At 40.2% G+C, this 60948-nt stretch overlaps 1 protein-coding gene across 5 annotated transcripts; it reads right to left on the bottom strand.

The window, feature by feature from the left end:
* Window positions 1-5308: 5308 nt before the first annotated feature.
* On the bottom strand, window positions 5309-42714 carry BOD1L1 (biorientation of chromosomes in cell division 1 like 1). Of its 5 annotated transcripts, XM_075710006.1 has the most exons (25): window positions 42508-42714; window positions 41890-42014; window positions 40366-40556; window positions 38484-39116; window positions 37842-37991; window positions 36859-37028; window positions 35638-35761; window positions 35160-35304; window positions 34404-34479; window positions 27354-33504; window positions 25825-25892; window positions 23666-23735; window positions 21016-21059; window positions 20013-20100; window positions 18841-18920; window positions 18210-18294; window positions 16752-16825; window positions 15369-15444; window positions 15254-15288; window positions 13254-13299; window positions 10375-10409; window positions 10176-10260; window positions 9576-9729; window positions 7690-7833; window positions 5309-6555 (listed from the first exon to the last, which is right to left on the bottom strand). In XM_075710006.1, exons 1-25 carry the CDS (start codon window positions 42712-42714, stop codon window positions 6447-6449), a joined length of 9165 nt encoding a protein of 3054 aa, XP_075566121.1. In that variant the 3' UTR covers window positions 5309-6446. The 5 variants fall into 5 exon arrangements, with proteins under 5 accessions (XP_075566121.1, XP_075566122.1, XP_075566123.1 ...); XM_075710007.1 differs by lacking the exons at window positions 10176-10260; window positions 10375-10409; XM_075710008.1 differs by lacking the exons at window positions 5309-6555; window positions 7690-7833 and having other exon boundaries at window positions 9644-9775.
* Window positions 42715-60948: the final 18234 nt, after the last annotated feature.

The following is a 60948-nucleotide window of genomic DNA, read 5'->3' as shown; positions in this document are numbered from 1 at the left end:
CAACATGGGAAAACTGAGCTGCCCTGACCTAGACTGTATCCCTAGAAAGCAGCAAAAGAAGAATTTCCACAATGCTGAGCCCACAGAGAAACAAGGGGCCTGTGATTCTAAAAATATTTACATTAATAATAGTTAATATTGTGATATCTTCCTTGCAGGTACATACCCATTGGGTGTCACGCCACCTCAGCAGAAATCCTGCACAGTGCCCAGGGAAGCAGGCAGGCTAACCAGGCACCTGGTGAGATGTCCAAGCTGGATAAACAACCCTTCAAAGTCTGTTTTAACACCTAAGTTGGGGTGAAAGGAGATGCCTCATCCTGTTCAGGAGCCACAGACATGAAGCCTACCTTGGAATTAAAAGCCTAAGCATTTCTTTTTGACAAACATTGAATGACACGGTGGTACACGTATACCCCTAACATCCATTTCCTCAATATGATATGGAGTGGAACAGTCATCTGGTCCCTAGCTCCTGCTTCAGCAAGTAGGAAATGTCATGGGATGAAAAATATCTTGACAAGAGAGAAAGTAGCACCCACCTTTGGATACCTTGCAGCCTTGCCTTCCTGAGACACGTGGCTTTCAGTCCCCCCATGCTCTAACCACAACATAAAAAAAGCCTTCTTTCTTTGTGTCTTTGGAAGAAGGGCCAACAAAGATCCATCCTTGGTGAAACCTAAGAGGGTAGATATCATCTTCCAGCACTACATGCTTGTCCTTGAGGAGCTAATCCTACGTTTCCTACAGGCCGGTGCTGTCAGCTTCCAGGACAGCTTGCTCAGCTTTGTGGATCGCATCTGAGGATCTAAGTCTCCTAATACAGGAGGCTTTGGTGCTTTATTTGGATTCCCAACTTCTTCAGGGAGCCAGCTGGCTTAAATTCAGATGCCTCAACATTAGATCCAGTTTAATCTTTGAGCACAACCCCAACCTTTATATCGGTTTTAAAAATGGGCCTTCAGTTCCTAAAGAACCCTGAAAAATCTTGTCCCGTGTCAGAATTTAAAGCATCCCGCTAGGGGAGAACCCATTGCGCCCCTGCAAGTCACTTCACTGTTAAACTACCTGCACTGCTGAGAAGTGACACAGCACAGTATAGCTAGTCTAAATTTGTTTGGCTTCAGCTTTCAAAAACTGCATGGTCTCTTCTTGGTACATGGCAGGTGGCAAGGATCAGGACTAGTTGGATAATCCATGCTTCTTGCAAGAAGCCTCCTTGTTTTGTCACTAGGAAAAGATAAAATGCACAAATCAACTCACTGTCCATTTACACACCAATTACTTGATACAGAGCTACCACAAGTCCACGCGAGAGCTAATGGTGCACCGGGATGATCAACTTAAGTGTACCCAAATCCATGGTACAATGGAAGGGTGATTCCACATCCCCTCTCTGCCACATGGCCATCTTCTTTGTGCAGGCAGCAGTATTTGCACAGCCCCATCAACAGGTGGCTTAGTAAACCGAGCACATTAAAAACTAATCTGCAGTTTTGTTGTGTAGAGGAAATTTCAGGCTTCCTGGTCCAGCTGTCTGTAACTGTACTCAACACTGGCATGGAGGAAGGCACTGGCCAAGGGGCAGAAGAAGAGGGAAGGTGAAAGGTGCCTCCCAGTTGCAGCCTGACCATGAAACCCCACCCTAGGCTAATTAATTGCACAGTCAGTGCCAAAAATCTATTCCTGCCCTACTAAGTTACGGCCATTTCAAACCATATTTTTCTTCCCCAGTTGTTTGGCAAGAGCGTTATGTTCCTAGCTTTAAATACAGCTATCTAGGGACTCCCAGAGAGACATTTATTTTTATTATGTTTTTCGTTTGGACTTTATTCACAAAGGCAGCAAGGATAAGAGCTAAAAAGCTGAGATTTGAAAGAGGAAGGGGGTTTAAATCAGAAATAGCCTTTCAAGGAATTTTGGTGAAATATCAGAATCTGGAAACAAAGACTAGAATGTAGATGGAATTTCCTTGGTGTTTCAACTTTCATGTTTTAGTAGAAAAAAACACCCTGCTTGAAACAGGCCCAGGATTTTTGAGAAGCTGATGGAAGTAATGGAGTGTGACGTACATAACTGGGACAAGGAATCTACTGGAAGAAGCGAGCACAGTATCTTTAAGAAGTTGCCAAAACCTGCAGAAGGCTGATACGGGCAATTTCCTCTGAACTGAAGCTACAAGCAAATGAAATAGATGGAAGGCTGTTGAAGTCATGAAGGTGAGAGTCTTCTGAGCTGCTATATGAAATGACCAAGCAGGCAATGTTGAGAATACCAAAGTTATCAAGAGCTTGGAGTAAGCGTATGCTATACGAATGTGCAGTCACCTTTGTTAAGATGTTCATATTAAATCTTAAAACTGAAACAATTTCTCATGGAATGACTTTAATGGGAAGAGAACAAAAATCTGCCAGTTAAATTCACTCTTTACAATATAAGCAGGTACAGCTTCAAGGAAATCAAACACTGCTTTGGAAGGACACGTAGAATGCACTCAGTGTATCCCAGCCTCAGGGCAGCAATTCTCTTCAGACCAGTGACTCTCAGCATCACAGAAGTCCCACTACCTCTTCCCAAAGCAAGGAGTGACAAAAGTCTGTGGTGGCAAATGATCTTTTCCCAATGCAGAACTTGATACAGGTATCAGACTTTGACCACTTTTAGTGTTGACACCTAAGCCTGTATTGGACTTGCATCATGGTGGCTGTCTGTTGACAGTCACTATGACCAGGAGCACCTGCTGCTCTTGGTTGCCAAGTTTTATGGGACAAATTTTTACTGAGTTTCTGGACAGATGAAGGCAGCTCAGGACACTGTGCAGCCTCTGAAGGATCAGGGCCAGAGGGTGTTCTGTACACGATGTGCTCAGAACATAGGCTGAGAGAGAAGAAACAGTGGACGTGTATTTGCGATGGATGTCACAGACTCAAAAAAAAATAAACCCAAACAACTAAAAAGTAGATGTGTTACTAGAGAAGCTGTTGGAATAGAAAATTGAGGCATTCAGAGATCTGCCAGCATCAGCAAAAACTTTGCCCCAGCTGCTGAGCGTACCTACTGACGTTGGATCAGGTTCTAGAGGGGAATTTCACCAGTTGCAAGAGTTACAAGCTTGCCAGACCCCATCAATAAATGAAAACTGCAAATGAACTTTTACTGATGACCCTTTAGTTGGTTTAAAAAAACACCACCACAAAAAACCCAAACAAACAAAATCCATTTGTGCGATTTAAAAATCTATATAGTAGATAACCCCACAGTATTTTAGGTTGAAGACAGTAAAGACATGTAAATAACCTTTAAGTAGAATGCACTAGCAACTCTGAAGAGATACTGACAACTAGCCACCAGTCAGCTGGTTAACACAGGCCGCTGAGGTGTGGAAAGCGGGACTCAAGTTCTTGTTCTGTAAAACTCAGCAGGGGCACTTGAACTCCATCTTCCACCAGGACATCTCTGGTTCACTCAGTATTTTAATATTCAGAGAAATAAAGCAGTTCCAAGAGAAGGAACTGGAAGAAAAACCAGGCACTACAACAGAAAACAATAGCCAAGTGCTTTAGAAATTTATTTGGGTTGCAGGGCAGCCATGGTTTTGCGCTAAAGGTGGCAACAAACTGCCTCGAGCAAATCCATCCATGAAACACTTTCAGGACATTCTGTGGTGCAGAACAGTATTTTTTCCCTGAACTCTCTAAATTTGCATTGTGTAGGAAAGTATGCTTGTTTTATACATCTATCAAGGTTCAAGTTGGACTACAAGCCTAACTTGTGAACAAGATGGATGTGCCTCTGCTGCACCCAAGGGAAAACGAATTCCTCTCCTCTGCCCCCACTCCTTCCTTGTGCTCAGGAAGGGCTCTGGGAGACAGAATATATGAAAGACTTGAAAACTGCAAACATTCAATGCCCACGTTATGTTTAAATACAGCAGATCGCTACTGTACCTGTAAAGTATAACAGCAGTTTAGATGACAGGCACTTGAAGCTACTAAGCAAAGGGGGGAAAAAAAAAAATTCCAAACATGGATTGACAGTGATGTGGCCTGGCAGAAATATCTATTTTGTTGACAAGGAACAAGAAGCTGGTGTTCTCATACATCATGCAGCAAGTGAAGTGTGCCTAAGCTAAAAGCTTATGGAATTGGCACTTTTTTCCCCTCCCTTTAAGCATCTCTCTTGCTGAAAGATAATTCCGTTAATGCCTTCATATTATGGAGTAATTTAATGAACGACCAAAGATACATTCCATAGACAAGGGGATTTTCCTAAATGTTATTCCTAAATGTTACCTATCGCTAAGGGGAAGAACAGTAGAAGACCTTCTACGAGGTCAGCTCTGAGAGACTGATCTGCAGGGCTGTATTTCTCTACCAAGATCATTAGACAACAGGCAGTCAAGAGGACCTGACACAAGTAGGAGCTTTGTCAACCATTGTAATACATCAGAAGAGGCAAATATGAACCGTACTGTGGCAGGGGAGGTACTACCAGCAGAGAGAGAGAGAGAAGAATAAACGGTAATAATGTACAGTGCAGCGGAGGGCTTCCTTAGGAAGCTCCTGAGCAATTTCACTACTGAATTCAGGCATAAGGAAACAAAACTGGAACAGATGCTGGGAAGGACTCCAAACATGATCAAAAGTCTACAAAGCTCTGATTCAAAACCAAACAGTTCAGCTTGTTTAGCCTTACAAAGGCTGAGAAGAAATCTACAGTTTTGGTCTATGCATACGGCAGAAGGCAAAGAGGAAAGAAAGGAAAAAAAAAAGATTCAACTTATCCTACAACCGCCTACGAAGAAGTGCATAAACATTAGTGTTAGTAATATATAGGTATATATCAGCAGTATGTTAGCAAGGTATGTATTAACATGGCAGCAGAGTTAAGATAGAAATCAAAAGGAGTTAATTTTCAGAGCAAAGAGATTTTCTTTTTTTAGACTCAAGTGTGCTTAGGAAAAAAAATTATGTGTGCACCTGCTCTTATAGTGTACTAAGCAGGTAAATGGTTCAGTCCTTTCCCTACTGTTTATATAGCTAAAATACAAGCACCTGTAAACATTTAAAGACACTAATCAAGTAACTCTCAGCTCCAACCAAATACATTTGTAAAAACAAGTTCCACAGCAATACAATTAAAGGATAATAAAATATGGCAACTCAGGTTTTTGGCAAACATTTTATAATTTTTATATAAAAATCTCAGTAAGAAACCAAGCAGAGTATCTGACTGAAACATCTGCCTTACAACAAGTTCAAAAAAAAACCTCACAAAAGAAAAAGAGAAAAAAAGAAAAAAAGAAAAGTAAAATTCCAAACCCCCAAATCCTTTTTAATTATAAACCAGCATATCAACAAAACATTTAAAATAATCTCAGATTGTTTGGCAACTCATCACATCATAACAAGAGACACATTTGATCATAAGAAAAGTTTAACTTTATATACAACTTCACTTGAACATTTGCTCTTACCAGAGTTAATATACATTAAAAAAAGATTCTGGCAACAATACCAGGTTCTATTTTTAATACCTGTGTACAAAATGTAACATAAAATGCTGAAGCTCTACAGTTAGGAGAAGCAACATTTGATTTCAATGGGTCCCTCTGTTGAAAAAGACAAATACTGAAAGAACAGGTGTTTAGTTGCAAAATAAAACTGTTTCATTTCAGGGTAGTGTTGGCTGACTGAATAAATCTAACCTAATACTATTTATTTCTTGAGGTTGGTAATAAATTCACAAGTGAAAATATAATCTAGTAAGATTACATTTTAAATTTTACACTTTGTCACAAATGTGAACAGAAAGGAGCCAAGTTCCTTTCACTATGCTAAACTACTTTAATGCATGCGAGAAAGATACTTTACCAACTGTCTGAGCATATTTTAGAGAACTTCAGGTTTTAGACAGCCCTGGGGGAGCGGAGGGGAAGTTTCCTACTGACATCTGCATAGAATGTAAAATATATAATTAAAAAAACCTAAGGTATATACTAAAGTTTACAGACCAATGCTTTCCATATAATAAATAAAATGTCCATCATTGATTAGATTCATACACAGAGTAAAATACAACCTATTTTTACAAGTTTATATACAAAGTGTATTAGTAGGCCCAGGTGTGCCTCATGGGTTGGAAGCATCTGCATTAGCATGTCACATTGGGAAACCCCAACTTTCCAAGTCAGTGATAAAATATATAACTACTTTGTTCTTCATTCAGATACAAAGTAAACTTATTTTTCATCTGAAATAAATGTACATAATATTCTGTATAAACAATAGTTTATAAAGCTGTTTAAAATGTAACTTAAAAGTACTGCATTGATTAACTTAGAGCTCTGAAACAAGCACGTGCAAATCCCTTTGCTTTAAAAAAAATAGAAGCACAGATGGTTTTTTTATTTTGACTTTTCCATGAACAGTACTAGCTGGCAGAGATTATCGTTTTGCTTTCTTTACTGGTGTCTCCTCTGTTTTCTGCTGTCCTTTTCTCCGTACCGCTGTTGGGCTGTCTTCCCTTTTACGCTTGGTAGACTGCACCTTTAACCTGAAAAGCAATATTAATAATTATTTTGGCAATGGTAGGATGTGTAAAACAAAAAGGGTAGTCAGGCATAATCCTGTTTAGAGGATGGGCGTTTAGAGGGAGACCTTGCACACTCCCATCACATCTTAGCAGGATACTGCATACTAATTCTCTATGCTGGAGAGTGCTCCAGATGTAGAATTTGGGACTAGAGCTCTCCTCCTTCCTCCTCTTTCTTTTGGAAAGACTTGTGGATTATAACAGAATATAATGAACTACATTACCTTGTACCCTGTCTCACAAAGACAGAAGAATAGCACTAGTGGCTTAAGTCTTGCATACACAAGAGGGAGTAAAGGGCAGACATCACATACCCTTATTTAAGCATCCATATGTAAACCCGCCACATTTCAGCTGCAACCAGTTCTAAGTGCGGCTTAAACTCTTGGCCATCCATAACCACGCAAAGTAATTTACATGAGGTGAACTGTAACAGCTGATCAGTGCATGATACACATGTTCCTGAGGTTCAGTTTGAAGACACTGCCACATTTCAGAGTGGATGATAACTAAAAGTATTTGGCATATAACCCATTTTACAGGTAAACTACACGATGAATAGCAACTGTGCATCACATTTATTACTGCCTCAGGATTTTTACACTGTGATCTCAACTTCAAAAATTAAAAAGTGTACCAGGGAAGGCGGAAAAGGGAAATATTTTCAAAACTTGATATAAGGACTCTCAGAGTTTCTCCTCTTTTATCAGCTGATCTTAGAAAGATCTCTGAAGCATTAGAATCATGTCATCATATGTTGCTTTAACCTGAACTACAGCTGCTCTTGCCCCCATCCAGGAAAGAATCACAGCACAAGTTAAAATACTGCGTAACAGCGTTTTCAGATTCTCCCAAGAGGTTTCTGAGGACGGAAAGAAAAAAATTCTAGTCTTCCAAATGTTAAAGAAAGGAAGAAAAAGAAAGAACGTAAACAGAAGAAAATCCTTTAAAAGCTTTTACACATCACAAGAGAACAGAACAGAGTAAAGCTAGACTGCTGTTCAGATTTTCAAGCAGTATATTACATATAAGGAAAGGATCAATGTAGTGGTTTCCAAAACAAATAACAGAAGTGGATTCAACTTTAATACTTACTGTGTCAATGGAGGAGATTTATTAATTTTTGTGTCACTTGGAGATCTTTTTTTTGCTGCTAGGTTCTGTCGTTTTCTAGGAGAAACTGAACTTGGACTGCTGCCTTTAGAAGTTGCACGTGTGGTTGGCTTGCTGGGCTGCTTTCTGTAATACAGAAGAATGATGAATGTAAATGTAACAAAATACTTTTACCAAGTCACTTTCTTCTTGCATTCCAAGTGCAGCAAATTAAGACTGCACAGTATTTGTAACAAGCAAATCAAAGTTGCCAAAAGAAACAGTGGAAAAAAAACCCCCAAACTTTCGCATGCTTCGAGACACAAACTGCAATGCCGAGCTGTGTATTTTCGTACCAAATGTAGAATCAAAAGGCTACTCTACTGACAATATTTAGTATTTAACTAAATAAAGATCCTAGTTCCAAATCTGCAATAATTCTGGTACATAAGTGTCCATGTTTAAAAAAAACCAGCTTGTAGTACCAGCAGAAAAACAAAAGAAGCAAAGGGGAACAGGCTGCAGAAGAGAAGAGAATTTGCTTATCCAGTGTAAAGAAAGAACTCATACTGGCTTTGGTATCCACCAGTTCAGAAACACGAAAAAAATGGTTACTGGTGATCAACTTCATAATGTGGAAAACAGGTTAAGTCAGAAAAACTGATAATCCAGCAATGCTGAAGATGAACCAGCAGCCCTTTCCACAGGTTTATTCCAAATGCTACTTATAAAATGCAGACTGTTTGCAGCACCTTAAGATAGGGATGCTTTGTTACAGTCAGAGCTAGAGAGCAAGCATTGGCAATCTGAGACACAAAAAACAACCAACCAAGTCTATAAATAAAAAAGTAGATGTTTCCACAAGCAATCAGAATGAAAACACTAATATCTAAACTGTTATTACAATTTTAGTCAACAATTACATGACACTAAAGGAAGTCCCTTTGCCTTTACCAAAATAAAACTGTTGTTTACTAAGTGGTAGTGGTAAACCTTCACAGTTTTTATTGAAATGAAGACTACATAACTACTTTCTGATTCAGCTCTGAAATTATGAATTCAAGAGCGTACTGTGAACAGTGCTTCAAATAAGCCCCAAACGCTAACATATAATACGATATCCTTAGGAATAAAGTAAATCCGGTGAATTTACAAAAATCTCACCATGAATGTAAAAACAAAGCCTGGACTCCAGTTCTGTTTTGGAAGGCAGCAACATGCATTAAAACCTCCCAAAGCTGCTATCTTTCTTTGTTCCCACAACAAAGTCAAGAGGATGAGCTCTGCTGTAATTTAGTTTGCCTACAAAAAGGCAGACCTATGCTAAGGGAGATGAAGAATGGCTTCTTGAAAACAGAATTCTTGCTACTACACTCGTCTTTTGCAGTAAGATTGCTTTCTGAGCTTGTTGATCACCATACTAGAAATTAAATCCTCCAGTACTGCAGATTCATGTAGTTAACTTGGATAATATTTGGAAAAAGAAACGGACATGGGTAATTACATTTACACCTTGTTCCAACTCCAAATATCAAATGGTGAATTGCACAGTCAAATCAGAGGTCCCTTTTTACCTATCAGGACTAAGTGCCCTTAGACTCAACTTCTGAGACATCACTAGGATGAAGACTGCCAGCAGGATCAATTCTTACCTTCTGACATATTCAAGTATGTCTTTTGAGACCCTAACAATTTCCCAACCTCCCCTTTTGTCTCTTCATCCCTAGAAGAGCAGTACTAGAATTAGAACCAAAACTATCTGGGAAGCTCTCATCCATTTTAAAAAAAAAGGCAAAAAAGCAAGCAACAAAAAAACCCCAAACAAACCCCACAACAACTGAGAACGATGTAGAAAAAAGTCTGCTATTTGTGTCTCTACACACAGTTACCTTTGAGCCTCTAATCTTGTGGCTGATCTAGTTGTGGCCCCTGAATGAGCTTCATCATCTTCCTCACCCTCTTCTTCCTCACCTTCCTCCTGCTCTTTTAGTTCGTCTTCAGAAGACGTTAATTTCCGACGTTTTCTTTCTGGCTCCAGTGTTTCTGTCCATGTAAAATTTTACATATGTGCTATAATTTTCCAAAAGCCCTCCAAAAGGATATGGACACTTAGTTTAGAAAAGGTATTCTATTCACAAATCCCATTTTAAGTAAGTAATTTTCCATTTCCTTTATGCTTCAACATTTTTAATTCACACTTGTTTAACTTAATCTTGCTAACACATTCACCATAGTTTACTTATGCAGCTCATAGCCAGAATTCATAGAAAATTCATGAGGTTTTATAGAAGCATCTGGGATGTAGCAATTCTGACATGAGATTACAGCAATTTGCACATATTTACATAATATTTACACTAGCTGTAACTCAATGATTTTTCCTTAAGAAAGGAAAATTGAATAAAGCTTATCTTGTTGCTATTAGTAAACAGAAAGGCACAGTGAGATCTTCTCATTGTGTTAGGAGTAGCACAGTTTCATGTTTTTACCAGTTTCCTCTGATTGAACCAGAGAACGCCTGGGCTTTCTTCCCCTTTTACGCACAATCATTTCTGCTTTCTCAGCTTCATCTTCCTGAAGAAATAAAATGGAAGCAAGTAAGGCAAGAACAATTTAATTTAAATAGAAGACAGACATTTTTCATTACATAATGCTTATAAACTTAAGGATTAAAATGGTTGCACTTACATTTGTGGTTTCTTTCTTACTAGATATGTCTGTACCTAAAAAAAAAAGAAAAGAACAAAACTTAATTCTGAACTTCAAATCTTTCGCCAATCAGTTTAAAAAGTTCTTTCATACTCTGTCAACTTTGCATAAACATCACAGAAACTCAGAAAACATTTAAAGTCATTATCTAATTTAGAATATGGCTTTGTTGTATTTTGCTATATACAGAGACTGGGACTGTTTTTTTTTTTCTAAGTAGCAAGGCTTTATATGACTGACATTATTTATTGCTTTGTTGCATATGTTATTTTGTTTTAATGGAAAAGCAAAAGTTACTTACCCCTTTTAACTACTGTCAACCAATTACAGAATCACAGAAAAATTTAGCTTGGAAGGGGCCTCTGGAGCCCATCTACTCCAACCTCCTGTTCAGAGCATGGCTAAATTAATTGATCTAAATTATTTGATCAATATTTAAAACCTGTCTAATACTTGGTATGCAAATTGTGTGACTTTCTCTGTTGAAGTACTACTTACTTCCAATTCAGTACTTCTTACAGGCTGGCCTGTGCATGTTAAAAATATATTTATATATATTTATATTATAACCAAAGTCTCAGCGTGACCTCTCTCTGTGATAGATGCTTACCACTTCTACCCTGACTAACTCTATGATAAGACAGACATTATTTTACAAAGCTTTTGAGCTTTGTCAAATGGAATTATCTGCCACACTGCAAGGATAAAAATCCTTAGCAATAGAAGGAGAGAAGCAACCTAAACAGAAGTTTTCACACCTTTTTTCCCTGCCATAGAATTGCTGCCTATTTTTGTTTTCTGAAAGCTACACAAAAGACAACACAAACTCTAAACCCATCACCAATTAGACTGATACAACAAACAGAAGAATGTCAATGCAATGGATCAAAAATGTATCTCAAAGAGCAGAAGTGTATTCTAAAATTCACACACAAGTCTTTTGTAATTCCTTTGTTAAGGTTACAAGGAAAAACTTTTACACAAAAGCAAATGAAATAAATTGCAAAGATGTTCAACTATTTAATAAAGAAATGCAGTAAAACACAGGACTGTCCACTGTATTAAGTATTTTACACAAAATAATTCTAACATATAACCAACATTTACTAGTTCTGTTGTGTTCAAAAGACAAATACGTCAAAATCCTGGTACATTTAGGCAAATTTATAGCAAAATGGTTTTTGATTGAAGAATACTCCATGTAAGTACAAGACATGCCTTTCTTAACAGACATAACCTTCTCTTCATGATGTGAAAATGCAGTGTTTTTGCCTCAAGATAAGTATAAAAACAACAAGCTACAGTATTTGAAAATCTTACTAACTTTACAGCAGCAACCGCTGACTAGTACAAAATAATTCTATTTTCAAGTTCAGTGTCAGTGTTATGGGAGGATGCTGCCTTTAGAAACCAGATGTCTCTTAACTGCACGAGTTGTACTGACTGAAAAGAAACTCTCTGCTTCCCACTCTGTATGCAAGTCTCTCCCTATTGCAAACCCTTGTGCGGAACACCCAGAAATTACCAGAATAAGTGAGCTGCACAGAGGGATTCCACTTTGTTTTCTTTTCACTGCCAGGGGTTTTCAACCCTTTTCTCACATGAATGCTAACATATGATGAAAAGCTTAACAGGATATTTCATCCACTTTATACACGCTTCTTAATATCACTGTGACATCAACAGCCTTTTACCTTGAAAATGAAATGTTACTTAACACACTAAATTAAGCTTTAAGTACACAGTCAGGTGTCTGTCCTTTTGAATAAAAAGCAAACCAGAATGCACTTTACACCTTCCTCGCATTCTTGTCTGTTCTATTTGCAGTTGATAGAAACCAAGTACCACACAACCAGCTAACCCTCCAGAGACAATTCTGAAGCATATGGATTAAAGCTGACATTTTAACAAATGTGGAGAAAATAGGAAATAGTCCATATGTGCAGTGCAGCCAGATTAATACCTCTGTAGAAACCTAAACTTTTGGAAAGTCCAGAAGATTTGTTTTGAAGATTTGTTTTCTCAGATTTGTTGCATGAATATTTGTATTTGTTTACAAACCATTTTTTAACCTGTCTTTCAGGCTCGTCTGCTTCTTGAATGGATTTTAGTCTACTTTATGAATGGCCATAATTAAAAAGACAACATTTAAACAACCACTGCAGTTCAGACTCCATACAGGCAATAAAAAAAAAACTACACCATCTAAAATTCACCAAAGTTTGACCTTTTACAGATCACAGATGTTTTGAATAGAAAAAAGAAAGAGAAAAGTATCTCACTTTATTTGACTTCAGTCTGAAGCACTAAAAGTACATTTCTGCGTAAAGTTCAGCAATTGTTTTCTAAAGATCTTACAGCAGTTGTGAAAGGGGAAATACCCCCTTCAAGCTACCAGTAAGCTCTTTAAACACATATCCAAAGATAATCCAATTAACTGAACAAAATTTGAAATTTTAAAACAATTAATGTAGTAAGTGTGATTGATAGTCACGGTATGAAAGAAAATAAGCAGAAATAGAGAACAGTTACTAAGAACCAGTTGATGGGGTACCCACCTGCCCCTGAAGCCCTGCCATGTGCATATCCACACAAACAAATTATTTGGTATATTCAGCACTTAACAGTGCTGCTGCATCTTTGAGGTAAGTTCTTATCAAGCTGCTCTTTTTTTAAATTAACTCAGTAGGAATTAGGGACAAGTCTTCACTATTCTGTTTACTCAGATGTTTTCACACGTTGATAATACTGACTGCCAGAGATTATGTTCAGGAAGGACCCACGTGACTTTCTTGAAAACCCTCCTCTGCTTCTTCTATCTTTTGTTTTATTTGTTAAAGCAGATATCATTTGCTTACCTGTTTGAGGTGTTTTTCCTCTACTTGCAAAGATAGGAAACTGCAGCTGAAATTAAAAAAAGTAGGTTTTTTTAAATTAAAGAAAATCAGAAAAATCCAGGATTGTATTACATAAACACAGAAACTTGCTCCAATTCACAGTAGAACATATCTAGAAAACACAAACATTCTAATAAGCATTTTTGCTCATTAGAGCAAAAGAAGTTTAGAAAATTAGAAGTTTGTTTCTTAACAGCAGCACACGCTTTTCCATTTATGATAGAAATTTGAAATGAGTCACATCAGTCCATAGACAAAAGAAATCATAGCAGTTTCAGTAATCTAATTGACACTAGAGTCATTGCAATAAGACACAAAGTTAAAAGCAGTTTCAGTCAAATACATTTCTGAAAACTTAATTATCAGCAATAAAAAAAAAAAAGTTTAGTGCAGTCACTTTATGTAGTCACACATACAGATTTGCAGGATTATAAATCACCAGAATTTTGTATTTACTCAGAATGCAGAAAGAGCTATATATAATTACATGATCTCCTATGATGACTGTCCAAAAAAATCCAGTTGCTTTCATCACTGAACAACTACACTAGGATGTCTACACTGCCTTTGAAGTAGCAACATGTTCTCAAAGCAGCCTAGGGGAAACTGTCATGCAAAGATAATATCTCACCTTACAGAACCATTCTCTCAGATGGAGGGCAGATAATCGCTCCTCCTGGAGCCAGCCTGTAACTGGCTGACACACCAATCAGTCATCACTGAGAGGCACAAGACCTTTAAAATAGTCAAACTAGAACAAGATGATTCTGTTCCCATACTGAGGGTGCCAAGGTATGTTTATTTCTGAGGGGGATTTTAAAATTAGTTTTAACTCTTATTTAGGGGAAAAAAACCCCCAAAACCCAAAACCAAAAAAAACAAATCAACCCCCCCACCCCAGTTCAAATTACATTTCATTAAATAATATTGGGAAAAAAAAAAATCAATTAGGAAAGATTAGGAATTCCGAAACAAAACTCCACCAGACTGGTAGAAGGGACAGGACTCAAAGGGCTGCCTGAAATGCTGCAGGGACAGACCAAGCAGGGATGAGAACTCCAGCTATCTATAGCCTAGGTAAATTCCCAAGACTTCTGACACCCATGCCAGCTGGCGCCTCACCAGGCAAGCAGGCAGAAAACATGAGTTTCAATACAACTTTGTTTTTAAAATCACCTCTTTTCTATGCAATAACGCTGATTCTGACATACAGAAATTCTCAAGAGAAGAGCCTTCCACCAGAATAAATCCAACTAGTCGTACTCCACAAATATGCCTGATCCATTACTAGCCTGTGCTGTAATCCAACTGGATTGCAGAAACACTCCCAACAGAATACCTTCTCAGCAGTGAATGTACTTCACAGGGGTTAAGAAATTAAGATATTGCTGAGCTTTAAAAGACAGAAGTATGTTTCATGAGCTCTTAAGTTACTAACCAGCATGTCTCTATCTTTGAATAAACTGTACACATTGTAATATAGCTAATACAACTGCATTACACAATACTTTATTTTACAGATATTAAGAGTCACTATGAGCTATTGTTATGATAGGTTCACTAGAGAAAAAAAAAAATCTCAAGTTTTTGAAATAAAGTCACCCTTGATCTTCAGGCCAAAATTACTCTCGGCACAAATTAAGACACATGCGCACACAATGAGAATTTCACCTTGCGTACAAGTCTATTGCTAGCCAGTGTAACACTTAGATTTGTATTAAGTATGTTGTACTAAGTTTGATCCTGTTCGGTTATTTGCTGTGTTCTGACTTAATAGTATATTCTGCTTACAAAGTTCAGTTATATTAGGAGATACTATTAATAGTTTTTGTTTGCTTAGACTGAATTCAAATTACCAAGTTTTCCATAAGATGTTTCTGAAATACCATTAACTGTTAAACAGATAAATGGCTCCTGAATTACTGTGGTTAAATGCACCCAAACAAAATAAAGGCACTTACATTCCCAGTGCTCATATCAGCTTTTGACTCCCCACCTGAGGGAAGAAATATGAATTCAGAACTTGAATGTCACTATTTTCCTTGTTTTTCCACACAGGTATTATGAACTACTTACCACCAGGCTGTACAGCTTCAAGAGGATATTTACGAGGCCTTCCCCTTTTCCGTTTCACTATGACAGGCTGATTTTCCTATTAAAAGGACAAAAATATTTTAGTTACTGTAATTGACATTTAGCATTTGAGCAATGTAATGCAAAGACTGCTGCTAACTTCATAACATGATAGCAGCAGCAGTAGTGCTCATCAGTTTAAAAATATAGAGGAGGCAGGTTTCATAAGAAGAGACACTGTTATGAAATCCATTGCTATAGCTGAAAAGAAACAAGACAACTCCCAATTATACAAAATTCTCTGTGACAGGCCTCAGGCACAAAGCATGCCCGAGAACACTGTGCCTTCTGCCCCCTTACCTCCAACAACTCTATCACTTGGTCTCACAAATGCTGCTGTCTTACCCCTATATATCCCACCACATCTTTTCACTCTTATGAGAACTCCAAACTTTGTATCTTGTGAGCCCCTTTTCCCAATGCCACACAGCACAGGCTGCATCTTGACAGCAACAACAGTTTCAGCAAGTGCTAGTAGACAGTCAATATTCTAGTTATCCCAATATACAGATTGGTGATGTTCTCTATATAAACAGGGCCTTTAGTAAAAAAGGCCCCTTTCTTTGAAGTTTAAGCTTTGAAAGACAGCTTTTAGTAAGGAATATGATCAGATGTTCAGATCACAAAGATCCCCAATCTCTGATCACAAAGTCCCCAATAATAGACTTCCTCCTGTTTACAAGGAAAGAAGGTTAAGTGCCTCATTCAGCATTTACTGAAGTCTAGCGATGTCTCCCCCTGCAATGGATCTTAGTGGCTTAAGCCTTGAGTGAACAAACGTAACAATTTATTCTTTAAATTTTCTTCCACTTCCAAATTAGAGGCAAAAAAAGCAAATGACAAAACCCAATGTCTTTATGAGAACTGTGCCCATTTCTAGGGGCCAGCAACAATTTTAATCTCTAGGGTTCAGACCACTGTAGAGTATCACAAGTATATGCCTAAGAGATAACATAAAGAGTTTAAAATTGTTGAGTGATAATATTTTTGTAAAGCCAAGTCATATTTGCTAGTGACTAAACTGCCTACATCTCAATTACAAGATTTTCAGAAAACATGAGTTCTATACAATACAATTTGTAACTACTATTAAATGTAGGAAGAGAGTTACTTTTACTTCAATGTAAGCCACTGATGTCTTATGCTCTGTGAAGTTTATACTTTGTGACACAGAACTACATGAGTCTTTGGTACTTTACGAAACACAAATTTTCACTTTGACAATGAAGTCAAAGTTTTAATATTCCTGTCAACAAAATACAAAGTACTTATTTTCAGTGTGAACGTGCGTTATCTCAGTTAGTTAACATGAATAAGACCACTCACCTCTGGAGAATTTTCATTTGATTCTAGACCATGCTTTTCCTTTTCAGACATTTCCTGTTCGATGGCAAATTCATCTTCACACATAAAAAAAACCCAAGAAGAGAGAAACTGTACACCTTTGTTTTATTAGACAAAGAAAAAGGTACAAGCTACAAGCTCTGCACTAAAAGCATTATTTCATTCTGTAGCCAAAAATTCCCTAAACCCACCCATCAGAAATTAACACTATTTGCCTTGCAGCAACAATATATTGGTCTGCCAAAATGCTTCCCTAACACTAGATGAGTTAGACAGGTCTTCTAATTTAAGGTAAAAACAAAAGCTCAAGACTGTGACCCAGCGTAAAATGGTAAGATAAATACAAGCCACTATGAAATTTCCTCCCACATTCCATGAAACAGGAAGCTGAGGATACAAGCTCATTGCATAACAGTTTCAGATTTGTCAACATGCTTGCTGCAGAGACAAAACTATTAATAGAACAAACTAACATTAGGGAAGATACTCTGTTCACACAAAGACAGACTGAAGTCACACCAAAGCCAATATTAACACTGTGGACACATCATCTTTTATTATTTATTTTAGTGCAATTAATAAGTCAACTACGACAGTGCAACTTGCGCACTCTTTCATAGGATCATAGAATGCTTTGGGTTGGAAGGGACCTTTAGAGGTCTTCTAGCCCAACCCCCCTGCAGTGAGCAGGGACAGCTTTAACCAGATCAGGTTGCTCAGAGCCCCGTCCAACCTGACCTGGAATGTTGCCAGGGATGGGGCCTCCACTACCTCTCTGGGCAACCTGTTCCAGTGCTTGACCACCCTCACTGTAAAAAATTTCTTCCTTCATATCCAGTCTAAATCTATTCTTCTTTAGTTTAAAACCATTACTCCTTGGTCTTGTCACAACAGGCCTTGCTAAAAAGATTGCCCCCATCTTTCCTATAAGCCCCCTTTAAGCACTGAAAGGCCGCAATAAGGTCTCCTCGCAGCCTTCTCCAGGCTGAACAACCCCAACTCTCTCTTTCCTGGTTGGTTTCTCTACAGAAACAAACAGGACTGATTTTGATGAATATGTTACTTTTTTTTTTCATGGAAGGATACCTCTTATTTCTGGTCAGAGTTAGGAGAAGTTCTTGTCACATATCCTGATCGTGCTATTTCCCTACGTGTTTATTTGCAATTAGCTTTCCTACCCAAGGTACACACTGAAACAGTAACAGAGTGGATGGGTGATAGCGAAGCAGAAACATCAAATCTGCTCTCACTGTTAAAGGAACTAAGATTAATGCATTATTTGATAGCAGTAATAGAACAGGCAGCAGCTACAGAATATATGCAAGTAGGATAGGATCTACTAGGATCAAGTTCGTAATTTCTCTCAGAATCATTCAAATGAAAAGAAATTAGCATTCAGTATGGGTTCAGTAAATTGCCCAGAATTGACTGTTTCATTACCTTTTTCTTCCATACTGCTTCTAGGAGGTGTATGCTTCACATCAATTTCTTCGGAGACTTCTGCTGTATCACCTGAAATAGCTTCCTACATTATTTTGAAACAACAAAGAAAAGAGTGTCTTACTGCAAATTAAAGATAATTTTCAGTTACTTGTACTAAAAAAAACCCACCCCAAAAAAACCCCCAAACCACCAAACCCAAAAACCAAACCACCAAACCCCAATACATGAGTAGTTACCCTCTCGCAGATCTCAGATCAGTATGACCATGAAGATGCTGAACTGACTGGACAGCTGGGATCCAGCAATGCTCCATGCGATGCCAAGCTCCCAACTATTGTGCAAATAGGTCCACCACACCTCAGAGGGTTTCAGGTGCTATGCACAGCAACACAGACCCTTGCCTTTTTTTTTTTTTTTTAATTTTTTTTCCAAATTGTCTCCCCCTTGAAAACTGAGTATCATTCTATAGTCAGTTATTTTGTATTCAAGACAATGCAGAAGTAGTTTACAGTTAATAATGAAAATACCTCCAAAAATAAACTGCTATAGAAATAAAAAAAACCCCTTAAACGTCCATCTTATTTACATTACAATTGAAGAACATGAAAAAAAATGCTCTTGAAAATACCGTGATGTTATCAGGTTTCATTTTGGAGCACGGACTTTGTTCATCATCTTTTCTCACATCCTGAACAATCAGCTGGTTGCCTGAAAAAACAAACAACAGTTCAAGTGTTAAAGTGCCTTCTGCATTTGTCAGATTTTGATGCCACTTATATATCAGCTCATCATTAGTGCGATTCAACAGATTCTGAAAAGCAGCATCTTATTTACAAAAAATATGAACAGAAAGTTATGGTAACCCCTCTTTGAAAAGGGAAGACAAAACAATTACAAAAAAGAATTCCATGTTTCTTATATGTTATGGGTGGGGTTTGTTGAGCTTTTTTAAGCTCAAAATTGAAATTTGACAGGTACCATATCAAGAAATAAAACATCAACTTTAACTTCAACTCACCCAGAGACAGAGAAAGCAGTTAAGGCTATGTGGGACACTATAATGAATACATCATGGCTTCTAATGACTCACTTCATCAAACCAAAATTCTTAGAAGCAGAATAAAAACTGTTATAAAAAATGACCATATTAATTATTAATGCTTTTTTTTTTAATTGTTCTGATGCTGAAAAGACAAAAGCAGTTGAGGGCAGGGCTTGAATAGATATTACACAGTCAGTCTCATTAATTATTATGTCAACAAAACATCTAACTTGTTTCCAAGTTAACTTTATCTAACTTAAACTTAGAAATGTTGATGCCGTTCAGTGGACTGACTTCCTTCTCACTTTTCGTTTCTAGACAGATGAAGCGTTATGCTAAAACTCAGTTCTTTCCAATCTAACAGAAGGAAGCATCCAGCCTCACAAAGTCTATTGAACGGCTAGATTCTCCTCTAATGATCAGCTTTCCTCAGCTTTATATTCCTTCCATGTGTTTTATTTTAAAAGGATAAAATTACTAATGATTTTAAAGACTAAACAAAAAAGTTTGTTCACTTACGATAGAAAAAGCTACTATAATACTCTTCCGTGTAATATTAAATTTGTTACCATATTTTTAATCAAATATATTAAGTGCAATATTAAAAGTTGTTTTGGGAAGAACAATTGCTTTGGAGTTCGGAATTTTCCATGCTCCATTCTTTCCTCCAAAATACCATTTTATGGCCTAATTACAGCAGAATTCTGTTTTGCAGCAGAAAAGCTTTACACAAATTCATGCAGTTCTGTATCACTTACATTTTTCTTTATCCATTGTTCCTGAAGATTTACATTGTATTCCTCTAGATCTATGTTCTTCAGTTATCTGGGTATCCAAGTTTTCCACCTACACATAAAACACAAAGATAGATAACACCTTACCTTTTTTCCATAAAGGTTATAAACACAGAAAGGTGAAAGTTTTTTCTACTTGCTACTTTCAAGCACAACATGCATTAAAATGGAAAGTAGCTGTATTACAAAAGCAATTTATTCCTAGAGCTCAAATAATGTTACTACTACAGGATAGCATGATGAAAGAACTTCTGACTCGTATTTTCAGCATTTCTAATTGATATTTTTAATGAAAAAGTCTCAGTTTTAATTAAGCACCCTACCATGTGCTTTAAAAGCCGTTTTTCATGGCAATTCACACAGAGTTTAAAAGGACACTCTCCTATATGGAGAAACAGAAGTATCTCACTAGCATCAGAAATGTGGCCAATCAGCATTACAATAGAGGAATAAATAAACTTACTACTCAACTTTAAGAAATCACAAACACATTTTTTAGCTTGGCATCTCTGTTAAATGTCTTGTTTCTGCTCCATAAGAAACACTTTACATTTGCAACTTTCCCAGTCATCCCTTTTATACTTATAAGCTCTAAATTCTTGTGAAACCACAGTAGATTGCATTAAAATAACAGGTTTATAGTCCTGATTAAAAGCCCCAAGAATAATCCCTATTTTTGTCCTCTATTCTTGAAGAGGACAACCAAGCTTCCCTTCTGCCAGTTAACAACAGTCTTGAAATAGTCATAGACTGTGGAACAACAATACAAAAAGATTTATTTACTGGCAAATTTGAAAGAATAATTAGACATCAACCTACACAGCTGCACAGTCTCAATATACATAGGTTCTGAATATACAAAACCAGTATTTTCCTTTAGAGAATGTTTAATGTAAATAGAAGTAAATGCAAGTAAGAAAAAAAGCAGCACAGACCTAGAGAGTGAATTTAAAAACCAAGAACTTACATGAAAAGTTTCTCTTTCTAAGGCAACATTCCTCTGCAGCAAATCTATTAAAAAATAATTACAAAAATAATCAGAAAAGCTAAGCAAGAGTGAAGTCTCATAGTATCCTCTACTTCACCTCTCTGAAAAGATTCCAGAGTACCTGAAACTACATAAAACTTACTTTTAAGTTGGAAATAAGAGGCATCCAATCTTCTCTTTAACAATATTTGAACAACAACAACAAAAAAAGTGGATTTCTAAAGCATAGAATAACTGAGAATCATTTTATGGCTAAAATACAGGCAATCACGGGGCTGTCATCTTTGAAATATATGGTAACTTTAACATTTTGAGTATAGTTCTAGCATTTCAATGAATCAGAATTTTAGCCATCACAACCCTAGACAATGGATCATGGGATGAAGTAAAACACAATGAAAACTATGCTGTAACATTATGCTTCCAGAGAACTAAAGTTTGCATAATTGTACTAGTGAGACCTGTAGCTGACACAGTGCACATAAGGAAATTGTCCAACTGCTAGACTCTACTGTACTCTCATTCTCATGAAGAAGAGCCTTAGCCTTCCATATCACAAAAATGTGGAAAATAATTATGAACTATGGGAGCTGATGAGTGCTCTGTGCTTTTGAAAAAATTCCAAAACTTTCAAAGCCATTTCATATAGATACATAAAGAGAATCATAAAGAAGCTGCTCCCTCAAGCGTTCTACAAAACCCTTAAAGTCTGATTCATAAGGCACTGAATTAATATTTTAATTAAAGAAAAAACTGCTAAAACATTCCAAGCAGTTTTCCTTTCAGCTACAGTAAGAACATAAACCCAGGATGCAACAAAACCACTCTATTCTACATAAAATTTTAGATAATTTGTAGCTTATTTCTTAAATCTACATATTCTAGCAACAGTTCTTCCACAGCTGTATTGTTTAGTTGCACAACATCTTCCAATTTTTAAAGCAGTGTCAAATGAAGAGCTAGATCCTACCCACTCAGAGCAATGATTTGTTTACATTCCAAGGAATCTTGGACTACTAAACTACCGTGTCTGCTGTTCATACTCATGACAGGACACACATTTGTCTTTTAAACAACTTCCTTTTACGTACGTTGAGCTATATGTATATATACATGTATATATATATAAAAAAGAGAGATTATTTTGTGGTGGGGGAGAAAAAGAAAAAAAAAAAACTTTCTACCAAGAGCTACAAAGCATTATTCTTCTGTGTGTGTCATATTCAACATGATTTACACAACAAATGGATTTTTGTTAAACATTTTACATGGAACAAGATTATCACAGCTAGTTCAATCTGCACATGTTAAAATTTAAGTACTGTCTGTCTCGGTGACTGAGCGATGTGAAATGGCAGTTTTTCAGGCACTTCAAAGAAACCTCACAGTACAGAAAAACTGGTTCAAGTTTCGGATCTGCTGTCCTGAAGATTGCATTCTTCTAACCCTTTCTCAGGGTTTACATTTTCTTTCTTGTGAGCAGAGCATGTCTCTTATCACTTACATGAATATACACCACCATTAAACCAGGTATGTGAATTTGACCTACCCCAAGAATAAAAAGGAATCAAAAGTTTTACACCAATGCTCTTACCTCACCTTACTCCTCTTTTTGTTTTCTATTTAGTAAATTGTTATTTTGGTATGTGTGTCTAAAAATTTAGAAGTGAGCTTATTAACAGTGTGTCCTTTCATAGCATTTACACTTTCAGCTGAAACTTTCCATAAGAGGAAATGCATCCTTAACCTCTCTGGACACCATATGCATCAGTATTGCTGGTACCTCCTGGAATTCACTTTAGTTTTGCTTGTTACTTTATTAACTGAGGATTAACTCTCATCTGGTAGTGTTGCAAACATCTTTGTAATGCATCTGGAGCACAAAATCCATCAAGATGGGAACAAAGTAGGGTTTTGTTTGTGTTTTAATAGGAAAGCCAAACAATTGCAACACATTTTAAAATACTGTGGTTTCAGGAAACGGAATTTTTTTTTTTTTTGGTCCTATTGAAGATTAATTTAATACATGGAAAAGGAATTACTGAGCACAGATCCAAGTTGACTGAGATTTCTAGCTAGGTGATTACCTACTTATAAGTGCTTTTCAGATTTCAGTGGATGGCCAGAAATATTTTAATCTTTTGAAGATCAACAAAGGAGGGGGAAAAAAAACAACCCCCGAACTTTCTGTAGAGTCTCTGTGACTTTTAAGTCATATAGTACTTACTCTTGTCATACCCTCACAAGGCCTGTCACAACACCCGAAACAAGGATATTCTAAGTTTATAAGGAAGAAAGCCATTCCTTAGGGAAGTTTCTGTATCTTTCCTGGGCAAACATTTTTCTGTATTTATTGATTTTAAACAGAATGTTAGCAGTCTACTTTTTTAAAATCCTAAATGCTTTTCACCTTTCTTTCTGCATATCATACTAGAAGAAAAGGATGACCCTTCTTTCCCACAAACCAAATGCAAAGCCACGTGAGCTCCTAGAAACATTTCAAGGAGATTTCTGCAGGTTTTGCTTTAATCCCTCTACACATAGTATATGTATCAAATCTATAAGCATCCCATCATAAGTAGTAGGCAAATCAGTATGAAAAGTAAGTTGCTATCAGTATAAAAATCACCTTTTTGAAACTCTTTAGTATGAAGATCCACATATCCCTCTTCACTTCTTGGACTTTCAGGCTGTTGTGGCTAAACACAAAATCAGAACAACAAAAATACTGCAGACATCCAGAACAAGTATGTCTCACTCCCCCCCCGCCCCATGTCATGATGAACATTGTCTTATCACAATCTATAAAAGTCTTCAAAAACTTTAAGACAGCAGTACAAATATTAATAAGGAACACCAGCAGAGCTAAGTCACATTACTGTTGAACAGTACAGTGCCTAACTGTTGTGGTTTAGCCCCAGCCAGCAACTAAGCACCACGCAGCCACTCACTCACTCCCCTTGCGCCTGTGGGATGGGGGAAAGAATCGGAAGAGTAAGAGTGAGAGTGAGAAAACTCCTGGGTTGAGGCAAGAACAGTTTAATAATTGAAATAAAATAAAGTAAAATAGTAACAATAATAATAACAATATAATAATATACAAAGCAAGTGATGCACAATGCAATTGCTCACCACCCGCCGACCGATACCCAGACAGTTCCTGAGCAGCGATCGTTGCCCCCCGGCCAACCCTCCTAGTTTCTATACTGAGCATGATGCCATATGGTATGGAATAGCCCTTTGGTCAGTTTGGATCAGCTATTCTGGCTGTGCCCCCTCCCAGCTTCTTGTGCACCTGGCAGAGCATGGGAAGCTGAAAAGTCCTTGACTAGCATAAGCAGTACTTAGCAACAACTAAACCATCAGTGTGTTATCAGCATTCTTCTCATTCTAAATCCAAAACACAGCACTGTGCCTGCCACTAGGAAGAAAGTTAACTCTGTCCCAGCCCAAACCAGGACACTAACGTTGACCTTAGAGTTAACACTGATACCAGAGGTTAGTTTAAAAAAAGGAGATCTCAAGAGAAATCTCAGGAAGTCAAGGTGCCACCCTACTCTAAGATGATTTCCAAACATGAGCAATATTCTCGAAATGTTCCCATACACAGAAAAGTATGTATCTGTAATGCATAACAAGGTACAGTGAACTCTCTTCAACTCATGTGGTTTGGTTTGGGGTTTTTTTTGGGTTTGTTTTTTTTTTTTTTAATTCAAGTTGCAGATCAATTATATGTTACTGACGCATAGATAATGCTATATGGAGCTAAGGGTACTTGAGTCAGATCTGGACATTGTGAACTCAGATACAGTGTCATGTGAACACGGTTATACTGGCTCTAGGACCATCTTATGCTGGCAAACAGTACAGCTGTTTGCAGGTAGAACTCAACTCAAATTAATAAATCCCACCAGACTGAAGTTGACCTGGATTTTCCTGAAGTGCATCCCAGGCATCAAAACCATGGTTTAGAAATACTCAACTGGTCTGCCCTGGAGCTGCAGCCACTAGCCCTGTGCAGATCCATCCTTTCATAGATGCTTGGGAGTCTCTGAACCACGTTCTCCCTCAAAATGCTTATTATCAGAGTTTGGCTAGAAATGAATACATGGATCCAGTCCTGCATCTGAATGAAGAATTAACCCATCTGGATTCCTGGCTAGTATGGATGAACAGCACAGACACACAAACACAGAGGCTCAACTTTGGTCTTACACAAGCTATAGATGACCATGAGCACCAATACCCTGGATTATCCAGGATGCCCTACTCTTCTCTTACAGCAGGTAACGGGCTGTAGTTATCACAGTACAGAACAGCAGCAAGTGTTCCTTAAACACACAGAGAACGCACAAGTCTGAAGACTGTCAAGGAAGTGATACAACGAAATGAACAGCACTGTCTGTTTACCATATCAAAGCATTAAATTAACAATTGCCAACAGTAAGAGCTAAGGCACGTATGACTATTTTACAAGTACAATCACAAGCAACATGCATACAGTATGACCAATTCTAAAAGAAAACAAACTTGGATGTCATGGTCACAGAAGGGGCATAGCTGAGGGAGGGAGTTGGTTCTATCACAGAATAACATGGACAGCCCATAATTTAAATGCCAGCTGCTTAGAAAAGTACAGCTAAATAATGTGAAAAATGACCCTTCGAAAGTTTTGAAGTTCAAATGCCATTTTTGTTGCACAAAAATCAAAACGTATATTAAGAAACCCTAGAAAGATGTATAATAATACAAGAAACAGTATAGTAAAAATTTTCAAAACATAAATACCTCGTCAGTTCTCAAGTTACTTTCAAATTCTAGTTCTTCTGCCAACTTTGGTAAAGCTGCATTATTGCCTAATGAAATACAAATACGTTAAAATTAGTAATTACATTATGTTGTATTTATCTCATGCTACAGTAGGATGCTATTTCTTACTACCACCTCATGAACACAGCACATGAATTTAATCCCTTCCTGTAGGCAACAGAAACAACAGCAAGTCTGTCTGCAACAAACCAGCTCAAAAAAACCAGTTTGGCATCTGCAAGAACACAAGTACATCTATGTTTTCCTTAAATACAAAAGGATTGGAAAATACGGGCTATCAGGATTTACCACAGCTTATTTACCAATTCTGACTTTGGCTTTTTTTTTTTCCTTTTCCTTTAAAAAAAAAAAACAACAAACCAACCAAACAAAACACCAGCAGATTTTCAGACCAAATTCCAAACAGCAAATTACCTCTGTATTAACAAATGCAGAGCTAAGAGTTAATACTAAGGATAACATTTTTTTTTAAGTGACAATTAGATCTAAATCCATCAGCTCTAGAACCATAACCACTGAAATGATCCAATTTCCATCAGATAACAGATACTGAAAGCTCAGTAGCTCCTGTTAGTGTCAATGTAATTCCAGAAAATCTTAAAACCCCATCCATTTAATTCCCCATGGGAACAGCTGCATGCTTATAAGATCTGAAAAACAGGCCATGAAGACAGCATCTTCATATGACTTCTACAGCCTTTTTGGACACCTATTTCAGAGGCCTGTTTATACAGCTTTTCCTAAACAAAAAGAAGTAGTTATAACATGATAATTCATCAATGATGCATGTGAAGTGATTAAATTGTGGTTGAGGTCCACAGAATAAGACTACCATTACCACTGGTACTTGCAGAAGCTACATCAATGGACAACAAAGATTGAGCAAACACCAAGACAGAAATACCTTAGTGTAGCAGTTTACATTTTCATGGGTCATGCTTGTCTCTTGTATAAATACTGAGTAACATTTTTCAAGTTTACTAGATTGGCAACTTTCCTTGACAAATTCCTAAGATCCCAAAATCTGCAGAGTGAGCTTTCTCACCCCAAATATCAATAAAACTACAGAATAAAGCCAACCTTTGAGAAACTGGACCTAAACTCACATTGTAAAATGTTTTTTCACATTAATAACAAAACCCATCTATAGCTCCACAATAATTACCCCTTGCAAACCACTTCATTTATTAGCTCGTTTTTAAGTCAATGTATTTTAATAACTTTTTTGCACTCAAATAACATTTACTTCTTTTCCAACTTACCTCAGATAACTGTGTTCAGTCACTCTTATACTCCCAGAATCACATGTTTATTTAAATATTTGTCACCAATTCTTAAATACATTATTAATAGTTATGTTGCAACCAACAAAGAAATGACGTATATTTGGACAGTGCAAATTATTTCTAACTGTAATCATGACAAAATGCATCGATTTATAACAAAATTTATAAACTTATTAAAAAAAAGAAAAAAGAAATCCTCACCTGAATTAAAGGTTGCATTACTTTTTTGAAAAGTAACCTCAATTCCAATATCATCTATTTTGACCAAGTTCGTTTTGTCATCACTGCTGTATAACTCTTCTACATGCAACACAGGGAGGTCACTTTTTTCCCCTAATTCTGCTTCTATTGTCACTTCACCATGGTTGGCATTTACAGTCACTTCATTTGCAGAAACTAAGGAAAGAGCCTGTGCCCTAGGCAGGGGAGTCCTTAATTCAGAAAAGTCACTTTCTAAAAGCAAGTCTGAGTTAAATTTATAGTTTACATTCCTTAGAGTTTCACTTTCTACTGCTGCTTCTGAAATCATACAAGAGAGTTCTGATGTATCATCCTCATGCAAAACATCTTCAGCTTGCTCATCATCCTCACTTGCCTCTGAGGAAGGACTTGGACTCCCAGCAGTCTCCGTACTAATCTCCACACAAAGGGCTTCATCTACACTCATGAGATTCACTGAATTTTCATCCGTTGCTGTGATTTCACTGTCTACTGTGGTCTGAGATGCTGCCGATTCTCCCCTCACACCACTCTCATGGGTCTCGTTCTCTCTACCAATGACGAGCAAAGAATTACTGCCTTTTTCTGGGCCCGTAGTTGATAGGATGCATTCAATCTGGTTAGCGGTATTAAAAATTTCCTCACTTTTGTCTTTCACTTCTGTACTCTCAGCAGCAAGTTGACTTTCTTCTATGACTGTAAAGGTGAAGAGACTATCACATTCCTCCATTGTGCTCAGAGTGATCACTGCCCCCCCCTCCTTATCTCCTAGACTTGAAGCAGTGTGTTGATCTTCACTGTTGGTGGCAACCCTCAGCACAGGAGCTCCACATTCTCCCACAAAAATCACAGAACCTTTGCTTTTTGCATCTGCATTGAAAGCAGCTAGTCCAAACTGTTCATCTACAGTTGCAGTGGTCTCCACAATCTTACATTCCTCTGATGCATTTGGAGAGATAATGGCATCTTCATCTCCTTCTGCTACAATGAGTTGACCTTCAGCTTGTGGTGCTGCACTGATCAGGACTATCTCACATTCTTCTGTCATGCTTGTAGTGATCATAGCAGCTTCGTATCTTCCTTCTGTTTCTGAAGCAGTGAGTTTGTTTTCATCTTGCACAGCTACACTAGACATAGGAGTTTCAAAACATTCTGCTGTACTTGTAGAAATCATTACCGTTTCATTTTTTGACTCTGTGTCCGACACATGTTGAATGGCCTCTTCTGTGACTTCACCTGACATTAGGATTACTTGTTCTTCCACAACACTTGTGGAAATCATAGCACATTCATCTTTTTCTTCCTTACCACTAGCAGTTGGGTGACTTTCGTCATCATCGTTATCATCTCCTCCAGCACTGGATTCACTGGGCATGGGAACCTCATATATTTCCATATCTATAGAAACCATAGCATCCTCATTTATTTCTTCTGTTTTCACAGAGGGGAGCTGACCATCATATTCAACAGCCGCACTTGACATAGGAGCCTCAAATTCTTCCACAATACTGGTGGAAATCATAGTGCACTCATCTTTCTCCTGCTTACTGCTAAAAGTATGCACGCACTCTTTAAACTCTGCAGCTGTACTGGGCATAGGCACCTCTGTGTCTTCAGTGTCTATTAAGATCATAGAGCTCTCCCCACTTTCATTTGCTCTCGCAACAGCAAGTGGACCTTCCTCAGCATCCATGGCTGAATGTAAGGGAGTATCACTTTCTTCCACTGTACTGGTAGAGATGATATCGCCTTTTACTTTTTCTTCTCTGTCAGCAGGAATAAGAGAATTCTCATCTTCTGTTGGAACTGCACTACTTATAGAGGCATCAATTTCTCTGCTGCCAAAAGAAGTCATGGCATTCTCATGTTTGTCTTCAGCACCAGACTGGCTCTCATCTTGCACTGCCATAGCACTAGTCATGGGACCCTCACATTCCTCGGCATCTAAGGGAATCAAGGTACCTTCATGCTTTCCTATATGCACAGTCAATGCACCCTCATCTGCAGCACTTGCACTGGTTACACTGCTTTCAACAATCCCTTTAGCGTTTTTGCAGTTTATGCCACAATTAGCTTCTTTCTCGACACTTGTCATGCTGTCAACAGTAAGCTTATTTATATTTGTGCCAGCCACTCCTGACTCGGCTTCCATTTGTTCAGCAACTATGCAGATAATAGAACTTTCGCCTTCTTCTGCGCCTATACAAATTAATGCACTCTCACTTTCCATTCCTGTACAAGTAGAAGCATGCTCATTTTCTTCATTTCCTCTTCCTGTACTGGTCACAATGCCCTCACCTTCTTCATCCTCTTCTTTCGAGCCTGTACTAGTCACAAACCCTTCATCATCACACAGACCTACACTGACTGTAGTGATATTGGCTTCTTCCTTTGCCCTTGTACTGTCCATTACACTTCCACATTTTTCAGCTTCTAAACAAACTGCAAACCCCTCATTGCTGTCTTCTAGCCCTGTGCAGACTACTGAAATTTCAGCATCATCTTCTGGAGTTATGCCTGTGCTGGTGACTGCACTTTCACCATTTATAGTATCCTCAGATTTGTCACCACTAGTTCCAGTTGTGGCACTGTTGTTTGTGACCATTGCAACACATGCACCAGTTACAGCACCTTCTCCTTGGGCATCTGTACCAGTCACTGAGCAGATGATAAAGTTATGACCTCTTTCTTCTGCACCTGTGCAAGTCACAGTACCTTCATGTTCTTTTACTTGGCCAGCTCTCACACTGCCCCTAAACTCACCTGAACTGTCACCACTTGTTGACCCTTCACCTGTTTCTGTCCCTGCACTAGTTACAGCACCATCGCTCTCCGCTTCGCCTAAGCAGGATACAGAACTTTCAAATTTGCCTGTATCTACACAGGTTGAGGTCTTTCGCTTTTCTTCAGAGCCTGCACTAGTCACAGCATCATCTTTTTCTTCTGCCCCAGCACTATTCACACGGTCTTCAATTTCTACTCCACTTGCATTGACTGAATCCTTACCACTTTCTTCTGCATCAACCATGGTACAGTCACCATTTTCTTCTCCTTCTGTACTTGTTAGGAAACTTTCACTTTCTGCTAATCCTTCAGTGACAACACTGCCAGCACCTTCTTCAGCTGCTGCAACAGTACACTCACCAATATCTGCTCCTGTGATCAAACTGCTGCCCTCACTACTTTTTACCCATATGCCCGCTGTGAAACCTTCATCAGCTTCTATGCTTGTGCAGATTACTGTCACCTCGCCTTCTTCTTCTGAGCAAGTGGTTGTAGCATCGCTGTCCTTTTCAGAATGTGATGCACCCTCAGCTCTTTCTTCTCCTGTACTAGTGGCCATTACAGTGCTCTCAGTGATCTTCTCTGTGCTAGTTCCTATCACAGTGGCCGGACTTGTTTGTAGGCTGCTGTACAACAAACTAAGTTTACTACTTCCTGCACTGGTACCTACTGCATTGCTTTCATTTTTATCTTCCATGCCAATCACACCATCCCCTTCTTGCACACTGGCTCTAACAGCACCTTTGACTGTTTCCTCAGGAACTCTTTCAGGCACTAACACAGAGGAAGATTGTATCATATCATCAATATCATGCACCTCATTCTCTTCCACATTATCCATCACTGTACTTCTTTCTCCCTTTGTGGAAGGATCTGTATTCAAGCACTCTCTTTCTTTTCTTTTCAGAAGTTCTTTTGTTGTTACATCGCCACAATCTTCAGTTACGTCAGTCACCAAGTTTTCCTCTTTTATTTTCAACTCACTTCCCTGAGTGCTTTCTAACTTTGCTGCTTCATCATAATCTTCTTGACTAGGTAACCCAGCTGTACTGTCTTCCATTGCCTGTTCATCAGGCTGGGGCACCTTGTTATCTTTTTCTATACTGTTTGTCATAGCAGTGTTGTCACCATCATCTTTCATGACAGAACTCAGCACTGGAGTATCTTGTTGTTTCATGCACACAGCCTGTGCTGCGTCATTCTTCAAAATGAAAGTATCTTCAAATACAGAAGTCCCATCTGAATTATGGCATTCTTTAGACATATCTAAGGAATCTGTAAAATCCGAGATATCCATATCCATGGACTTTGCATCAGCAGCATCTTCTCTGGAAGAATTAATTGCTAAAGGAACATCATCTGAATTAGAATTTATCACAGTTTTTAAATTCTTTGGTCTTCTGCTATCTTCTGAAGCTTCATCCTTACTGGGAACATTCAGTAAGATTCTACCACTTGTTTCATACACAATGCTCATTTTATAAGCCCCTTGCTTATTGGGTCCTTGATCCATGGAAGCTTGTTTGGACAAAGTGTCTAAGGCACCAACTTGTTTATTAGGGATATCTTCTTGTTTAACAGTTTTTTCAACTGCAGGCAGAAACTGTGATTCACAAGCTTCAGGATCTGCCAAGCTGTGTTTTAATTCCTTATTTGAAAGGGAGAGAGATATTTTTCCTTTTGCTGCATACTCAGCATCTGTGGGTTGGAGTGAGTTTTGAATGTTTTTTCCTTCGATGTTAGATGTGTCCTGTACTTTCGTTTGTTTCACATCAAGTTCCATCAGCTCTTCCTCCTGACCAGAATGCAAGTCGTCATTATTCGTACTTGACTTCTGAGGGGCTGAAGCATGGCTGCTTTCAGTTGTGCTAGCTGATTGCTTTTCCTCTGCAGGTAAATCTTGATTTGATATACTGTCTTTTCTATTTTCACAGGATGTCTTCTTGCTTTGTTTTTTATCCATTGCCACTGCGATGCTCAATACTTTTTCATGCCCACTATCAATTTCTTTAATATCTTTATCCTCCAATTTGATACTCTCTTCCTTCTTCTTTACTTCCTTGTTGCTGTGCTTTAAGTTTCTGCTTTTGTGACCTTCAGTAGAGAACCTCCTTTCTAGTTTGGAATTGCTTAAGTCTTTATCACCTCTGTATTTCTCTTTTACAGATCCTCTTTCTCCAGAATGTAACTTAACTCTGTGACTAAAGTCTTTTTGTGATCCCTGAGTTGATTGCGTGCCACTTGCAAGCTCCAACTCAGCACCACTCTCCTCAAAAACTTTGTCTTCATTCTTGGATTTGTGTTGCTTATCTGAATCATTCTCTTCCACGCTCTTATCTTTGTCTAGTTTCTGGGCAGTCTCTTGTTTTGTTAAATTTTCCTGTAATTCTGTTTCAGATGCTTTGAATTGTTTACTATGACTCTTTGACTTAGACTTTAACAAAATCTTGTCTTCTACAAGACTCTTAGATCTTCGTCTATCTTTATGAACACCATCTTCTTGTTTCAAATTACAGTCAGAGTTAGTTGATTCTACTTCATGTTTATCTTCCGAGTAGCTTTCGCTCCTTCTGTGTGATGCAGAAGCAAGTTGCTTTGAGGCACTTACGGAATCCTTCTGTGGCCTAGAATCACTCAGGGACCTTTTGGACTTGTATTCTGCTCTTGATTTTTCAGTTGAGAGATGTCTGTCCTTTCTATTTTCCTTACGCAACAACTCTTCAGCTTTTAAGGTTGATTCAGAACTATTTTTTCCATCTTTTCCTGTTACCGATATTTTCCGTTCACTTCGGTGTTTACTTTTTCTTTCAGATTTGTCATCTGAAGAAACCTTTATTTGTTGATTATGTTTCTGACCACCATCCTCTCCTTTCAAACTTCTCTCAAATGAATGGAGTTCAACATCTTCACCTGATTTGTGAATACCGTCTCCTTTATATTTGTGCTTTAAAGAAAGTTTATCTTCTAAAGCAGTTCTTTCCTTTTCATTTTTATCTCTGTAAGACTTGGCTTCTTTTTTGGCAGCATTTCTCATATGTTGAATTTCTGTATCACTATCTTTTTTGGGGTGTTTTTCATTTTTAAACATGGATTTCTGCTTCTGTAGTTCTTCAGTATTGACTTCTGCTCTATCCAGTTGTCTTTTTGGATCCCTTGTTTCACTGTCCTGCTGGGCTCCTTCAGCCTGAAGAGAGGTGGAGGTTTTTCTTTTATGTTCTTTTTCTGCTTTAGAATCACTTTTGCTTTCCTCAGTTGAATGCACCGATTCTGAAAGTCTTCTAAGCTGTTTAGAGATTTCACTTTTCCCATGATTATGTTTCAATTCTTTGGAAGAATTTTTTTCACAAGTCTACAAAAGAAAGTTTTTATATATATAAGCAAATGTTACCCAGTTCCTTCACTATGTGACCGAACAGAATTGTTAAGGGCAAACTCTCCATAAAAACAATACACCAGAGAATACAGTTAACATTGTAATAAAAATTCACCTAAAATATAGTCAGTAAGAAAATGAAACTTGCCATTTTCATTTCAACTATCTGCCATTGTGGGAAAATCCAAAGAAATGGAAGTTAACCTTAAGCAGTCTGTTTGAACTTGAGTATCTTTTCTTTATAAAGTGATTTTTCTTTCTAAAACAATTTTAATGGTTTTTTAAATGGACAATCAGAATTTTAAGTACTCCATAAGTTACTTTAAACAGCCATTATGCTGTCTGTTAAAACAAACCCAAACCAAACAACACTCCAGAACCCACAAAAGACAAATCTAGACTTCCATTTGAACTTCCAACTATTTCTTTTTTATTAAAAAAAAAAAAAAAAGTTGTTGGTAAAAACTCTCACCGTAAAAATTCTCCTTCCTTTAGTGTTTGGAATACATTCAGTTTTTCTTTAACTTTCCAGTGAGAAGTTTAAATAAATCAAGCTCCTCAAGTCTTCGCACATAAGACATACTTCGCTCTTTTTAAAAACCCAACATGCTTGACAAAAATAGGGTTCAAACTGTATCTTGTGTTCTACAACACACATTAGCACTGAATACATAGACTGTATATTCTAGCAGCTACTGGAATTCAGAAAATATTGCTACAGCAATGCCAGATCACTAACGCAACTGAAAGAACCAGCAGGAAAAAACTAATTCATAAGAATGAATGCAGTATTATGCAGTTTGGTATGGACATTTAAACAAGTACTATTACAATTAAAAGGAAGATCATAAGGTTTATATTTAAGAGACATATACCTCATTTGTCTTTTGCGTTTCTTTAGAATCTTCTTCAGATGGCTCATATTTCTTCTTGCAGCCATCTTCAGCATGCCTGAAACAGATATTTGGACAATTAAAAAAAGAAAAACTGGTACCAGCCAAACATTAGTTTGCAAACTTTCTGCTTTTAAAGCTGAAGGAGAGAGAGAAATGTGCACTAAAAATACTGAAATAGAACATCATCACACAACTTTTGACTAGCCAATTTGTCCAAGCTTTTTTCTCTTGGAAAATTATGTGTACCAACTTTAAAGATATCCTCTGGACATCAGTGCTTTAAAGCAGAGAATATCAGTATGACAATATTAGTACTACAGTTGTCCCTGTAAAATGGATAAGAGATCACCTTGCCCCATATACACCCATACGCAGATGGATATGTACAAATGTACATATCTATGTAAAACATCAATTTAAAGACCAAGCCAAGTTGTCTGACATATTAGATGCACAAACATCTAAAAGCTCTCCATTCTCATGCCTTTATCACCTTTCTGTGCATGAAGAGCCACATAAAGGCTGCTACTGCTGTCTGAGCTGCAATATATTTAAGCAGCTACAATCTTCATGTTCTGCCTGAACTTCATCCTTATTAGTAACAAAATTATGTGAATACTTTAAAAGGAAATTGTTAAAATGGGTAAGGCTAACTGCGAAGTTAAAGACAACTTTTTCAACCTGCAAAAATGAATATCCAAAAACTTAATTCTTTTTGAGCAAATACACGAATACCTTGAATCTCTTTTTCTTTTTCTGCTCAAGGCTACTTTTTTTTCTAAAAATTTCTGTTCTTTAAGCACATCCTTAATGCTGGTACCAGTAGCTTTTGACTCAAGACTTCTTGATGAAGGTTCTTCTAAGTTCAAGCCACTTTTCCCTAAAATAATACACAAATGGTGAAATACATAAGCATGTCTTTATATTAGTGTTTCAGCTATAAAACTGACTGAAAGCAGTACAGAGTACTAATGTGTATATAGGCATTCATTGCATTTAAGCAATGTAATGATACATGAAAAAGTGAAGATACAGAATTTTCTATTAATAATTTGCATTACACATTTTTCTGTTACATCACTGCTGAAATGTTAGGTTTTTAAGGGAAATGACTAGAGACTTATTACCAGGATTTTAAGCTGAATGTTTTTTTTCCAGAGAGAGCGAGTGAGCAAGAGCAGGGCGGTGGGGGCTGATGTTAGACTTCTCATACCTTTAGCATTTTGATTTCCAGTTTTTAGGGATTTTGTTTTTTCTGCAGCCTTCTGTTTACGTTTTTCTTCGAGTCTCTCTCTGTTAATTTGTCGTCTTAGGAGTCTCTCTTCTTTTTCTTTGGCCTGGAGATACAAAAACAAGGAAAATGAATTATTTATCATTCGGTCAAACAGTATTTTTTGACTAAAAATCTGTGTCTGAAACGCACAGAAAAGAGAACATTATAGCTCGAGGCAAACTAAAAAAATAAATAGTCCTTAGAAATCATGAAAGTTAATGGAATCCTCTAATACTTCCATGAAGTGAAACTAGCTGAGTTCCAGAGTTTCACTGCCACTGAACACCACAAACTGAGGCTATGAGACCTTCTCAAAGATTGTATCTTCTTTTTTATTTTATTTTTATATATATTAAAAATATGTGTATGTAATATATACATAGTGTATATATATAAGATATATGTAACTATTAAAAAAAAATATATATATTTAGCCAAAGGAAAAAGATCTAAAAAGAACTGCTGCTCCCTCTTCTGTGTGCTGGTCCTTCTTCCACAGAAGATAGTAAAAATGCTTAAACCTCTCTTTGCATTCTGAATGGCTGCAGACATGCTACAAACTACTGATTTCATGGACAGCAAGATATACATTTGTAAAGAGATGATGTAATGAAGTAGCCTGCAGTAGTCAACACAAGCCTGAAACACGCAAAACCCCACTGAAAGCAGGCTGCAGGTAGATATGGGCTACTCTTTCCACCCAAATTGTCATTATATACGTTAAATCTACTCAAGACCAGGTTTTTCATATGTATAGCAGTTCTTACTCTCCCTATCAAATCATTCAGCTGAGAAAGAATCCACCTATTGCTGTGATTCTGTGAAGACACTACATGTAATTAGTAAATCCTCTGTCAACACCAAAAGACTGTTCATTTTAGAGTGGGGGAAAAAGATGGAAAAGTGTGTCATTGCTTTCACCACCAGAAGCCTTCAAACTACAACCAGCAGAGTACTTCACTGAAAAGCAGATCATGCAATACTGGTGGAAGTCTGAAGGAGGGGCAGTTGTAACATAAGGGATGAGGGGCGGGGGGAGGAAATGAAGCGAGAAGAAACAGAAGACTCCCATTCACAAACCGCCACCAAAAAAGAAGTGAAATTTCTGTGCTGAAAAGTTTAAGGAGCCAGAATGCAAGCAGTAACAAAATCCATACTTACAATGGACTGACGGCGTTGTTCTACAGTTCGTTCATCATCGGAATCACTGAAGTATTTGGAGTACAAGAAAGGCTTACGAACATAAGCATGACGAACAGGCTTGGCTTTCCCATCATTCAGCTCATTAGCATGAAGCTTTGTCTTTCTTTGACTGTTTTTGTCCTCTTCATCTGAAGAAAGGTTAGTGAAATGTAGAGATATATTGATAAATTAGGACAGTGCTTTAGTCATAACTGAACGCAATCTGTCATGTTTAAAGGTAACACCAAAGCCAGAGAATATGCAAGTAATTCAGTGCTTCCAAATAATATTCTTAGAACAGAAAACATAAGTTCACAGCATACTAGAGACAACTCATTCAGGTACTAAGGCACCCTGTATTATGAAGTGGAAAGTCTTAACTGCAAAACCCACGTATGTGCAGAAATCTGAGTCTGAGGTCTGCTCTAGACAAGGAGAACACAAAAGGGCAACCCGATCAGTGAAAAGACCTGGTGTTTCCAAACTCTTAAAGCTAGATCCATTCCTATCCCTTCTACTGTGGCCAGGGAGTGTTTGGAAATTCTTGCAATCCTAAAGCTCTAAAACCAACCTGATCTGCAAAGTCAGCTACAACCACTACCCTGGGGTCACAAAGAAATCACTCCAACATTATACCAAATTCATGGCAGAAGGAAGGTGGAAAAAAAAAAAACCGTAAGAAAGTGACATATCTATCCATTAAGTGTTTTTGTCACCTATGAAATACTGTAGTACAAATAAGATTTACAGTGTTTAGAATACATCAAGCTATTAAAAAAATACTCAAAGTATGTCCACTACTCGTCTTTCTTAATTGCACAAATACTATCCATTCCCCATTCAAATTCTTTCTCATAATAAGTACAACAAAACATACTGCAAAACCTCAATTTTATGATATGATGCACTCAATGAAAGCATTGCACGGTCTTTCTTGCCACTTAACAATCTAATTATTTTACCATCTGATGTGATCTCCCCCTCTTCAGTACTGTCAGAAATCACAGTCTCCTCTTCACTTTCCTCTTCAAAGGAAGAAAGGTCACTGGTATGGACAGAGCTGACAGTGATGTCACTGAGTACATCCATATCTGAATCTACCGACGTATTTTCTTGCAAAGGAAAAAACAGAAAGAAAGGGCCGTAATGCAGCACACTGTATACAAGAACTTTTCTTACCAAAACAGTGATTTTGCCACTGAAAACAAAATTATCTTAAGAACAAGACATAGCAAAAAAAAAAAAAAAAAAAATTAACACCGTAGTGAAATGTTATTAGGCTAACTCGGGTTTACTCAAAACAAAAATCACCTTGATGTAAAACCAGAAACTTCAAATGCAGACTGGAATCGTTGATAGAATTTGCCAGAGTAAGGCAGGTGACCAATCACACACTTAAGGAATCAAAACTCATCCAATTCCTAATGCGGGTACCTCAGTTAAGCGAGATGAACCAAGACCTAGCTGTGGCTAGCTAGACAAATTTGCTGGAACTAACAGAGAACCTACATTCCAAATATACTTCTGATTCAACTCCTGAATACACTGAACCCCCCCCCCCCACCATACCCATATTTCACGGATGATCATTGCCCACACCATACCTTCTTTAGTTTCTTTAGTGCTTTCAGTTGTTTTATGTTTATTGCTATTTTTTTCTGGAGCTAGCTGTTTCACTGGTTCCAACTCTCTGGCTTGCTTTTCTTCTTTTGATTTCATAGCATCATCACTTTTCTTTGAATGGTCAGACTTCTTGTCAAGTTTTTCCTTCTTTTCTTTTCTTCTTTCGCCTTTTTCACTGCTGTCTGGTTTCTTGTCACATTTATCCAATAATTTACTCTTTTGATCTTCACTTTCTTGTTGAATTTCTTTACTTGTATCTTTACTTGTAAAAGTCAAATTATTAGTATCCTTTGCTGAATTTTTTAGTTCTTCACTTTGGCAGGGAAGATCATTTAAATCTTCACACTTTGCAAATGTTTCAGCCCCTTCTCCAGAAAGATCACAAATTGCTTTCTCTCTGTCTGGCAAGTCCTCCACATTTCTCTCTCTATCAGTGCTACCATCCACACTTTGCTGAGATGAGAGTCTTTTTGCAACTTTGTCATTGTTCTTGGGATTTGAGTTCTCTGTTGAAGCCCTGGCAGCACTTGCTTCTTGGTTAAGAGAAGTTATTGTTTCCAAAATGGACATTGCATCACTAGCTACGTTGCCACTAGGAGTCGTAGCCGAAACACCTTGAACAGGAAGAAAGAAAACAGTTTTAGTTCATCTTCATTTCCATAATTCTATTCGGATAGAATGTTAAGCAAGTAAAAGGAAAAAGAATAATTACTCTATTTAACATAAGGAGAATTAACTAAAAGGTTTGACTAATTTTGCATTTAGAGATTTTGGTTTAAAAAAAGAAAAAAAAAAGAACAATAAGCTGCATTCCTGCAGCAATTATGATCTGATTACTGGCGATTCCTTTTGCTTTGTGACATACCACTGTTCCTGAGATCAGCTAAAGAAAGCAGGGGATGTCTATGGGAAAGATGTTCTGAACACAATCCTTGTTCAAGATTACCATCATCCCAAGTAGGATGATGACTCTGTAGAAGCACAATACAGAATGCTGCAGCAGGAAGCCTGCATTTCATACCTCTGGTATCTCAATAAATGACACAGAAAATGGACTCAGCACACTGATTATATAACAATAAGACTATCAGAAATACCTTATCACTTTCCCATCCTCTTAGAAGCAACTCTGAAGAAGGATGAGAAAGGGTTAAGTGGACTAGCATGAAGAGCTGCAGCTGGCTTGTTAACCCACATACTTTAAAGGAAGTGGGCCTCACAGGAAAAGGGCTAGGATTTAAATAAAGGGTCTGGTTACAAATAGATGGACTGCTGTGGAGTCTCTTAGGAAGGGAAAGTATGGACAATTACCTGCAGGAGCGTTTAGAAGTCGATACCAGGCAACGTAAATGAAAACCATAAAGAAAAAGTGCTGTATTTATAAACAAACTAAAGATTAGCTGATTTACAGCAGAACTTAAGCTCCTGAGAGGACCTTAGCAATGCAGATTCTACTGCACACAGTGACTGCATGAAGACAGGTAACTGTCTCATAGGTCATTTTTTTCTGATCTACCAATGCATAAAAAAATTGCATCGTTCTTCTCTTACAGCTATGTCTTATCTGATCCTATAATACTTAGAAGGCCAAATGCTGAGACCAACTTTTTTCCCTACAGTAAACTGATCCCTTGTAATCTCAAGCAGAAGTGACAGAGTGACATGGTGGTACATGGCAACATCTCTCCTGCCTTCTACCTTTATGCATACAGTACGAGACAAGTATTATGGTACGCTGCCTGGAACTCAGCTTGCTAATACTGATGCTAACAATTTTATGCTAGCAGCAAACCTAGTCAATGTTTCTGCTCTCTCGAAAAACAAATTTTTGTTAATAGACCGCTCGGAGAAATGGTAGAATACCTTGTACTGTAATAGAAGCATCTGTTTTCTCCTCACTTGGAGCTGTACTGGGGCCTGCCTCCTCTTTGTGATTCAGTGTGGCTAAAAATTCATGGACAGCTTTTTCCACCTGAGGTCTGAATGTGTGGTTGATCTTTGGGTCCACAACCTGAGAAATAATTCTGTCAATTCCAGATTCCAACATTCCAGACCTGGAACAAAGTTACATGAATATTTAATATGAAAAATGACTTTTCACAAACATCTTAATGAAATACGCTCATTTAGATGTGACGTAAACACTCTTAGGAACCTCCAATGAAGCATTAACATTTTCTAAGCATCGCTGCAGCTATGTATTTAGCCAGCTGCCTGTATTTCAACAGCTCTCTCTATGCCTTATGAACTACGAAAAAAAAAGCAAGAGAAACAAAGCAATCCAAACACATGGAATTAACACAACAAACAGCCTGTTGTTGTCATTACTGGTTATGCCTACAAATGTTATCTAACTGTAAAAGTGGCATTTGTGGAAAAAATTAAGAAGAAACACGATGTTATCAATTCCCATGGCATGAAACAGAGGAATTACAGAAAGCAAGAGGGACGAATGACTACTAGACCAGTCATCACCACCCTAAGTTACTTTCTGCCCAATACAGTGTGACACTGCAGAGTTCTGCAGCTTTGTAGAACACCCTTAATTGTCAGTAAAATCAAATAAATGGCAACAGAGAGCTTTGTATCTATGGGTTCTCTCTAGACCCCTGTAATCTTTTGTGGAACATATATTGTCTCTTGTCCTCATTACTTCTTTAAAAAGAACTAAAAAACCCCGCAAACAACAACCGTTCTCCTCCCCCCCATCAAAACAGCTCCTCAGTATAAGTTGTCAGTGATAGCTCTACAGCGTAACTGAATAAGTTTGTTCCCAAATCCCTTGCTTGACCCAATTTAGTGAGCAAATTCATGCTTCTTTGAAGACATTTCTTAACATTTCTTATGACTCTAAGTTTTGAGAAGAAAAACTAGAGGAAACCTCATGAAATAATACAACATCGGATAAGTGTTTGACATCATTTTGATGTAACAGCAGTTCTGAAAAACCTCTTCTCTGTCTAGCTAGATTTACATACAGCTTTTTATTTTGTGAATTTAGCTTGGCACTCCGCAGGGCGCAGTTTGTCAAATCCTTTCCATTTTCCTTAGCTCAAGACTTGATGATAAGAGCAATTTTATTAATATCTCCCTTAAAAGACACAGTAAAGATAGACCTTAGCTAGGGTATTACATCCCAAGTCAGAAACAAGCTTTCCATGCCTGCATCAACTTGGATCAGACAAAATAATATTTGCAGTCTAATTCTGACTAACGCTGATGGTGAGCTGCTACCTGAAATAATACCACGTTTAAAATGCTAAAAGAAAAAAGTTCTTCAGAAGTTTCTTTGAAGAAAGGAGACACTTTACAATTGACCTAGAGCCTCCATCACCTATCGTGGTACACGAGCATGTTCAACCAGAGAAACCCGGAGCTGTCACTTACTTGAGAACCTGCTGCCTAATGTTATTTCTCAGCTGGTTCTTGTTGAGATGAGGACTCCAGGTATGAGTTGCCAAATGGTTGGAAACGAAGTTGTCAACGCGCTGTCTCAAATTCTGGTAGGCGGGCTAGAAAGCAACAACAGAGAGGTTGGGCAGGAGGGTTCTGAGGAGCAGGCACCGTCCCGGGGCCGGGCTGGAAGGGCTGCCAGCCCCGCCGGACCCCCCAGCCCGCTGGAGGCGCAGCCGCTCCCGCTCCCTTGCGGCGATCACAGCGGGTTAAGCGCGCCCCTACGGCTAGAAACGCTCCGCAACAACAGGCGTGCTGGTACCGCCGGCCAGCCCACGCTCCCCTCCGAAAAGAGGGGCCCCGGCTTTGCCCGCGGGGCCGCCGGGAAGAGCCCCGGGCCGGGGGCCGGGCCGGAGCCCCGCGCGGGCCCCGGCGGCCGCTCCCCAGCCCCGAGCGCGCTTCCCCGCAACCCGCCGCCCGCCCCGGGCCGGGCCCCGCCGCTCTCGGACAGGCCCGGCCTCCCCCGCGACGTGCCGGAGCGCGGGGAGCGGCACCGGCGGGGCGCCGGGCCCCCCCCCCGAGGCGCCGGCCGCCGGGCCCGCCCGCCCCCACCTTGGTGTCCACGTCGGCCAGGCAGTCGCGGCGGAACTGGTCGAAGAGCCCCTGGCTCTTGAGGTGGCTGACGATCATGGAGACCAGCTCGGGCTCGGCCGCGCCGCCTCCCACGGCGGCCCCGGCCCCCGGCAGCGGCGGCGGCTGCTGAGGGGGCGGCGGCGGGGGCGGCGGCGGCGGGGGCTGCGGCTGGGGGTTGCTGGCCATGGGGGCGGCGGGGCGGCGCAGCCTGCGCGGGGCGCGGCTGCCGGCTCTCCCGGCCGGACCCCGGGACGGGGCTTGTTACCGAGCAGCGGCCGCGGCGGCGCTGACCCCGGAAGCGAAAGGGAACGGAGGGAGGAAGCGGCAGGCCGCCAGAAGGGAAGCAGGGACGCGGCCGCCGAGAGCGGCGCCATCGGCGCCAGGCGAGCACTGGCGGCGCCGCGCGCAGGAGCCGCGGGCCCTTTAAGGGGAGGGAGGGGGCGGAGCCGCCGGCGGCCCGCTCCAGTGGGGCCCTCGGCCGGCGGCGGGGCGGGGGGGGGGGGGGAGGCCGCGGCGGCCCTCAGCCCCCGCCCGCCTTCGCCGGCAGCCCCCCGCGCGGTCGCGGCTGGGCGCTGCGGGCAGCGCGGGGGCGCCCGCCGCCCGGGGCGCCCGCTGCCCCCGCCGCCCGCCGCCCGGCGCCGCGCCGCCAGCGCGCTCCCCGGCGGTGCCCCTGCCGCTCCGCCCCGCGCCCCGCCCCTTCCTGCGCTGGCCGCCATCATGGTGGGGGCAGCGCCGCGCGCTTCCTCCCCCAGGCGCGGGGCGGGGCCAGGGCGCCGCCGCCGTCGGAGGCGGGGGCGGGGCCCGGGGGCGGGGCCTCGGGGCGGGGGCGGGGCGAGGCGAGGCCGCGGCCTGTCAGCGGCTGCGGCCGGGGCGGGGCGGGGCGGGTGACGAGCGGGTCACGGGGCGGGTGGCGCCGGCGGCCGCCTGGGAGCGGGGCCGAGGGGGCGGGCGGCCGCGCTCGGGGATCCCGGTGGCCGCGGCTCGGCCTTGGCGGAGCGTTCCCCCGCTCCTCCCGCCTCTGCGCCGCGGGACGCCGCTGCCCTCACCCGAGGGCAGCCGAAGGCTTGGGGCTTGACGTGGGGACCCGTGCCGCGCGTCTCTCCGGCTCTCTGGAGCTGTGAGAGGCCTGGGTGAGGCGCTGGGAGATGGCGTTTAATACACCTGAGTTTGAGCCTTTTTTCCTTTATATTTCAGTGCATTCCCGCTTGCTTTCCTGATAGAAGTGTTCTCAGGCTGTCTGATGTTAGCAGCTTACTTTGTTACGCCTTTCTTCATTTATCTCTGTTACGGTCACAGCTGTAAGCAGTTGTCCTGTAAGCTGCTGTGCTGGAGTCTCATCAGTGGCTGTAATGGCTCTTGCCACTCTTCCGAGTATCTTCCATTTCCAAAGTCTTTAGAAGTTGAATTCAGTGCAGACTGCCGGCTGGTAATTCCCAGGCTGACCTGTTATGACTAAAACAGGACTCCAGAGGCAGTAAACAAAAAATCTGGTAATAGATAATGTTAATTTTGTTATCCTTGGGACAATAACTGAGGGGCAGTGCTGTCTTACGGGTACGGTTTGCCTTTCCAGTCTCTTCCGGCCTAGATGGCCGAGCGCCTGTCCTAACTAGGATGGGTAAGGATGAAAAGAAGTATAAAACTGTAGTTAAAAATATAAAGAGTGATTGGCTTACAGCAAAAGGGACTTGGCAGCAATAGTGTTTTGGTTACACAAATTTTGTGGCTTAGTGAATGGAGATCTTGTTCAGCTACAAATGGTAGGTGTCACCCTCCGCAGTAATCGTTAAAAATCAGTTTGATCGTAAAGGCAGGAGTGTCAGGATTGTTATTGCAGACTTGAAAGCAGGTTAGAAGTGTAAAGCTTGCCCCTAGTTTTCCAGCTGTAAACTGAATACTCCTAGACTATTTCGAACTCCGCAGAAGGAAACAGATCTGACAAGTATTTAAAAGTATTGTAGATTTTTATCCTTGGATACTGGAGTAATTTAAAAAAAATCTAGCCTCTGTTTGTGTAGTTTCATATTTTCCACACAGATGTCTAGAAGGATTAAAGCATCAAAGTTTAAGAGGGATGGGGAATCTGCAGCTCGGAGCCTGCTACAGCCCCTACTGGTATATCCAAATGTGTGATCTACTGACTCTGTTACATCTCTTCTCAATAAAGAGAAGTTTCTTCGCTGCTGATTAAAGATCATGTAGAATCATAGAATCGTTTAGGTTGGAAAAGACCTTTAAGATCATCCAGTCCAACCATTAACCTACACTACCAAGTCCACACTAAACCAATCAAGGGTAGACTGGACTAAGCCATGTCCCAAAGTGCCACATCTACCCATTTTTTGAACACTTCCAGGGATGGGGACTCCACCACCTCTCTGGGCAGCCTGTTCCAATTCTTGACTACCCTTTCTGTGAAGACATTTTTCCTAATATCCAATCTAAACCTCCCCTGGCGCAGCTTGAGCCCATTTCCTCTCGTCCTATCGCTAACTACTTGGGAGAAGAGCCCAACACCCACCTCACTACAACCTCCTCTCAGGTAGTTGTAGAGAGCGATAAGGTCTCCCCTCAGCCTCCTCTTCTCCAGGCTAAACAACCCCAGTTCCCTCAGCCGCTCCTCATAAGGCCTGTGCTCCAGACCATTCACCACCTTCGTTGCCTTTCTCTGAACACGCTCCAGCACCTCAATGTCTTTCTTGTATTGAGGGGCCCAAAACTGGACACAGTATTCCAGGTGCGGCCTCACCAGCGCCGAGTACAGGGGCACAATCACCTCCCTGCTCCTGCTGGCCACACAATGTAGCAGTAAGCAAGACAGGGCAGAAGTGAAGGGTGTCACTTTAGTAAATGCATGTACTAATTCTAGCAATAGTGTGTGATGTATGCAATAGTGAACGAAAATTTCAGACTTTAGTGGGAAGCTAACATTTTCAGATTTTTGTGTTAGGAAAAGGCACTGCAACTTCCTGGGGTTTTTTTTTTTAGTGTTTTGTTGTTGTTTTGGTTCCCCCCCCCGCACCCAATCAGGGCTGGTGCAGAAAATGAGGAATTAAAAAAATCTTTATTTTAACAGCATGAGCAAGATACCTGCCTCACAGAATGGTATACCATTCACACACAAGAGGTCACGGGCAACCTGGAATATCTGTGGTCTTTGTCTCAGACTATGTCAGTGAATGCGCTGCGAAGGATACATACTAGGGAGCAGGAATCCATTAATGAGATTTGGGAATTTAAGGGCTATCAGGGATCAGTTATGCCCAGTGGTCTGAAAGCAGTCCATATTCTAATTGATTCAACAGCTGAATGTAAAAGATTGTTCTGTGCTCTGAATTACGTACCATCTCACGTTTCATGCAACTTACTGAGTGCTGCAGGCTTGTTGGATATCTTATTCATCAAATAAAATATCTTTATCCTAAATGCTGGCTGAAAATGGCTTTTTTGTTGCCTGGGTCCAACTGTACGTTGTCTTACGGGAAGATGCTGTGAAGGAAACTGGAAGTCTCCTGAAAATAAAAGAAAACAATTTTGAATTAAACCGAAACCAGCCCTTTGTTGTCTGTTTGTTTTAGGGATGCTTTACAGTTTTGTATTAGCTGAGATACGGTCTTGTATGCTAATAAAAAGATACATTATTTATTGGTTGCACTATAGTATAGCGATACAAAGAATTATGAAAGCACGACTAAATGTTAAGCCATCTTGCTGTTTTCAGTGAGCTCACAAAGGAACTTACATATTTAAGTGTAATTGTTTCAACTGTTCCAGAACTATTCAGTACTTGCAGTTGTTTATTTTGTACTTGGCATTTATCCTTGTAGTTTACTGTAGTTATTACTGTCACTTGATGTAGTCACTTAGTGATGCCTGATACCCAGTTCAAGTATAATGTTTTTATTTGTGAGATAACAGATTGAAAAAGACTTGTCAGATAATTAACAGAAACCATTTGGAGTGAATACAAAGGATTTGTTTTTTTCAGTATTTGTCATTCTGAGTAGAGTAGTCTCCCTGGAAGCAACAGCAGAAATCAGAGTCTGGTCCACCCTGTTTTGAAACAGCAGAGAAAAGGTGCTAGTATCACTGAGGTTTTATGCTTCGTCGACAACAGCACATGTGGCTTCAGCTGAGCTGCAGCATGAAATGCTCTGGTTGCAACACTAAGATGTAGCTGAGACACAGACTGTACCTTCAGCTGTTGATGTGATCAGAGTGAGGTCCATATCCTTACATGGCAGTAGTTGCGGTGAGTGAAATGCTCTTGGACTTCCAAGACTGGCGGATATGATTTTGTAATTTTTTCTGGATAAATAAAGAGTATTTGCATAAACTCTTTGTTGTTTAATAAAGCATGCTTGAGTGCTCTTGCTGACTTCACAACCATGTTTCTTTCCAGGTGTTACCAGTGTTGTTTGCCCAAGCACGTATATACATACATACATTTTTTTCTTCATTTGGCATTGGCAAGCATCACCTATGTAAAAGGTGATGCTTGATGGCTTAAGTGTATTATCCAGTGGAACGGCAAATGTATTTTGATTCAGTAGGCGGCTGCCTGTCCTAAGTGTTTTCCACAGGCAAGTCTTCGGCAAGCAAAAGACTTGGCAGAAATGAAAACAGTGACTGGACAACATGCTTTAAAGTGATGAAAGCTTTTATTTAAAGTAGCCTGTCATGACCTTGTGCTGACACCTCTAATACCTTTTGGTCACTTCTAAAGAGATTCCTTGAGCAAAACTAGAACTACTGTGAGATCCTGGGTCTCCCACTGGAGCTGAGCAGGGTGCTTGTTGTCAGTGACTCTTTAGTTCAATGGAGACAGCCCGTGGGGGCTCCTCAAAGTGACTAGTCAAATAGATGGACTGAAGTGTTCTTCAGAAATACTAAGGTTTTCAAGTTCATTAGCTAATACTTTTGGTTGTATTTGCTGGGAAGATTGACTGCTTAAAGTTTGAAAAAAACCCCATGTTTACATGTCTTGGAAGTATTGGAAGTCACATTTCAACAAACAGCATTTTCTAATACTTTTTCATTGATGTGCAGAGAAACGAACTCACCTTTATTTATCTAGCTTTAACATGTAAAAGTAATTTAAAGTTGCACTTCTGAGTGTAACTTCATCTGAAAGCTTGGGATTATTTTTTCCAGTTTCAGAGCTTCAATGTGACACCCAGTTTGCAGACGATGCTTTTCAAGTACATTATTTTGCAGGTACAGCTATGCATCTTTTCCCTTTGTTCTCATTTATGTCTCTGTCGAGGCCAAAAAATGAGTTCCTGGATCCCCAGGCTTTGCGAGAAGATGAGTAGAGTCTGCTCAGAGGATGATATTTAAGAGCAAAAAAAGACTACTGTCCCAAATAGCTTTAATCCACAGACTTACTTGCTTTTGTTTTCTGTAACCAGAAAGAAATCTTCAGTGGCAGATGGAGCCTTGACCTGCCTGTGAGAGGAAAGCCCACCCGTGTGGCCATGGCTGTGACTCGTGGTCGGCTCTTTGTGCTGCGCTTTTCCATGGTAATGCCGGAAGGGAGAGAGGCACTAAAGCTTTCTTACCTCTTCACAAGCAATCAATGACTAATTGATGCAATATGGTTGGGATTGTTATTGGCATCTAAGGGATTGGACATGTAATTCCCGCTAACGTGATTGATGATCTCAGCATATCTTTTTTTTTTTTTTTTTTTTTTTTTTTTTAAAATGTAGGTTCCTGCCTGCTGGAGCAATACTACTTTATTTCTCCATTCAGATGAAAAATGTTAGAATGAGTGACTGTTCTCCCTTTAATAGACTTTTTACTTTGCTGTTTGTTTTTGACTGGAAAATACATGGGTTTGCTATTTGTGTACAGGGAGAGGGAGAAAAACTTAATGGAAGCTTGTTCTCCAGAGAGGATACAAGAGATTATACACTCTTTCACTTTTGCCTAAATGTAATTTTAATGGTAAGGTAAAATGGTGCAGCTTAAACATGAAAGCAGAGCGAGTGGACACACGAAAGCACGACACCTTTTATATCAGCATTCTTTGCTGACTGCAGCAAGGTGAAATCAAGGTGGAGGCATTGCTTAAATGGCATGCATGATGCCTAAAGTAGAGCTGATGGACTGAATTTTGCTTTAATTTATACCTAGTGTAGTTCCATTGAAGTCAGCAGGGAGATGGATCAAAGCAGGACTTTGCTGCTAAATAATAGGGTGCTCAAAATTGCTCATGCCATCATTTTTGCAACCTTGATTGTAATCCTCAAGTAAAAATTAGAGTTATTGTATCTGGTACAAAAATAGTATTTTCCATGGAAAATTTTGAAAATGTCGTTTAGGAAAATAAAAAAAAAAAAGGAAAAAAATAATTTGGGCTTTTGAGATGTTCTTTTCTATTGGGGGTGCCACATGGTCAGAGGACAAGGGATGCTGAGTCATGTTCCAACAGCATTCTTTTAGGAGAGGCAGGGTGGAAGGAGGGAGCGAGATGGGTCATTTTGTTGCTGTTGATCTACTTTCTGTGCTTGGTTCCCTGTACCGCTGGGCAATTGAGAGAGCTCTATCTGAAGTCATTAGTAAGGCAGGAGCTTGCAGAGAAAGGGCTGGTGCGAAGGAGGCGTAGGTGGAACACACCACCCTGCTGGGTCTGCCTGCGAATTGAGGCTGTGGGTGGGGTGCAGTCAAAGGTGTTCCACCATTCCCAGTTCACTGCAGATCCCAGTGGATACCCCAGCAGCATGCCTGGCATCCTTGCCTGGCTGTCCATCGAGCGGGGAGAGAGGAGGAGAGTGTTGCCCACCTGAGGCTGGTTCCACTGTAAATCCAGGCGGCATGCCTAAATGGGAGCCCAGGATTTCCTACCTAACCAGTGGAGCACCCCAATTTATTGCACTTCAAGGCTAAGGGCAGCCCTGAGGACTTGTTCTGAAGAAGGTGGGACATGGGGGGAAAAATCTTCAGTGGAACAGGAGAAATAATAATGCTTGTTCAAAATCTCTTCTCCTCACCTATAGATTTGCACAAAGATGATAGAAATTTAATGTCTTTAAGATTTGTGCTTTTCTGCCAGATTTCATTAAAATTGGCCAACCGTTTCAAAAGTTATGGGGCAGGGGTTGGAGAAAGACTGACAAATAGCGAAATAATCGTTTCCTGGGGAAAAAAAAGAACAGAAGCCTGGATCAGCAAGGATATATTGTATATGGAGATAACCAGCTCTGAATATATTCAGAGACCAGCTGCTTTCTGAATAGGAACTGATGTAGGAGTCAGACAAGGGGAAACAATCCCAGACTAGTGCACCCGCTCACTCATGCTGGGGAGTGTGAGAAATGCAAGGTTTTCTATTTCATTTGTTTAACTGGAGGAAAATGAAAAGTCAGGGAAAAATATTAACAGTATTACCAGTGCCAATCCTAAGCATAAAGCATCCTGAGTTTGATCCTACAGTAGGAAGAAAGCATTTTAAAATATGTATGAGAGTAACAAATCTGAATGTGTTGGTATTTTTCGCTTTTATTTGCTCCTAGCAAGGTTTGAAACCTTCCTAAAATGGAGAAGTGTGGTGTTTGCTTCAGCAATGGGATTTGTAAAAACAACATTGAACACTTTTTGTGCTCAGTAAAAAGGAGCTATCGAAGCTGTAAAGGAGGAAAACAACTTTGCAAGAGCCTTTTTCTCCTGTTTTAAGAGTATGCTGGCTGGAATGAGGATGGCTGGCTGAAGCACAGCACTACTGTCACACAGCTGCGGGATCTGCCTGGCTTGTCTGCAGCCTTGTCCAAGCATGGAGGGCAAGACTGCTTTGTCTGCAGCCTCTTCTGCAGACGTTGCCTCAGGTAGCACGAACCTGTCATTTTTTTAATTTACCCCATGGTCTTTGTTGCTGCGTGTTAATGATCATCACCTGACTGGCTTTGTTAATGTCATACAGCTTGTTTTGCGAGAGTAATTCTTCATAGAGCAGCATTGCACTTCAGTGGATTTATTTTGTAGTTAGAAATGTCTTAAAGCTATCTCCGTTTGCTGCAGGCTCTTTTAACCAGCTGTAAGGTATGTTTTACATAAAGACAGTTCTAATTTCTTTCTCATTATACACTGACTTAAAAGGCATATTCTTCACTTTTATCAGTAAGGTGCTGGGAAAATTTTGGGCAATGCCCCTCTCTCCCTTATGTTGTTATGTGACAGTGAATCAATGAACAGAAACCTGATCATCTGAAGTACCTGCTTGCTCAGGATTTGCTGAAATGTCTTAGCAGTTCAAACTTCAAGAAAGGCAGGCTGAGAAGAACAACAAAAGGTTTAGAGATTAAAATGCAAACTGTATGCCAGTAACCCTCTGCTCTGCTCTGCAGCCGAAGCTCTACTTGCTCCTCTGTCCTAAGGACTCCTGAGCAAGATCCCACTCTCCATCTCTCTATCATCACCGCTGCAGTGGTGTCTCCAGCTAGTGCCAGTAGATGTTTTTCTAGAGGTAAGGAAGTGCTTCTGCATGCTGCAGGGGGTCAAGGTGGTTTTTGGCCCGCTGAAAACGTGTGTCAGGTTCAGAGGCTGGTAGCTGGGGCGCCTAGCCTGAGAAATGAGGACAACTCTCCTTAGATCTCAGACTGCTCTGCTGCCCTCAAGTGATACATGCAGTGGGATGTTTGGCAGTGTTTATCACTGATAACAAAATATTCTGGTCCTGCCAAGGCTGCTGGCGTCAAGGAAAATAAATGATCTAAAGTGGTTATGGTTTTCTCAGTCTGAACGTCGAGTATGGATGGAAATTTATTTCTTTGACTCCCCGTAAGTCTGAAGTCTTTTCCCAGGACTGTTTGATTTCTCTTGTGAGAAAACAGAGTCTGAAGTTTTCCAGAGTTTTGATTGTATCTACTTCTGTCCATTAATGAAAAAAGCACCAGCTTCCAACTCTCCCTCCACTGAGACAGAATGAGTAATTACCCACGTTGGACAAGGATACATTAGTCTCCTTTTTCTTGCTTTCTAAAGTAAAAAGGAGGGAGACCATGAAGCTGTGTAGCCGTTGAGTGCTGAAGGGGAAAGGAGCTTCTCAGGACTGGTGCTAGAAAGTCCTGCCTCCAAGTCTCTCTCTTAGACTGTCCCACTGTCTGTCTACTCTGTATCCTGGTCTGTGTGTCTCTCCTGGCATGAGCTTGGGAGGTATTTTTTTCAGCTTTGATTACTGAGTGATTGTTAAAATCAGCTTTATTTAAAAACTAATACAAAGATCTCCCTGGCAAGATCTGGAAATTTTTTTTGTCATTTAAAATATCCTTCTGTACTTGCTTGTTTCAGCCAAATTCAGGATTTACTGCTTGTTGAAAAGAGTCTGAAGAGACCAGATTATCACAAATACGATGTACACACACTCCACATAAACTAAAATCCTATACAGCATAACAGAACTTTCTTTACAAGCCTGCAATAAAATATCTCAAGAGAGGAAGGGAGTCAGGAGAAAGATACATGAACTTTCAGAACTCAATAAAGGCTGGTAATAGTGAAAGTTTGTGAAATCTACCATTCCAGAAAAACATCTGTAGCACTAGATTATGCCTTGACTTTTCCTGTCACAGTTCCATTAATTGTAGTGGTAGAATACTGCATGTAGATTGGAGTGGGATTTTACCTTACAATAGAGCAGAGGAGGGAAAGACAGAGTTGCCATCTGCCAAATTTCTCACTTTGCCTGAAGGACGGATTAAAATAATTTATTAGACAGGTAATCCAAACCTCTGGGGTGGGTGAAAGTATTTCTAGAGTCTCCTGGGATGTATATTATAGAATACTCCTCTGATATTAAAACACTCAGAGTAAATGGGTGTGGGGGGGGGGTGGGTCTCCCACATCTGTTTCCTCTATAGAGCTATTCTCAAATTCTCTTCCTGTCACAAAATAGCAGAGACTACTCCAAATATATTTCCTTCCTTCCTTCCTTCCTTCCTTCCTTCCTTCCTTCCTTCCTTCCTTCCTTCCTTCCTTCCTTCCTTCCTTCCTTCCTTCCTTCCTTCCTTCCTTCCTTCCTTCCTTCCTTCCTTCCTTCCTTCCGTCTCCCCCTCCATCCTCTTTAACTCCAGTTTAACTGCAGTTAGAACTTGTTTCTCACAATGACATTTATTGAAATACTGCTCTGTGTCATGGCGACGCTATTTGCACTAGCATATGAGCAAGCTAGGAAAATGTAAATAGTGCATTAAATGAACAGGGACTTTGGATCATTTTAAAATATTAATTTTATGCTTTTTTGGATCCTTTTGCTCATGGGCAGACAAAGGAAACTTAAATTGCGGATACTAAAATTATTACATATACTCATCTAGGTTTATTCTTCCATTCTTCAAACCAGCTCCCCACAGACACATTTGTATAAACAGAAGCATGCTAATTAAAATTGCCAGGGAGACATGATCTATTTAAAGTCTCAAAGCACAATTTTACTTTTAGGCTTCATATTGTGATAGTGTAAAAGAGCAAAGTTTCTCTTCAAGGTTTAAATATAATGAAGTGAAAATTTTCATTAAGTATGTGCTATTTGGCTGCATGCTGCTCTTATCTCCGCTAACATGCACCTGATTTCCTTTTCTATCTTGCCTTTGTTCGTTGTTAAATCTCCAGCGGTCTTTCATGTTTTTTAAAGGACAGCAAAACTCATTAAAACTTTGCAATTGTTTATTTCCTTGTACTTTCTTGTTTAACCCTCCTTTCACAGTTCCCTCAGTTTGACATAAAATAATGAACTTTAAACACTTCAGATATGCTACTGTCTATACTGATAGTATTTACGTGTCTTTTTATTACAAGCCTATTTATTTCCTCTGCCAACATATAGGCTTACATCTGATGTATTTTTTTCCCCAATCTAGTATCTTGATTTCCCAAACAAGGACCATATAATTCCATTTCTTCTGGTCCGTAACAATGGTCATAACTTTTTTTTTTCTCAGGATGACAGTTCTCTTATAGTTTTTCTTCTTAGGTCTTCTCCAAGACGCTGTGTCAAAGTCTTCCCTTGGGGACACTTGTGTAACTCAATAGCTAAGTATATTTGAACCTAATTTCTTAGGTCTTCAGAGGAAGAAGCTTGCCAGTATTTATATAAAGGGGCACGTTCCCTCCTGTGGCCAGAAAACTTAAATTTGTTTTTGAGGGAAGTGTTCCCACATCCCCTGTAACAAGAGGCAGGCAGTAATCCACAGAGCTCATCCAAACTTCCTCAGCCCCAGATTCGCCTCCACGACAAAGCGCTCTGTTTGTGCAGTGGTGTGTGACTTACACATTTTGGCTAGACTCTCTGAAGCAGGCAGAATTTTTAGGCCCTCATCAAAACCACATATAATAGCTAACTTGGGATTTGTGTGCCGCTTGCTGCAAAATAACAATTCCGAGACAAGCATCAACAGCTTGATTAGTGGGTGATAAGTCTGTTGGCTAGAGGGGGCAGCGGGAAACAAGAGAGTAGATGAATGAATAATACATACCTATCCAAAATAAGTAACTTGCTTAAAAGTCATGAACACAAGTTGATGGTGGGAGGCCTGCAGGTTCAGTACATATGCTTGCGCCTGCAGCACAGAAAAGTTCTTTTCACTTGGAGCATTATTGCAGCAACATTTTTTTTTTTTTTCACAAGAATAAATTGTTTTCTGACTATTTGGGAACTCCTGGTTTTGCTTAACATGTGTGTGAAGCTCATGGCATTGCAAAGCCTAGTTCACTTCCCATTGGATTTGATATGTGTATTTTAATGTAACTGGTATGAACTTGATCCAATTTGCTTTATATGCAGTCTAAAAGCATTTTGCTGAAAGCATTTGTTAGTAGCTACTTCCTCTCTGCATTCCTGATTGAAGTGTGGGGCAAATCTGCTGTTGTTGCTCCGGATTATTGGACACCAGCCACAACTTTTTGATCCTGTAGTTCCATGATATTCTGACTTTGGCCCTGAATCTGACTGAAGGAATTTAAGGAGTTCCTGCCAATGCAGGTTGCTCATTCCTACATCTGCATCACTGTTTTACCTGTGATCACATAAAAACAAAAGCAAATATTTTCTTGATTATTTATTCTCTCTTGTCAGCATGGAAAGGAATTAGCAGCATAACATAATGATGCCTGATGTCCCTGGTAAAGTAAGAGGTTCTTTTCACGTACTGCTCGGATATAGTCTGATTTCCTGTAGATTTATCCAGAAATGCTTAACTTTGGTGTTTAAGAAGATGTGAGCTGTGGTTTGAAGCTGCTTCTGTGGTTGAAGCATTTAAAAGGCCCTATTCTGTGTGGATCTTCCAGTAGCTCATGAGGGGTGACAAGCTGCAGCCCTTCTCAGAGCACAACAGGGGCCCCCCTCTTCCCTCTCTTGTCCTCTGTTCCTTGGGAGATGCAGTGCAGTCCAGGCCTTGTGTTTCCTGGTGGCTATGGCCACCCTGGGTGCGTTTGCAGGCCTCTCTCTGGTGTGGTGAGGAGTCTCCATGCTTGTACGAGATGGAGGAGTGTTGTGCCCCTGGCTGCGGTCTAGCACGGCCTCCAGTCTCCACCAGCCACCTTGTACAGGGCCCTCAAACTGCTGAGGGACCCTATTGTTCAGGCATTCCCCCTCACTTGATCAGTTGGTAGATGAAACATTGGACACGAGCTGACAATGTGCTTTTGCATCCCAGAAAGCCATGTATCCTGGGCTGCATAAAAAGAAGTGTGGCCAAAAGGTCAAGGGAGGAGGTTCTCTCCCTCTACTTCACTCTCATGAGACCCCACCTGGCGTACTGTGTCCGGCCCTGGGGTCCCCAGCAGAAGAAAGACATGGACCTGTTAGAGAGGTCCAGAGAAGGGCCATGAAGATGGTCAGAGGGCTGGAGCACCTCTCCTATGAAGAAAGGCTGAGAGAGTTGGGGTTGTTCAGCGTGGAGAAGGCTCCAGGGGGACCTTATTGCAGCCTTTCAATATACAAAGGGACCTTAAAATAAAGTCAGAGAGACTTTTTATCTAGGCCTGTAGTGACAGGACAAGGGGGGCAACGATTTTAAACCGAAAGAGGGTATGTTTAGACTGGACGTAAGGAAGAAATTCTTCACCATGAGACACTGGAACAGGTTGCCCAGAGAACTTGTGGACACCCCATCCCTGGAAGCATTCAAGGTCTGGTTGGATGGGGCTTTGGGCAACCTGATCTAGTGGAAGATGTCCCTGCCCATGGCAGGGGAGGGTTGGACTCGGTGACCTTGGAAGGTCCCTTCTAACCCAAACCATTGCCTGATTCTACGACTATGATAATACGAGCTCATCAGCTGAAGGTGACAGAACTGGAGACCTGCTGGCTGAATATATTTCCTGTTCCGTCAGCTGTTTTCTTCCGCAGATAAAGTAGACAGCTTTGGGGTTTTGTGAGTACACGTCTTGGTTTGGTTGGCGAGGCAGGTTAAGAGCAAGGGTGGGATCCGGATTCTGCTGGAGTCAGCGGCAAAGTCCCCGCTGGTTTCGGCAGCACCTGGATTTCACCGCAAGTGCTTCTTTTCCTCAACCCCGTTGCTACCCTCCGTTTGGTCAGCAGGTGGCAATCGCTACTTTTCGTCGGAACTGCAAAAAGTTCGGCGTGTACAACACAAACTATTCAAATAGCTGTTTCTGCTTCGCATCGGGTATTTTGACTGGGAGCTGGGCGAGATCTCATTCCAAATCTCTCTCAACATTTAAATGCTTACTTAGTCATCAAAGTATTTTTAAAAGCAGAACTTAGAAAGCCTATTGCTTTACAAGTCATAGTTATTCTTTTCACATCCCCAGCTCTCAATTACAGACAGAAACTCCCACAACTCAAAACTGAGCCATATAAATTGAGTTGTGTGTATCATATCTTTTACTGTGAACCGTAGACATTAATTAATATGCCAGTACTCAGACCTCATAAATGCGCATGTTCTAGCATCTGGACTTAATGTCACTTACTAATATTTCGAATGAATCTTGTAAACAGATGATGGAATGAGAAAAAAATACAGGTATTTCCATGCCTGTTGTTAAGTGTTTGCCTCACTTATTAGGTCCAAGCAATCTAATGTCCTTTCCTTGTGGAACAATTGGCCAATAACATACCCAAGGTCAGCAAGTCCTTGAGCTCCCTGCTGTGTAGGTGCCAGGCTTGCAAAGCAGCTCTATCTAAGGCTATTTCAGCATTGACATCCCCTCTCCCTGCTCCATTCTGAGTCCTCTTTTGCGTACCAAAACGTACAGCAGTGCATGGTGTCATATGAAAATGAATGAATACTGATTTTTTTGCCTCAGCTTTGTGGGAAATTTGAATTTCTCTTTGAAATCGAGAGAGACATATGTCTTTTCACAACAGGTATTTTGATTTTAGTCTTGCTGTCTGAGAGACACAAGCAAGCTAAAATACCTTGTTGATTGCTTGTCTATTTGTAATGGCAAGAAAAAAAAAAGTTTTTTGTCATCTAACTGCTATTTGCTCTGGACTATTAATACCTAGAATCTGCTATTTAAATATGGTCTGTAGTCTGACAGCTTGAGGAAATTTGATGAGGATTATTAGGAAATTAAGTTAAGTTACAGCTAAGTCAAACAATTACGCTAAGGGCATGCAGTCCATCAGAACAAATGAACCTGCACAGATTCATTATGTCTGTTGGTCGAAAGCAGAGTATGGAACATTATTTTTGTTCAGTTTAAGAAGTAGAATGGTGGTTTTGTGGAGTCTGTGTAGTTATAGTAACAGATAAAGAAAAAAGTGCAGGTCATTACATTTTCCAGCGTAACCTCTCAAAGAGAGTTGCTATTTTTAAGAACATCTACTTTGTTTATGACCTGCCTTGTTGCTCCGCCTATGCCCGGGTGTATTTCTGCGCTGATCGTGATGATACCTGAGCATTCGCTGACAGCTTGGGAAGTGCCGTCTGCTTTCACTGCAGGTGGGCGGCTGGAGGTTTCACACCGGAGAGGAGTCACCCAGGTTTAGGGTGAAATAAGAGTGTGTCGTCAGCCCCTGGCAGCCTGCAGACACACTGGACATTGCCTTGCCCTTGAGCCTCTTAGCTGTGCTGGGAGCTGCCTTGCAATTTCCATATTATTCCTTGGGTAATCATTCCAGGTGCTTGCATGCCATGGTGATGACTTCTGTCAAGACAGATAAGTAGGAATGGTTGCTGACTTAAAACCAGTGGGATATTCAGGCCTGGAAATACTGCTGTTCTGAGGGAGCACTTGAACAGAGATGTTTTAAAATACGCATTTTGGCTGGAGAGGCTCTGCTGTATCCTGCCTCAGAGGTTTTCAAGACCCAACTAGATAAATCCCTGAGCAACCTGGTCTGATCTCACAGCTGACCCAGCTTTGATAAGGACTGGAGCCCTCCAGAGGTCCCTTCCAGCCTGAGTGGTTGTGATGGTGCACATGGACTGCTGCAATGCCTCAAGGCTTGAACCTGGTCAAGTCCTGTTGTGCCTCTGCAAGTCCTGGCATGAAGAGTTACACCTCTGCAAGTACTATTCATTTCCAAGGTGTGCTTCAAACAACAGTTAGCCTTCAGTAGTTCTGTGAACTTTTATCTCATATTACTGTTGGGGAAACCGTGGAAAAGGTGACCTTGGCTGAAGCCCCTGGGAGGCCTCCACAAGGGCTGAGATCAGGACTTGGTAATGCAGCTGGAGAAGGAACTGTTTTCCCACCCCAAATTCCTTTCCTGTTTTGTACTAGGGTGAAACCAGGACATTTCAAAGGAAAGATAAAGAAAAAGACCTTTTTTTCAGAGCCAAGAATAACCAACAGGGAAGGGCACTTATGGGACATATAAGAGGCAAGGTTAACATCTCTGGGCCAATGAGGCACACCACAGATCTTTTGACCTTTAGGTATTCTGGGGTTGCCTAGTCTTTTTCTAGTGGTTACCAGAAGTTTTTACAGCTTCTACAAACTTCTTTGGGTTTCTCCCCCCAAAACAATATAGTCCTATTAACATTTTTCCTTTTCTTAAATCCACCTTTTTATCAGAATGTGCCTTTTATTAAATTCCATAACCTCATCTAGCTGGGAGACACCAGCTCTTAATCATGAGCTGAAAGTGTTAGACAACATAGTCTCTTTCTTCTGGGAATGGCATTGTTTGAACTGAGTGGCTGATGTAGGTGGAAATCACAGTTCACTTGAACTAGCAACTCCGGTTATCAGTGAATGAAATTCAGACAGCACAGGGTCTAGCAGAGTTTGCATTCCATTGAATTAACATCCCTTAAACTCAAGCCTTGCTCTATTTCTAGTTCATCTGCAGACATTTAATACTGTAATCATTTCCTCTAAGAGTAAAAAGACAAAACATCCCTTTTCTTGTTGGGGAGATTTGCCTGTAATGGAAAGCAGAACAACCCCAGAACAACTGCCGTTGTCTTTTACACCTTTTTTAAAATTTTAATATTTTCCTTTTGAATGTACTCCTTGGTTCAACAACATACCCTCCAAAAATTAAATAAAATAGTAATAATCATCCAGTCATCTTTTCCCAGCAATTTGTTCATGCAGTTATTCTAAGTAGTAGATCAGATTCAAAATCTAAATAACTGCAGCGTTTCACTTTCGAGGCAGCGTCAGGTTCCACAAAGGTGTTTCAGGATGTTGTGAGCTCCAACTAAATGGGCAATAAATGGCCACAGATTTTTCTCTGATATTCAGACCTAAAAAAGGCAAAGTGGGGTATAATAAAACAGGCTCACGGGGAACAGATTCTGCTGGACTTCTCTGATGTTACTCCTTGATAAAAGCAACCATTTGGTATGGTCCCAAAGTGGAAGCTGCTGGAGTAGAGGCTACCTGAGCGAACTAGAAGGCAGAGAACATGGCAACAGCCACCAGTGCTGGGAAAGGAAGTATCAGAGAGAGAATCAAATATTGTTCATGGGGCTTTTCCTATTTCATACCATCATTAATACTTTATTTGAAACATAGGGGAGCATGCTGGCTGGCTGGAGTCGGGAGGCATCGTTCATACAGAAAAAGGCTGGGATTTAAGATGGAAATGAGGACTGGAGTAAGAAGAGTGTGATCGAATTCAGTAGTTCAAAATGTAATATTATGTAATTCTTCTGTACTCAGGGTAGTTATCATGAGGAAATGCCTGAGGAAGGGAAAGATCTAGGATCATGAATCCAGTCTTCTAATACGATGAATCTGTGAAAAAACCCCATATGTGGCGCATCCAAAGAGATGCTTCCAGTGAGATAGGGAATCCTCTAGAAGAATTAAAGCCTGGATGGGAATATGATTGTTCTGTATAGCTACATGGTCGTAATACTTCTGTGACTCGTTCAAAACACTGCTGCAGTTTTCCTTTAGAAACGATGCCATTGAGAACTTGAGCCCCATGTTTTTGCAGCAAGCGTAATAGAGCCAGTTGCCTGTGAAAAGGGAACAGATTTTCTCCGTGACTTACTAACTATTCTTTTTTTGGAGCATGTTCAGGAAACTTTGCAAGATGAGCCTTGCAGAATTTCATGAAAATTTCTGTCCCACAGGAGAAGAGCAGTTTGGCTAAGCATGAGGTTCATTAACTTTTGGGTGACCTTTTCACAGTAGATACATGGCTGTTGCAGAAGCAGGTAATGAAACGCTGATAATTTTGCAAAACTCAGAAAACATTCCATAAATGTGGCTAGAGGCAACAATGCAAAATCTGAAGAAATAGGTTTCCTGCTTCTAACTTATAGTTAAAAAATAAAGCTGAATTCAAAGACAAATCAAATTGCGCAAGATTATGAATATGATTTAAAAAACACCAGTGTTGTTGGAGGTTTTGTTTTGTTCTTAGCATGGAGACACAGTATTTTCATTAAATGGATGAATAATAAACGGATTAACCTGTCAGGGAGGAAAATGGCATACTATGCTCAAATTCTGCAGCTATTTTGGGGAAGGTGACAAATGTGTGAGTGGAGATTAGGCTGTTTTTCTTTTAACCCTTTCTTCCCCCTCCAGAAAATGCCCTGTAACTGCAAGCAGAAAAGGCAAGGCATGTGCCTGCAGAAGGGTGAGGGTAACTGTGGATGTATATGTTTTGTTTTAGTGGGAGCACTTGGTTGTAAATAGGAGGTGACATATGAAGTAACCTGAGATTCGAGGAACACAGGTGTATTGGGTTTGTGTGGCCAGGTTTTGGTAGTGGGGGGGCTACAGGGGCGGCTTCAGTGAGAAGCTGCTAGAAGCTTCCCCTATGTCCAATAAAGACAATGCCAGCCGGCTCGAAGATGGACCCACCACTGGCCAAGGCTGAGCCATTCGGTGACAGTGGTAGCACCTCTGTGATAACATGCTTAAAAAGGGGGAAAAGTTGCTGCACGACTGCACTTGTAGCTGGAGAGAGGAGCGAGAATGTGTGAGAGGAACAACTCTGCAGACACCAAGGTCAGTGAAGCAGGAGGGGGAGGAGGTGCTCCA

This window comes from Pelecanus crispus, chromosome 4 (assembly GCF_030463565.1).
Source record: "Pelecanus crispus isolate bPelCri1 chromosome 4, bPelCri1.pri, whole genome shotgun sequence".
NCBI classification, from domain to species: domain Eukaryota; kingdom Metazoa; phylum Chordata; class Aves; order Pelecaniformes; family Pelecanidae; genus Pelecanus; species Pelecanus crispus.
This window is presented reverse-complemented; position numbering and strand designations above follow the sequence as displayed.

What these genes read in the sequence shown, in the direction of transcription:
- BOD1L1 (XM_075710006.1), bottom strand. Translation starts at nt 42,714, where the DNA reads ATGGCCAGCAACCCCCAGCCGCAGCCCCCGCCGCCGCCGCCCCCGCCG. An exon ending in GTAACTTGAGAACTGACGAG is followed by an intron (nt 23,736 to 25,824) that starts GTATTTATGTTT and finishes TTTTGTGTTTAG; the next exon opens with CCACAACAGCCTGAAAGTCC. An exon ending in CAAATGAAAATTCTCCAGAG is followed by an intron (nt 15,445 to 16,751) that starts GTGAGTGGTCTT and finishes TCCTTTTAATAG; the next exon opens with GAAAATCAGCCTGTCATAGT.